The 61,316-nt window shown below is 50.4% G+C and overlaps 1 protein-coding gene across 1 annotated transcript; it reads left to right on the top strand.

Moving 5' to 3' along the window:
* The first annotated feature begins 7,821 nt into the window (after window positions 1-7,821).
* Window positions 7,822-53,494, top strand: Wnt3a (Wnt family member 3A). Its single transcript, XM_075989588.1, has 4 exons — window positions 7,822-7,892; window positions 23,547-23,788; window positions 45,617-45,882; window positions 53,015-53,494. The coding sequence occupies exons 1-4, from the start codon at window positions 7,822-7,824 to the stop codon at window positions 53,492-53,494; spliced, it is 1,059 nt and encodes a 352-aa protein (XP_075845703.1).
* Window positions 53,495-61,316: the final 7,822 nt, after the last annotated feature.

Genomic DNA, 61,316 nt, shown 5'->3' on the forward strand with positions numbered 1-61,316 from the left:
GAAAAGCTGCCATGCACGGCGTGGGCTCGCATCAGCTCATTGGCTGTGTTAGTCACCGTTTTCATTGCTTGGCTCACGGTTTGAGGTTTCGGTCCATGATGGCAGGAGCTCGAAGAGGCAGCTGCTCCCAGTGCTCAGCTCCATATCTCCTTTCCAAGCAGCCAAGGACCTCATCCCATGGAATGGCACTGCTCACATTTAAGGCGGACCTTCAACCTCAGTTAACCTAACCTAGAAACTGCCTCACGGACATGCCCAGGGGTCTATCTTCATGGTGACTCTAGTTCCTGTGCACTCAACCTAATCACCACAGCTGCTTCTCCTCGGAGATGTAATCCACCCGACACATCCCACCACGCAGCCCAGACAGCAGCTCATCTTCTGAGCCCAACGGTCTCTATCCCCACCTTAGAGGGCTGGAATGTCACCCTCAGAGAGGTGGGGACAACCTCCAGGGCATCAGGAGAGCTGCTACATCGTGTCCACAGAGCCCTGACAGAGGCCCAGGCCTACAGCAGTGCGGTGACTGTTCTCATCCTCCCAGGGCCTTGGAGGCCTGTATTGCACTAAGAATTTCCCCAGGAACCAAGAGAGCACGGAGTCGGAACTAGAGGAGGGAGATATACAGTAGCTCCCTGTAACCTTGGGGAACACTTCAAGAGAAAACCATGAATGCATGAAACCAACAACAACAACCACATCCTGCATATATTAATTCCCCCTCACATACCTGTGATGAAGGTGAGTTTATGAATGAGGCATACTAGGAGCTAAACAACCAAACTCAGATGGACTGGAGCTGCTTCCCGCCTCACGGCTCTGAAGACAGAAGACTCAGTCTTGTGCGGCTCTGAGCAGCCTCAGCAGAGAATCATTTTTCTTTCCTTATTGATTACTTTTGCCATTTCATTCAAAGGAAACACTTTCTAGCTTCTATCTGCATACTTGAATCCCAGCATCACTCCTCTTTTGGGCTATCGAGGAAAGGAAGGGCCTCTTGAATGGAAGCACTTTGATATGGATTCTATCCATCTCCTAGCAGACTTAAGGAGAGGGTAGAGTCCACAGCATGGGGTGTTGGACAATGGGGTAACGAGGTAATGCCCATTCCACATGAGGCAGATTCATCACACAGCACACAAGGGAGCAAAATTTAAAGCTCATAAATTGCTTATTTCTGGAATTTTCCCCTCAGTGTTTCTGGACTGTTGTTAATTGAGTGAGATTGAAACCAGAGAAAGTAAAACTTTGAATAAAGGTTGAAGGGAGGCGACTGTAAGCATTACTGTAAATGAAGAGAACAAGGCACTCCATCATGACCAAGTCATCCATAGCTACATTATAATCAGCCTTGGATACAGGAGCTCCCTGTCCCAAAATAAATAAGAGAGAATGGAAGGAAGGAAAGAAGGAAGGAAGAGAGGGAGGGAGGGAGGGAGGGAGGGAGGGAGGGAGGGAGGGAGGGAGGACGGACGGACGGGCAGGCCCAATGTAAGAAACAGACAATCTGACAGAAGAAACACACTAAGTCAGTAGGAGGAGATGCCAAAGCAAGGGGAATGGTTGAGCAAGCAGAACACCACAAATGGAACGGCTGCTAGGGCTGCACCTGCCCCTCACAAAACCAGACAGCAAGCAAGAGTCCAGCCTGAATAGAGCACTGCATGAGCTGGCAACAACCACAGGGCATGCTGGGGGAAAAGTATAGAATAGACATAGACCGTGCAAGCAGCAGCCTCGCACAGAAGACCAAGTGAAGTGAGCCTCATAGACAGAGCACCCTGGGCTGGAAGCCTTGCTACAAAGGCCCTGCAAAGACATGTCCATGTCAGTGATAGCCACAAACACGGCCAAGGAAGTGGCAATGCTGTTGGTTCCTGAGAAGACGCAGCGGGCAGGGGAGAGACGAAGACATGGAGAGAAGGGACAAAAAGAAAAAGCAGTCCCTGGTGAACAGGATGCTCACTAGCTATGAAGAAAAGAACACACCATCAACAGGACAGAGTAATCCACACAGAAAGGCTAAGCGACTTAACAGAGGGTAGAAGTGGGTAGAGGGAGAGCAGAGTCCAGGGTCAGGAAAGTTCAGTCTTCAAGGACAGATCCAGGAGCAGATATGACTGAATCATTTTCTTCCTTCCTGTCAGCCCCACCCACCCATGCATCCGGGGCACAGTTCCACCTGCTTGCTCTAGTGCTGTCTTTCTTGAAGTGTGTGCCAAGGCAGCCCAGCGGGCCCCAGAACGCTCCCAGTGTGGTGTAGAATGGTTTCTGCTCTCCAGGGAGGAATCTCTCTATTAGATACAGGTATATTTCATCTAAGTACAGATGGTTCCAAATTCCTCCCAAAGATTTTGTCTGTGTGAGGCTGGGCTTGAAGGCTGTTGCTACCACTAAAAGCAAAGGCAGTGTGCACAGCAGCTTGCAGGCTCCACAGAATAGAGGGATCAAGGTGCTGCCTTTGGTCAGAGGGGAACTGCAGTTCATGGATGGGAGGATGGAATCAATTAAGGACAGTGGTACATGTTTTTACTCCTAGAATTCAGGTGGCACAGATAGGCAGACATCTTTTTTTAAAAAAATATTTATTTATTTATTATGTATACAATATTCTGTCTGTGTGTATGCCTGCAGGTCAGAAGAGGGCACCAGACCCCATTACAGATGGTTGTGAGCCACCATGTGGTTGCTGGGAATTGAACTCAAGACCTTTGGAAGAGCAGTTCTTAACCTCTGAGCCATCTCTCCATCCCCAAGGCAGACATCTTTGAGTTAAGGCCACCCTAGTCTACACAGCAAGTTTCAGGATTGCATAAAGAGACCCTGTCTCAAACAGCAATAAAAGATGAACTTAAAGTAGCACGTGTGGCTGGAGAGATGGCTAAGTGGTTAAGAACACTTCCTGAGGACCCAGGTTCTAGTCTCAGCATCCACACGGTGGCTTGCAACCATCTATTCCAATTCCAGGAGATCTGACACCCTCTTTCTAGCCTCTATAGACACTGCATGTACATGGTACATGCGTGCGCACACACGTACACACACACACATATACATGTAAATAAAAAATAAAAAGGCAGCTCAAGAGATGACTCCGTGATGAAGAGCATTTGCTGCTCTTGCAGAGGACCTGGGTTCAGTTCCCAGCACCCACATGGTGGCTTACAAGCATCTGTAGCTCAAGTTCCAGGGAATGTAATCTAATTAGAAGCTCCACTTCTAATCTCTTTGGGTACCAGGCACAAATGCGATTGTGATAAACATGCATACATTCAGGGAAACACTTAATATCCGTAAAATATAAAGTAACAAAGTAAAAATATCACAATAACATGTGATGACTGTGGATGTGGCTCATTGTCAGCGTACTTGCATGCTGAGTTTGGTCCCCAGCACCACACACACACATACACAAACATACATACACACACACACATACATACATATGCATACACACATACAAACACATACATAAACACGCACACACATATATATACATACACACATTCACACACACTTGAATCAGTATGCATTTCTTTCAATCTATGTGGATTTTTTGAAGGTAACTTTTGAATATTTCTTGGATCTAATTTCTCACTACAGAAAGCCATTAGGTGCTTCTCTTAGCCTGGATGCAGATGAGCTTCGAGGACCCACTCCTGTAAAAAGGTTATGAGAAGGACTCATAGGATCAGTGAGGGGAACTCCTGCAGGCTGCAGGGTAGGGAGGGAGGGGGCTGCCTCCTCTGCCCTCGGAATCCCATCCTGCCTGCTTACTAATTACTCCATTGGGACAAAAATGATTTTTCCTCCAGGACCAATCATACATAGTGGTGTCTTGTCTTATCAAATCCATAGCTAGTTTTTTGCAGCTCAGCTCCAAAGTGGTTTCCATAGAAAAAATTCAAACACCTCTGACACCACAAACCATTTGTAATACTGGCTCAACATCCTCACCCACTTCTCTGTCCCACCCTAGCTCAGATCTCTCAGTTATGCCCTAGGAGAAGGTCTGTAGTTAAAGACACTTGGTCTCAGGCTAGCCTCGAACTCACAAAGATATGCCTGCCTCTGTCTCCCGCGTGCTGGGATTAAAGGCCTGAACACCCAGTTCCATTTCATGTTCTTATTTTAAAGATTTTACTAGTTGAAAGTTTCATACATTCATACAATGTATTGATCGTGCCCACCCACTCTTCCTCACTTCCTCTCTCCCCCGTGTGCCCCGTCTGTCTCCCAACTTCATGTCATCTTTTCTTTAAGCTGTCATTAGTAATCACTGAGTCCAGTTAGTGCTGCGCATGTGAGCAAGGGCTTGGACATCTCCTGTGACATGTGGAGCCTGCCAGTGGCTAGTAACTCTTCAGACAGTATCTTCAGAGGAAGGGTTCTGACTCCTCGTGTGTGCTTCTAAAATTCTTTCCGAGGCACTAAACTAATGCCTGAAGCTAATCCTTAGCATTTGTGTGAAGGACACCTGCCAGCAGAGAGCCTGCCTGGACACCGCAAGTGCATATTATCTTCAGAAAAAATCTACAGATTTCATAAAAAGATGAAATTTTGGTAGCTCAAAAGAAAGAGAGAGAGAGAGAGAGAGAGAGAGAGAGAGAGAGAGAGACTTGGTCTCACCTTCCAGTATCCACCATGTTGTATTCACCAAGTGCCCACCCTTGTGACCAGGGTACAGACGCTGCTCTATCCCCTTACTTTCGTGGTTTGGCAGCATACTGGCTGGTTAAGGGACAGCTCCTTCTGAGACAGCAGAGGGCGCTCCTAGGAACACCCTGACCCCCAGACAAGAAGGAAACCACAGGCAATGCAAGTGCATCCAGTAAGGGAGACAAAATGCAGGTGTGTTGTGGACTGCACAGCCTCTAAAGCGACTGCTAGTCAAAGAGCAAGCAAGAAACACTGGGAGTAATGGCACAGAGCTTCTGCAAAACAGAGGCTGACGCAAAAGTCCAAGGCCACGCTGAGTTAGAGAGTGAGGGGAAGATAGGCAGGAAGGAAAAGGCAGTGGAGAGCTGGGGAAGGAAGAATGCAGAAATGGAGGGATGGAAGAAAGAATCCCAGCGATTCTGGTGTAGTAGAAAATCCTTCTACTGCAATGGTCCACACCAACCAGGAAGCCATCTCCCAGGCTCCACTGAGGCTGCCATTCTGCTGCCCGGTGATGAGATCCAGAAAAGGGCAGGGCCTCTCATATCTTGGTGGTTGCGTACTAGCTGAGCAAACCTGGCCTTAGAGGGCTAGCAATCCCTCAAACTTCTCCCCTACCTGGAAAGCCAAAGCACTCTGTTCTCCCCCTCCCTCTAGCTGGTTGTGTAGGGGCCAACAGTACTGCAGGAGTCAAGAAGAGCCCCTCCCTGCCCTGTCCTGGATGTCCCAGTCCCAAAACAACCCCCACCTGCCCTGACTGGCTTTGCTCCACGGTCCTGAAGGCATGGTGTGATCATTCAACTCCCCAGCAAAAGTCCAGCAGGACAGAGCACCACCTGCAAGCCCTGGAGGGGGCGGAGCTCAATTCTCACATGGGCTCTCAGTTCCAGCTTTCCCTGTACTGATAGGAGGTGGGGTACTGGCCTTTCACAGGTGGAACACAGGTGGCCTCTTACAGAAGATGCTGAGAAACCTTTGTAGACATGAGTGGGAAGGGGAGCCTGAGGAAAGAGTACCTACATGCCTCATTTGGTGGAATCTGGAAAAGTTCTGTGGAGAACAAGGATGCACCCTGCTGGTGGGCACTTAGGGTAAACCTGTGTCTGGAGAGCCAGCTCCTCACCAATGCTCTAATCCCCAGACCACAGCACTGGGAAGGTGGAGGCGCTGTGAGTTTTCTGATTGGACTCAGGTTTCCACACCATCCACAGCGATTCTCCCAGCGATTCGATAATTGGGTGGGATTTTCACTGAAAAAGGGACAGTTCAAAGTACTGATGAGCCAGCTCTCCTTCTGCTTCATTCTAGAGTCCTTCCCTCCTTCCCTCTGAGGATAGGGGTCTAGCAGTGACTCAAACTAGGAAGGGTGGACGGAGGCCAGACTTACTTCAACCAAGTGGCCTCACAATAAACTTGGGTTTCCTAGTGCCATCTCCAGGTGACTCCTGGAGCCAGGGTCTATAAAACCATGGATGGCATCCTCAACATAATGACCTCCCTTTACTGACGGTAACCAAATATGGACTTTGGGTGGGCGGGCCCTGGGGAGCAGCCTGTTTCTTCAGTCTGTACTAAACTGACAGAAACACCAGGCCACCTCCTGCTCTGAGAAACAATGTTGCACAGGGTGCTCCCCCCATCCCACACCACCACCACCAGAGACCACTTTATGCTCCCAACCCCAAGCCCCAGGGTGAGTCATAACTCAAGACCAAGGGTTCTAGAAATAGACAGTACACCATTAACAAGCCTGAAACTTGCTGGGCCATGGTGGCTCTTTCTTCAATCTGAAATGTCACGAAATTCCTGCTGAGCTTCCTTCCTTTATAGCTTCAAGTGCCGGGTAGGAGGGGTTTCTTACCTGTCATACCCCAGGTGCCCCAGGGAGAAGCTGGGCGCATCCAAACTCGTACTTTATTCTCAAATTACAAAACTCCTTAGGGTGTTTCCCTGGGCTACAAAATTCTGCACAGGGCTCAGTCAGGAGGAATCAGAGTGTGTGACTTTGGAAAATTCTCTTTGCCTGTCCAATCGACAAAATAATAAGGCTTGCCAAAAATTGTCAGTTTGGTTTTTTTTTTCTTGAATAGGCTGATACTGCCTTGAACAGAACTAGAAGTGGTGGTTCCAGAATCTGAGCCCAAGAACAGCAGCTTCCTTCCAGTGGGTTTCTGTGTTCCCTTCCCTGGTTGGATGTGAAGGAGAGTGTTGAGGGATCAGTTCTTGGGCTTGGAGTCCCTAACTGCTACCTGCCCAGAGGGTTCCGCAGTGGTCCCTGCTCCGGGCAGGTGGCTACAGACTGACTCCTACTCCTGAGGAGAGGAGTAGGAGTCATGGATGAGAGGAGCTTCCACGCTGCCAAGAACAAGAGACAGGATGTAGCAGAACATTAAAAAATAAATTAATTAAAAAAAAAAGAGCTGGAGTGGTGGATGTGTGTCTTTCTTGCGGTGAGCTCCGGGCGCCCAGGGTTGGAGATCCAGAGCCTGGCAGAGTGACCCCGATGGGTTGCGATCCAGGAAGAACCAAGACCGAGGACTATGCCATGGGATTCCCCGCTGGCATAGCGCGGCCTTGGAAGGCCACTAACCCCATGCACAAGAACACCCCATGCACACCTGGGCAGATCCAACATCCTGTGCACCCCGGCGCTCATTGTACACCGGCACATACCTGCAGTGCCCCAGCACCCCGCGCTCACCCCAGTACCCCTCCATGAACACCGACGTACTCTGGCACAGCGCACACACCTTCAACACCTCAGTGCCAGTGTCGGGCGCGCTCTCATTCACCCTAGGACCTCGCGCACCCACGGCCGCGGGAGGGGCCAGCGCCGCGAGGCTCCAAATCCCCAGGGCCCCGCCCGCCCCCCGCCCGCCCCGCCCCGGCCCCAGCCCTAGCCCCGGCGGGCGCCCCCCGCGGCGCTGCCCCGCCCCCGCCGCCCCGCGCCGCCCAGGGCCTCGGCCCTCCGCCCGGCCGCCGGCCCACCTGGCGCAGCGCCGCCCTCGGAGCCCGCGTACCGGTGCACACCCGGGAACCCCGCGCACCCCGCTGCCACAGAGGGCCCAGCGCCACTGCAGCCGCGCCACTTCCCAGGGCCGGGCCAGCCCCGGCGCCCGCGCTCTCGGGGCGGACTCTCCGCCCTGCGCGCTCAAGCCCGAGATGGCTCCTCTCGGATACCTCTTAGTGCTCTGCAGCCTGAAGCAGACGCTGGGCAGCTACCCGATCTGGTGGTGAGTGAGTCTATTTGCGTTCGCCCCGGCCCCAGTGCCACCCTAGGGCAGCCGCCCCCCTGGGGCAGGGCCCCCACCGTTGCTTTGCGCATAGGCTGCGGGCTGGTTGTTTTTCTTGGCTGCCACTTGGACCTGTTCGGGCCGCAGCTGGGACGCGGGTGGCGGAGCTTCCGGGGACATTGATTCCCCTGGCAGGCGGGGAGGGAGGGCAGTGACGGTCCATGCTTCCCCTGGCGTCGAACAAGAATGATAGAAAGCGGGTCAGCACATGACACTAATGCCGAGGCGATGGTCGAGGAAAGAGTGTAGAAGGGAAGCAGCGCGATGAAGAGGGAGACTCTTCTTAGGCACCGCATCTTACACACACACACACACACACACACACACACACACACACACACACACACTTTAAAACAAAGTCGGCGAGACAAGACCGAACAGCTCGGGGCAGCGCAGTTACGTAAAGACAGTCCGAGACCGGGCGGGGAGTGGCGCGGAGCCTGCGGCAAGGCGCACCGGGGCCAGCTGGGAAGCCCTGCGCGCTTCCCCAACGCCGTCACCGTCGCTTCTTCGTGACTGTCGGGGTGGGTGTAGGGGTTCATGTGCTGTCCACAACCTGTATCTGCTTGGCAAGGAAACGCTGCTGCGGGGAGGGATGAGAAGTAGGTAAAGCAAGGGATTTGAGTGTCCCGGAGTGAGACCTGGTCCTGGAGAGGCTGGACAGCATCCTCCACTCCAGACTGGGCACACTATGAGGAGACCCTTCTCAGCCTGGGGATGGAGAGAGATTAAGGAAAGGAAAGGTCCTGGTTCGCAGGCCCCATGTCCTCCTCACATACCCTGAGAGGAGGATAAGTTGGGGCACCCATTCCTCGGGGTGTGTGACAGTCCCCCTCCCTGCATGGATCTCAGACTTAAGGCCACGATCAGATGTGCAGATCCCTCGAACACAGCGCTAGAGGAATGCGGGCGCCAAGGGGCCGGGGCGCGCCGCTGGTGGAGACTCAGTTGGACAGAAGCCTCCCCACAAACATGCGCACCACCCCCCAGGAACACTCTCCGACAGCTTGCCTGGAATTATAATAATTACGCCGAGGGGAAGGGGGGACCCAGCGAGCCGAAGTACATCTAATCCGATAATCATTTTTCTCTTCGAGATGCTTCAGGAGAGGAGCTGAGGAGCCCGGGGTGGGGATGCAGGGCCAGCGCCGCTGCAGGGATGGAGGATGAGCAGCCGGGAATCGGCTCGGGGCTGGAGAAGCTGCTGGGGCAGCAGACGCGCTCTACGGGGATCTAGCTGAGCCTCGGCTCTCGAGAGTTTTTACGACCCGGAGCCGCACCTGTGGAGCCCTATGGCCTTCGGGAGCGCGGGCTGCGACCGGCGCGTCTAGGAGCGCGGACACTTTGGGACGCGTCCCGCCGGTCGCTGGGAGCCAGGGGCAGCGCGTCCGAGAGAGCCCCGCGGGCTGCCCGCTCCTACATCAGGCTTCTAATTAGAACCCGCCGCTGCTGAATTCCTGGGCTCAAGAGGAAGCGCCTTCGCCCCCGCTCTACTCCCATAAAGAAGGGCCTTGTCGCCAGCCTGCTGGCTACCCTGGGATTTTTGTCCCTGAGGTCGTGGGGGGGTCTCTAGTCGGGTCCACCTAGCCCAAGAGAAGCATAGCTTCCTTTTCACCTGAGCTGTTAGCCCCCCTCGGGTGCGCCCGGCATTCTCCAGGTGAGAGGGGAGGGGTGTGAAAAAAGTGAGGCCCCTAGCCTCCTCACCCCTCCCATCAAAGGACTGGGGCAGCCCTTTGGCCTCAGAAAGTGATGCGGAAGTCCACCTGGTATTCATAGGGATGGGTGACAAGAGTCACCTCTCCGCCCACCCCTACTCCCACTTTGTTCTCGGTAGGATTCTCACACTTAACAATTCTGCTTCCTGAGAAGCAGCCCCCCTCAGTCGGGGATGCTGGCTTCCTGGGAACAAGACTGAGTTCCCATCCTGCCTCCCCGCCCCGGCAGGCTCGAAGTGTCAGCTGTATCTGCTTGCAGGCAGAATGGAGAGGAGTCCCCTAAAAAGAGTAGCAATGGCTGCGGTCACTTTATTCAGCGTGATAGCTGGCTCTTTAATAAAGGTTGCTTTGCGTTTTCTACCTATCCAAGTTTCAAGTGTCTCCTCTTTTCTCCTGCCTACACTCTGGGTTTAGATGAGACATAGCCCGAGAAGCGGGGGAGTGAGGGGGGGGGGCGGAGGACGTCTTGGTCACTGCTGAGTGGGCTACTGGTGAGCTCCACACAGAGGCAAAGCTAGCGCTCTCTCTCTCTCTCTCTCTCTCTCTCTCTCTCTCTCTCTCTCTCTCTCTCTCTCTCTCTCTCTCTCTCTCTCGATTGTTTTACTTCACCTTCCACCTAGTCTGTGCCTCCCTCCCCACTTCTTCTGGTCCCCAGCTCCCTTCACCTATGAAAGTGAAAGTGAATGACAGAGACCTCCACACCTGAAGGAACCAAACCTGGAAATCTCAAATCAGGAGTAACTAGGCTTTTGAAGCTGGTGTGGCTCTTAGGGGGAAGGAGGGAGAGAGGAGAAAGTTAACCTCCCCTCCGCTCTGGCTCTGCTCCATGTGGGACCAGGAATGTCCACCACCTCCCCTAGACCTGCTTTTGGGGGATGGTGTGTTTACCAATGCCAGTCCTGATACCACAGAGAGGCAGGCCCATCAAGTTACGACCTCCAAGACTGTCTCTTCTGGGATCTTCAGGTGCTGGGGCAAGGGGCAGGCATGCGGACTTGACCAAGTCCCACAGAAGGTCTCTGACTTTCCTATCCGTCTTGCTAGTCTTTTCTCACAGTATTAGAACTGATTGGAAAAAGCCCAAGGGAAGAGAAGAGATTCCATGAGGGCTAAAAGGATGTGGATTCCTTCAGAGGACAGTCCCCAAAGACACTGGAAGAACTCTGAGATGCCCCCCCCCCCACCCCGCTTCTGCTCTTACCATCTCCTGTCCGAGAGGTCAGCCTTGTGGCTGGCTCCCGGCTTCTCCCTAGACTCTGAGCTAATCTCATGGCTGCGAATTGACTTTATTGAAATTTACAAATTCCGCTGTGCCCGCCCCTACCCCCACAGCCGCTCGTCTGCATTCCCACCCTCGCTGGCCATTTCTTACCTCCATTCTCAATTCTCAGCCCACGCTTGCCCCCGTGCCCTCACTGCCACGCAGATTTCCTGTTTAGGAGCTGCTTCCCTTTTCCTTGCTCCTCTGCTGGCGGGAAAAGCCTGTGTCTCAGCTCCTCTTTCTCCCTTCATCGGGGCTCCTCTCCTGACACTGCAGAGTCGGTGGGGCCAGTGCCCAGATCTCTCACAGTTTCTCAATAGCTTCTAACAGTGTCCTTTCTGGGGTTCTCCCGGGTACCCCTGAGGCCGTGTGCTGTGTCCCAAGGACATTTTAGGGAACCCCATCTCTTTAGGACCAACTCTAATTCCTCTCCTCAGCTCATGGGCTCCTCTGGCTTTTCACACTTCTGCAGCCCTGCTCCCATGCACTGCTGGGCAGACAGCCTCCTAGGAGCCAGTGCCCTTTGCTCTCTTTCTATCCCCCTTGTGGCCTAGTGACGGCTGCCAGCAGTATTCCCCACTGTGGGGACAAAATTTCCTGGTGGAACACACAGGGTAGGTGAGAGATGGAATAACGGGAGGGGGTACTGTGGCCCTGGGAGTGAGTCTAAGGTAGAGGGAAGGTTACAGATGAGGGGGTTGGTACATGTAGAATCATTAGGTTGCCATGGTGAGCAGGCTGCTGTATGGTGCAGAGAAAGAGTTGAGAAAGCTTAGCTGGGCTGAGACAGGTAGACTGAGGAAGAGTCAAGCTAAATTTCTTGGCTTGTTACGGGCAGGTGTGCAGGCTCTACCCCCAGAGCTGTCGTTATTTATGAGCCTTCACCCCAGTCCAGCCCACGAAGCCTGCCTTCTCCTTCACCTTCTTGCTTCTTCCTCTTCTGCCTACCTTTGTCTCTCAGTTCTCATCTTTCTCTCTCCCTCCTTCCCTTCCCCCTTCTTCCTTCTATCACCTCTCTTGATCAGTAACTAACGTAAGACTCACAAAGCAGGAGAAAGCAAGACATTAAGCCAATTGCCACCACCATGAGTACTATAGCTCCTAGGGCACTGGACTGGGTGTAGTCTCCCCAGAGCTGCCAATCATCAAACGTTCGTCATTGATCCCAAAAGAAATATTCAAGGCCAGCCCTTTCCAGTGCCCAGCTTGCCCTGCTTGCCCAGCTACTCCAGACACTGGTTCTGACACCCTCCAAATGCTATGGGGGGGGGATGTCTCCAAGGCTGGGCGTCTTTCTTTCACCAGGCTTCACGTCCATTTAAAATTACTTTTAATCTCATTTGCATAAAGCTTCCTAGATAACCTTTGTGGCCAGAGCAGAGGGTGAGTCAATACAGTAGCAGTGAGTAAACTCTTAGGCCATTGCTAATGTCCTGGAAACATCCCCCACATAACAGACATTTGGTCCCTTGTACAAACCTTTAGCCTGGAGGGTCAGAAAATTTCAGTTCCTTGGCAACCCAACCATCCTTCTTTTTGGTGTGGTCCAGAATTCAGGAAACCAAACTCAGGTTTGTCACCTTGGTCCTCAGAATATGATCAGTGTTTCTTGATGTATAACCAGAGCCTACCTGTGAAAGATCAACCACTTGTCTGTGAAGAAATGGAACCTGGAATTAGAATCCCACGCACATATATGCATGCATGTGTGTGCATGCATATGTGTGCATGCATGTGTGTATGCATGTGTGTGCTCATGCATGCATGTGTGTATATGCATGTGTGTGTGGTGGAGGGAGAGGTTCATGATAGCACTATGTGCATGCATGTGTGTATGCATGTGTGTGCGTGCATGTGTGTGCATGCATGTGCGTGTGTATGCGTGTGTGTGTGTGGTGGAGGGAGAGGTTCATGATAGCACAGCAGCTTAGTGTCAGTGCACCCATAAGCCCGAGTCTCCTCTGGTTGGTCTAGGAGGCATCTAGCCCTGTGTGCCAGCCTGAAATCACTCATGAGCAGAGTTTCTCCCCACCTCTCCTCCGGGGACCCAGGCGTGAGGACTGTTGGCCCAGCCTTGGGGGTTTCTGCATTGCCTTCTTTTCTGGAAAGCTGAAGAATTAGGCTATTTGGCTGAGAGGCTTTGGTGAGGACCATTTGGATCTCTGATGGTCCTCTGGAGAAGGAGGTTCTGCCTTCTCTCTGGCCCCAGTAGCCGCGCCCAAGGGAGTAGCTAACGGACAGGAGGCTGTCATAGCTTCATGGTGTGAAAGGCTTCCCGAGGGTTTAACCTGGCACCAGTCTTGCAATCTGGGAGATGATGAGCTGTAGAATTCGAGGCTGAGGAAAGGAGCTGGCCGCCCTCCTGCACTTGCAAAGGCTGAAACTTGCAGTAGGCTGCCAATAGTGCAAGGGCCACATGGCACAGCCCTCCTTAGTGTCTACAACAGCCCCCAACTCCACCATGTGCACCTGAAGGAACTATGACCTTGTGGTGAGCTGATGGACACATACTGGAAAAAGTCCTGGGACTAAATCTCAGCGAGGCACAGGCCCATGACCAGAGAAGCCTCGGCCACATAGGCCACCTGTCCCCAGGAGCATTCCTCTTCCTCGGCAAACAGCACACTCCCTACATCTACCATCAGGGCTGTGACACCATCAAGCAGACTCACTGGTCAAGCTGTCAGGGTGGTTTCCTGGCCTTGCTTTTTGCCCTCTTCAGCCAATCGGTAAGGCTGTGTTGAATGGATGGAGTCCTTCCTTTGGAAACCAAAGGCTGCACCTGAGCACAAGAGAACACAGGGACACGTTTTAATATTTCTAATACCTTCCCCCATTCCACCACATGACAATCCCACAGCCCTGAGACCTAGGTCTCCCTCCAGGGCTCCTCAGGTGACACCCTGGAGGTGTCTGATCCATTGGGGCTTCCACATTCCTTCGGTAGCAGAACGTGCCGCTGCTGCCCAGGGAGGCTGGCAAACACATGGCCGCCGGCGCGGGAGCCTCCCGCCTGCCAGGACTCGCTCAAAGTATGTGCCAGTAATCCTGCTGGCCCGGCGGGGCAGGACAGGCGCTGGCTGGGAAGGCTTCAGGCAGGGCCCTGTGCAGCCTGGAGTGAGGATGTGGGACCCCTCCCCAACTCAGAGAGTGCTGGAATCTCAAGGAGGGCTCCTACTTTCTGGGGATGCTGCCCGTTTGTGAGAAGATCGCTGATCCTTGAGGAATCTCAGGAGCACAGGTACCCTGGGGGCAGCTTTCCATCCCTTTGATTCCTGGGTAGCTCATTCAAAAGAGGAGTGTGTTTTGGTTGTCCGTGAGAGAGTGAGTCCCATACCCTGGGTCTCGGGTATGAGTGGGAGCCTGGTGACGTCACCGAGAGACTCAGTACTCCAGAGAAAAAGGCCCAAATAGCATGGATACTCCATCAACCCACAACATACTAGCCCAGGACCCTTAACAGCAGAGTCCTCTCTACCCATGATCCTCCTTGTTCCCTCCAGGCCTGGGCAGAGCCTTGGGACTCCCACCTGCCAGGATCCAACTCAGTGGTTACTGTACCTGATTCCATTCCAGCAGAGAACCAGAGAAGTCAGACAAGTGAGGCGCCCCCTGCATCAGATACAGATGCAGGGAGAGGTAGACGGTCCCAGACAGGCAGGTAGCAGGACCACCAGTGTACGGGGCTACCCCGGGAGAGAGGCCTCCGAGGCTCTGTCCCTGGGATATGGCTCAGTTCCTCTACATTCAGAAAAGCAATGGAGACTTTGGAGTAGATAGTTTATATGCCCCACTCTTATTCTAAAGCTACAGTGAAAATAAGCCGGGCAGTATTGGCACACGCCGATAATCTCAGCACTCGGGAGGCAGAGGCAGGCGAATCTCTGTGAGTTCGAGACCAGCCTGGTCTACAAGAGCTAGTTCCAGGACAGGCTCCAAAGCTACAGAGAAACCCTGTCTTGAAAAAAAAAAGTTACACTTAAAATAAAGTCTGACCACCTTGTTGGGTAGATAGGAAACTGAGGCCCAGGACATGAAAGGGTGTAAGCAAGTGGATGGGTGGATCATAAACACTGTAACCTGGGTCCCAAATGCAAACAGCATCAGCACCCGTGCCAAGTTGCCTCCTCACGCAGCCCCTCTGTGTCTGCCTACAAGTTTCCATCATCAATGGCAGTGGGTCCCCTGCTTGTTCTTGGAGGCTCAACACTAGCTAACATGGAACCGGTGCCATGGCACAAGGATGGGAAAATTCATTCGAGATGGAGACCCTTGGCCCAGGGAGGCCAGTGCTGGCCCAGGCTAGGCTGGCCTGCTGCCCATCTCACAGTCCTGGACCAGCCTCCTTCCTCCCCTGCATGTCACAGCCAGCGTCTCTGCTATATCCCTGGCCAGGTGCCCGGCCTTTCAACAGGAGCAAGGGAAGGAGGAGGGAGAAAAACCATTAGTGTTTGCTGGCTGCAGGCGTGGCTCACGTGGCTGCAGCCACAGGATGAAACCTTGAGTCTAGGGATGGGGCTTTATTCCAAAACGGAGTTCTGCATGCTCCAAGTTGAAGGCGATGCCTACTCCTTTAAAAACAAACTATGATTAAGTAATAATAAAAAAATTAACAGCGTTAATGAAGGTAAAGGCAAGAGGAGTCTGTGATCTGATCGGCATGACACAGGTATTTTCAATTGGTGTGGGTTGTTCTTGTTTGACCCACAGATACATGCTTTTGCAAAGTTAAAAAGTTTCAGCACTGCTTCCTACGGCTTGGTTTAAACACCTGCATTTTGGGAACTTTTTGATGGTGGCCTTGGCAGCTGCATGGGGTCTGTAGTCCTCAGCCTGACTGTGGCTGTCAGTTCTGCTGAGATCCCAGGGAAGGCTTGTGGGGAGATATGGCCAGACCTCTCAGAGGAATGGTGGGGGAACCCTCTGACTGGGGGGGGGGGGCGTCCAGAGGACTTTGCAATGCGACATCCAGTTGGACAGTTAAAATTCTAGCTGGAAGTCGAGTCTGGAGGCTTCTCCCAAGAGGCTGTCCTCCACCCTGGTTGGCAGAGAGAGGGGAAATGGAATGAATTCCTCCTGTAGTGAATCACCAAGGCCAGGTGCAGAGAAATGGGTGCAGTGAGGGCGTGCCGGCCTTCCAACTTCTCCCCAGGCCCAGGCAGGGCCCTCCTGCCCTAGCTGTTTCCATCACCCCAAGGCAAGGTTCAGACCTTACAGTGACCTCCCAACCAGAGGAGCTGGATATGGATTGGGAGGGACTGATTACGAGATCCTCGTCTCAATTCTCTCCTGGGTGAAAGATGGGGACACAGGGCTCTTTGTCTTTGTTGAGACACTGGTTTTCACACATCAGGAGCATCTCCATGGAAGGTCTGGGAGCTCAGGGTGGGCCCTAGGGGGCCTTAATAAAGACTAGGTTCATGCTGGCCAGGGTGAGGACCACCAGCTTGTCTGTTTAGCTTGTGGCCATCTCTTAGGGGCTTATGAGCAGGCAAGTGTGACTGGCTTACTGCCAGGGCTCAGGTTTCATTGGTTCCTGTCTCTTCTTCAACTCCTGGTATCTCTTGGGAGTTGAGACCTGATATGTCTTGGCCTTTAAGAAGGATCGAGGACTCCAGAGAGGCCAATGGGATTCCAGATGAAGGAGTCTAGGGGAAATTGTGTCCATGGATAACTCCTAGGAGAATGGGGTAGAAAGAGCAGGTGGTAAAGGCCTTTCAGACCCGACAAAGACGCTCCGATGCTTTGCATTTGAACTTATGCCTTAGAAGGTTCCTTGTCTGCGCAGCGTCTTTAGAGCCATGGAACAATCAAGCTGGAAGAAGCCTCCGATAAACGGTTCAAAAGCCATGCTTCCAGCCCGGCGGTGGTGGTGCATGCCTTTAATTCCAGCACTTGAGAGGCAGAAGCAGGCGGATCTCTGTGAGTTCGAGGACATCCTGATCTACAGAGCGAGTTCCAGAGCAGCCAGGGCTACACAGAGAAACCATGTTTCAAAAAAACAAAACAAACCAACAGACAAAAACATGTTTCTGGCACTGGGCCCACCATGCTCTAGCCCAGTCACCTCCCATTCAGCTACAGACACTACAAGAGTCTCAAAGGGCAGATCAGGCTAGACCAGCACAGTGCGTGAGATGAGACATAATGGTGGTGGCCACCACACTCATCTCCCTTGATGACTCTCCCTTGGTGAAAGTGGTGCTATTGCTATATAGGGGAAGCAGGTCACCTTTGTAATTCTATGTCATTGTGTATGGTGGCTACACATGAACTCTGTTTGATGTATGTCTTTGTATTGGATTCATTCAGAAATGTTATTTAGCTTGGATTGGAGCTTAATACATTTTAAGAGTGTCATAGTGTCTTGGGGCCAAGAAGATAGCTCAGTCAGTAACTGAGGTACCTGCTATACAGCCTGCTATGTTTGATCCTCGGAACACACACAATATGTGGACGGAATATAGGGGCATAGTTTTGAAATACGAGAATTGAGGAGGCAGAGACAGGCAGGCCCCTGGGGCTCACTGACCAGTCAGCCTAGCCTAGTCAGTGAGCCCTGTAACAAAATACAAGGCACAAGATTGACCCCTTGGGAGCCAATGTAATGGAACTACTGTCTTTGCTGTTTTTGCCGTATTAACCTGAAATCTTGGCCTTGGCTTCTTGTCCCAGGGGGCCTTGGGTTTACCTGTCCTAGTTTGTCTAGCTGGAGGGAATCACACACAGGGTCTACAAAGACATCATCCGTGAGCTTCCACCCAGGGGGCCCAGGAGACCTGGAGCAGAGGGCAGGCAGAAACAGGGCAGGAGTAATGAAAAGCAAATGCAGTGTGAGGTGGAAAGGAACAGATGTCCACAGGCTAGCTCAACGGTAGTGGCATGTGGGCATCTTTCTTCTTCTCCTTCTCCTTCTTCTTCTTCTTCATCCTCCTCCTCCTCTTCTTTGTCCTCCTCCCTCTTCCTCTTCCTCCTCCTCCTCCTTTTCCTTCTTCCTCTTCTTCTTCCTCCTCCCCCTCATCCTCCTTCTTTCTTTTGTCTGGGTGCCAGGATTCAGGGTAGGGTAGGAGAATCTGGTGTAAATGAGAAGGACAGTGATGTGCTCTTTGATTCTTGTCAAAGTAGAACAGATGCCCACAGAATCAAGAAACTTTTGCAGCTCACAGGTGTCAGCCAGACCGGGGACGACACTTCTCACCTCACTCACATTGTTGAGAGGGTCATTTTGTACATTTGTAGGACTGTGTTTTTGTTTATTTGTTTTTTAGAGACAGGTGTTTTCCTTGTGTAGCTTTGGAGCCTGAAACTAGCTCTGTAGACCAGGCTGGCCTTGAACTCACAGAGATCCACCTGCCTCTGCCTCCTGAGTGCCAGGATTAAAGGTGTGTGCCACCACTCAGTATAGGGCTGAGTTTTCCAGGACTGGCTGGCTGTGGCTTTGGGGCAGCCCCTGTCGGTCCTTCTATAGTCTTGAAACAGGACCACTCAGTCTCATAGTCAGAAACTTCTAGGCAAACTCCATACGTCAGACCCAACTTTTGAAAGCACGCATGGCTAGACAAACATAGACCTCCAGACCTTGGTGTATGCCTCCAAAGTCCCAGTAGGAGGTTCTAGGCATACTTCTGGACCTCAGAACTATGGGATGCTGCCAAATTCTGGGCTTGGAGAAGTTCTGGAGAGAGGGGACTCAAGCAGGAAGCTCTTTGTCCTAGTAAGCATCTACCTCCCTGGGTGTGGAGTGGTCCAGCCTCTCAGTCTACAGTGGTAGAGACTGGTGGGCATTCGAACCCTGGAGTCATATTCCAGTGTGGCCTCCATGTTCGTATTCCAAACGGGATGAGAAACGGAGTTCTCATTCTCAGTTCTGCTGATTGCCGTGGGGGCAACACGATGCCTTTACAACCGTGGTTTCTAACACCATGGAGGGACGGGAGCTACCTTCATGGTGGGTGATGATAGCTGGAGAAGAAATTATGGATGCTCTTGCTGTTTACAATATATAGACGTCCAGCGCATACCATAGCATGAACCCTACACAATACAAACTTGTTGTCCTTCCTGTAGCTCAACTGGTGTGGTTCCTCATGGTTGTATTGTCTCCACTTTTCCATCTGGGCTATTTTAATTTTTATTCTATTCTATTTATTTATGTATGTATTTATTGTATGTATCTATTTGTATTTGTGCACATGCCACAACATGCTTATGGGGTATCAGAGGATAATGTCAGAAGTCTGTTCTCTCTTCCCATGGTGTGGATTCTAAGGATCAAACTGACGTTTGTCAGACTTGGCAGTAGGCCCCTTTACCCACTGATAAAGCAGATGAAGTGCTCTTGGCTCTTACGTTGTAGTCAGTCTCCTGGTGTTAAGAAAGAATAAATTGGGTATGGTGGTACACATTTGGGATCCCAGATTAGGGAGGCTGAGCCTAGAGAATCATGAGTTTGAGGCTAGCCTGGGCTACCTAGCAAGAGCGTGTTGCTCAGTAATGGTTGCCTGGCCAGGCATTAGCCAAGAAGGGGAAGGCTCCAAAACCACAGAGAAACCCTGTCTTGAAAAACCAAAAAAAAAAAAAAAATCAGGAGAGCAAGTCAAAACCAAATTAAAAATTTTCCATCTATAACATTTGAAAAAAAAAGAAATAGCACTGGAGAGAATCAGCAGCTTAAGGTCATCCTTTGCTACATACGGAGTTAGAGACCATTCTGAGATACATGAGACCCTGTCTCAAAAAACATAAAGAAAAATAAATTAGTAAATTGATGTTTAGCTTTGTACAGCTATCCCTCATCCCAGCACTCGGGAGGCAGAGGCAGATGGATCTCTGTGAACCTGATGCTAACCTGGTCTACAGGGTGAGATTGAGGATGTAATTTGGTTAGTAGAGGGATTGCTGGTACACATAAAATCCATACCTGCGATCTTAGCGCTCCAGAAGTGGAGGCAGGAGGATGAAGATCTCAAGGTCACCCTTAGCAATGTGACAAATTGGAAGTTAGTCTGAGATGCATGAGACCCTGTCTCAGAAAACAAAAAACAGAGAGAGGGGGAGGGAGGAAGGGAGGAAGAAGTAATTAAACAAACTAAAACAAAATTAGATTGACCATCAAAAAAATCACAGCCCAGTTGAAATCCTGATATTAATGACTCTTTCTGCCCCTGCCTTTCTGTCATACAACAAGCACCCTACCCCTTGCTCAGCCCTCGGTGTTCTTCCCACAAATCTTGCGTGCCTGGGCTTTCCTGGTGGTCTAGCTCTCAGGGAACAAGAAATGATCCAGGCTATGATTCGAGAGACTTAAGGAGCCCTTGGGTCCAGAGAAGGCTCTCGTCTGCCTCCTTAAATCCAAGAAGGAAAGCAGGAGGATCCTGCTGGAGAAGCCCACACCCTGGCCTACCAGGGGAGGTGGCAAGCAGGGACCTGCCCAGAGGAGGGGAGGTAGAACAGGCTGACTCAGCATCCCCAGGAAGTGGGCTGGGAGCAGCCATGGACCTGGGAGGTCCCCTCTGTGCCTTCCCTGGGGTGAGAAGGGGCCTGAGGTCTGTCTGACAGCTCCATGCCACCTGCAGCAGTTTCACGGCTATGTGCCTCTGCCGCATCCTCTTCTTCAGCTCATCTCCTAGCCCCACAACATCAACATCCTGAATGAGCCCTGACTTCTGGCATCTAAAAAAGGAGACTGCCCACTCTTGGGAACTGGCCTCTGGTCCTGGGAAATTCCTATTGTGAAAATGGGCCTGGCTAGGTTCTTGTTTTCTGCTATTTAAGAAGTTCCTACTCTAAGTCTCCTAGTTACCTGCATTTGGAGGTGAGGATGGCCCCTCTTTTTGGAGGACAGGCAGATGCCCTTTCCCCTTCTCTGGGAGCCATGGCCACAGCTCCGTGGGTAGAAAGGCTACCTAGCATGTATGAAGCCTGTGTTTGATCCACAGTACTGCAGAAATAAGTGCGATGGTGCACAGACACACAGGGAAAGCACCCAGACCATAAGATAAAATAAAAATAAATGCTTTTTTTTAGGAAAGAAAAAGAAAGAAACAGCACTCAGGAGGCAGATGCAGACAGATCTCTGTGAGTTTTAAGTCAACCTGGTGTACATAGCAAGGTCCAAGACAGTCAGGGATATAGAGAGAGACCCTGTCTCAAAAAACAAAAAAGAAAGGAAGGAAGGAAGGAAGGAAGGAAGAGAGGAGAGGGGGGGGAGGGAGAGAGAGAGAGAGAGAGAGAGAGAGAGAGAGATTGCCTAACCAAGGGGAAAGTCTGCTTTCCCACAGGTGGGAGAGTCTCGGGGTGAGTGCGGGTGTGGAGGACAGCCGAGGACTGGTGGAAGGAGAGACAAAGTCCTTCTGGATCTACTGTACTAGGAGGAAAGCAGAGGGGCCTGACAAGACATGTTGGGACCTTCTGGCTTTAAGGTGTTCAGCCAAAAGTGGCACGGTGAAAAGGCATAGCAGTGGTTTTACTCCTTTGTCTAGTCTCTCTCTCTACTCTGGAAACCTGACCAAGCCCTTTCTCTCTGCCATCCTTGAGGGCAAGAAGCACAGATCCCAGTCCACTCCATAAGCCTGCATGGCAACCCTCAAGCCAGGACCTTGGACAGTGATCTCTTCGTTCTGCCAAGTGTCTGCTCTCCCCATTCTCAAAGGTGCCCATATGGTCCATCTAGCGCTAGCTGGGGTACACAGACAGCCATGGTGATCTGCACCTAGAGAGGATAATACAAGCTAATTCCTACTCTAGGCAGGGAAGGGGACACCTTTGAACCAGACTAAATACATAAGACTCAAAGCTACTGAGAACAGTCCCTGCCTGTACCAGGCCTGCCTTCCTGTGAACATGCCTATCATAAGCAGATGGGCATGTAAGAAACCTACCCACCTAGCCCACAGGCCTTATCCATATCAAAGACAGAGAGGAGGAAGGAGCAAAGAGCAGGCCCTCCCTGTCGTGAGGTGAACACAGGGACACAGACTGCACAGGTTCCTTGAGTGCTTCCAGAGATAGGAGAGGCCAGCACTATGTGGAGTAGACCCCAGAGATGGATGTGTTGGGGATATGAAAACCATGAATTGGGACTGGAGGTACTTAATGGGATGTAAGCATCATTTGGGGAAGCCATAGCTATGAGAAAACTCTGCTCTTCTCTCATGACCAGTACCCAAAGACCTAACCAATCTTTCTTTTAAATTGTGGTTCAAAAAAAGATGGCTAAGCTGGGCTGTGGTGGCGCACGCCTTTAATTCCAGCACTTGGGAGGCAGAGGTAGGCGGATCTCTGTGAATTCAAGGCCAGCCTGGTTTACAAGAGCTAGTGCCAGGACAGGAAAAAAAAAGAAAAAAAAAGATGGCTGTGGTGATGCCTGCAATCCCAGCAGTAGGAGTCTAAGGATCATTAAGTTCCAGCCTGGACTACATAGCCAGTTCCAGGCTAGCTTCAGCTACAGAATGAGTCCTAATAGTGAGTGTTTCTAAAAAGCGGTGATGATAGCCGGGTGTGGTGGCCCACAGCTTCAATCCCAGCACTCAGGAGGCAGAGGCAGGTGGATCTCTGTGAGTTCGAGAACAGCGTGATCTACGGAGTGAGTTCCAGAACAGGCAGGCCCATGCAGAGAAACCCTATCTTGAAAAACAAAACAAACAAAGCAAAACAAGCAAAAACAGGGAAAAAAGAGAAAGTATTTGGAGAAATCCCTGCACGTGTGCTGAACGTGTGTGTGGTCTTTCTGCATCGGCATTCCCTGCAGTATAGTGTGACCCCACTGCGTTAGGAACGTTGTCATCTAGGTTTGGCATGTACAGAAGGGTGTGCAGACCATGTGCAAATACCCTGCTTTCATACAAAAGACCTTAATATCTGTTGTGCATAGTGCGTGTGTGTGTGTGTGTGTGGTGTGTGTGGTGTGTGTGTGTAGGCCAAAGGTTGCTGGAGGGTGTCTTCCTCTGTCACTCTAAACCCTTGTTTTGAAGAGAGGGTCTGTCACTGAACCCAGAGCTCACTATCTAGACTGACTGTCTCTCTGCCCCTTCACCCTTGGTGCTATGGTTATAGATATGTACCAATCTGGTTTTTACATGAATGCTACGAATCCTATCTCAGGACCTCATGCCTGCCTGGCCTTTACCTCCAGCCTTCTACCCATGCCCTACTCACACTTTGAGGACATCTGTTTTTATGTCTTGGGGTGAATAGTCCAAAGTGGGAAGGAGTTAATTTAGTGCAAATTTCATACCTTGCCTTGGAAGCTGGTGTCTTCCCTGCCCCAGATCTGACCGTTCCCCTCCTTGCGGAAGACCCTGAACTAGTCAATGCCATCTGCTCTGGGATCCACTGAGACCCCTTAGCCACCATCCTCATCCTCTGCTCTCCATCTGTCTCTGCACCCTCCAGTGCCACAGGCTCAGGGTCCCTGGACCTCTACAGAGTAGGAATGCTGGGCTGGTTTCTGCACACAGTAAACTGTGACAGCTTGACATCTGATCCCCATCTTAGTTACATGGTCAGCAGCATCCTGTCTCCAGGTATCCTTCATGGTAGAAGCAGCACCAGGCCCAGCATGGTATGTACGTGGCCAAGTGTCTGTTGCCGTCACTAACCGCCTCGTCTTCCCACCAGGTCCTTGGCTGTGGGACCCCAGTACTCCTCCCTGAGCACTCAGCCCATCCTGTGTGCCAGCATCCCAGGCCTGGTGCCCAAGCAGCTGCGCTTCTGCAGGAACTATGTGGAAATCATGCCCAGCGTGGCTGAAGGTGTCAAGGCTGGCATTCAGGAGTGCCAGCACCAGTTCCGAGGCCGGCGTTGGAACTGCACCACCGTCAGCAACAGCCTGGCAATCTTTGGCCCTGTTCTGGACAAAGGTAACCTGGGCAGTTAGGATCATCTCTACGTGGGCATCACAAGGCCTTCCAAACTCCACCTGGCTGGGTTTCCGCCCTCCTCCTCCCAACCAATGCTTCAGGAGGGCCTCTGGGGGCGGGGGGAGGGGAAGGGAACTAGGGTGGGAGAGGCTTGGAGTGTGTTGGGAAGGCATGCCAGCTAGCAGGGCTTGGGGCTTCTCGGCTGACTTGGAAAGGAGAACATGGCAGGAGGGCTGGGTGTTGGTTAGCCTGCTGGCAAAGAGCAAATTATCCTAAAGTGTAGTGGTTAAGGCAATAATTACCATGTGTTGACCTCCTGTGCCGGGGGTCAGGGGCTGGGCTGTCTCTGCTTCCCGGTGCGTCCCATCCACATGCAAGTCCACGTGAGGCTGGCTCAGCACCAGGTGCAAGAGAGGGCTCTGAACAGGGCCAAGATTTTTTTCTGTGGCTTCTGGTTCTCAGGACAGAGGCAGAGAGGCAGAATCAGAGAGACCAAGAGAAGGAGAAACAAAGACATGGAGGAGGATCAGGGGCAGAAGGGGAGAGAACACACACCAAATGAGAGCTTTCTTGCCTTAAAAAAAGAGAGAGAGAGAGAGAAGGGAAAATCCTATAATTTAAATCACTTTAGAACATACAATCTCAGCACACTTAGCACACCCACAGAATTGCGACAGCACCTCTTCTAATTCCAAAATATTTTCATCATCTCAAAAGGAAACCCCAAACCCATTACGCGGTGCCCCTGGCAACCACCGGTTTGCTTCCTACCCCTGTGGTTTTCTTATTCTGGACATTTCCTCTCTGTGTAATTATGCACTCTGTGGCCCTTTGTAGCTGGCTCCTTTCACTGAGCGTGAGGTTTACAAAGTTCGTCCATGTTGCCACACACATATCACTGCTTCATTCCTTTTAACGGCTGAATACTATTCCATTATATGGTGTGTGTGTGTGTGTGTGTGTGTGTGTGTGTGTGTGTGTGTATACCTTAGAATTTTATATGTAAAAAATTTTATATGTATAGGATTATGCCATCTGTGAATTTTATTTCTTTTTTTTTAATTCTATAGGCGTATATTCATTGCCCTGGGTTTTAAGAGGACATTTTTATACACATGTAGAAAGTATTTTGACGTGACCTAATTCTCTCGGCTAGGACATCATTCCCCCGTGGAAGCAGTGGAGAGGGGGTAGACCAAAACTGTGAGCAATGGATGTCTGTGGTTGGTGAGCCTCCCAGCCTCAGATGCTTGCTTCAGAGGCCAAAATGCTCTCAGCCGTTTGTGAGCCCCCCAACCATGTGAATCTGCTGGCTGTTCCCAAACTTGAGGTATAAAATGGAACAGCAACCAGGGCTTTGCGAGTCTGACTTGGAAGCCTGGGCACTGGGCACTGTCCTCAAGAACAGCCTTGTGGAGAGGGAGCTGGGGCTGGGCACCTGCGGCAGTCTCACTGTGACCTTGAAGGTATTTAAATTCTTTCTTCCAGTCAGGTCAAGGTAGACGACAGTGCCAGGAGGTTCAGTTCCTCTGCTCCCTGAAGTCTGATCCCCTGCCTTCTGTTTCCAGCAATCTTCTGTGGGTGTGGCTCCACCCAGCTGCATCAGCCTCCATCCTCAGCCCAGCTCTTCACCTCATATAATGACATCCTGCCGTCAGCCCTGACCCTATGGTTCCCCTGACCCCTTTCACCCAACACCACCACCCACCATTGGTTTTCTTTCCTGGTTACATCCAGAAGTGTCAGCGTCCCTACCTATCTATAAAATGGGAAAGTAATTGCAGTTTGCAGCTTCAGAGCTGCCAGTCAGGCTAATTACGCGGTTGCTCCCCACAAGAGCAGTCACTGCTACACACAGGGAAGCTAGGGCCCCAAGAGTGGTACTGAAAATGACTTGCAGTATGTGTACATGTGGCCCATCCTTGGTATGCATGGCAGTGTGATCTAGGTACGTGCAGCAATACCAATGCTAGTGTGTACACATGCCTAACTACTTGACTGTGTACAAGCAGCACGCGTGTATTTTGTTTTGTTTGTCTGCTTTTTGTTTTTGTTTTGCTATAACAGTGGACCTGATACAAACAACTTGAAGAGGGAAGACTGGTTTCAGAGAATTCAGTCCATGGTTACGTGGTTACATGGCTGCATGGCTACATGGTTACATGGCTGCATGGTTGCATGGCTACATGGTTACATGGCTGCATGGCTACATGGTTACATGGCTGCATGGTTACGTGGTTACATGACTGCATGGTTGCATGGCTACATGGTTACATGGCTGCATGGCTACATGGTTACATGGCTGCATGGTTACATGGCTGCATGGTTACGTGGTTACATGGCTGCATGGTTGCGTGGCTACATGGTTACATGGCTGCATGGTTGCATGGTTACATGGTTGCATGGTTGCATTGTTACATGGCTGCATGGTTAAATGGCTGCATGATTGCAGGGTTACATGGTTGCATGGCTACATTGTTGCATGGTTACATGGTTGCATGGTTACATGACTGCATGGTTGCAGGGTTACATGACTGCATGGTTGCAGGGTTACATGACTGCATGGTTGCAGGGTTACATGGCTGCATGGTTGCAGGGTTACATGACTGCATGGTTGCAGGGTTACATGGCTGCATGGTTACATTGTTTCATAGTTACACAGCTCTGCTGCTTCAGGCAAGGCGGTTGGAATGCATTACACACAGCTGCTTACTTCACTGCAACCTGGAAGCAGAGAAGCAACAGAAAGGAACCAGGCAGGGATGAAGATACCTTCCCAGGGCATGTCTCCAGCATGCTTCTACCCTCTCCCCCCAACTAGGCCCCATCTCTCAAAAACAACCTGTCATTATGACCCTGTCATATCTGTTAATTACTTCCCAGCCTGGGATCCGATCCCCTCTCCCCACCTCTTCAGCAGGCAACATTTCAGTTCACAGCATCACGGTATTGTGGCTTTGGTGGGTACATGCATGTGCACACATGGCTTCTGTGTGGGGCTGCACTCACATGCAAACCCATATATGGCTACACGCAGTGGCACCTGGGTTTGGGGCATGCACACATGTATGTGGAGCATGCACATGTATGTTCAGTGTGCATGCAGAGCAGCTGCTTTTTACATGGGTCTCAGTACCTTGTCATGGCCATGGTCCCCAGGCAGGAGACATGTGTACAGGGAACCCAAAGTTCAGCATGGAGGTTCTCAGGACCTTGCTTCTCTGATAAGAAGAAAGCAGAAGGGACTTAGGGGGAAAGGTGGATGCCTGTTCCTCTTGAAGGCTCCACAGGTAATAAAGGATGGCTGTGTTGAGTGGGTGAGGAGAGATGACCAACATTTCCCAATACCTGTGGTTGGAATCTGGAGTGTCCTCCACAGGCTCATGTTCTGGACGCTCAGTCCCCAGCTTGTGACCTGATTTTGAAGACTGTGGGGCCTTTAGATTCTGTGGTCTGACTGGCAGGCGCAGACGAGAGAGGTTGGCCTTTGAAGGTTTCAGCCTCTAGCGTGTGCAGCAGTGAGCAAGCCTGGCTCCTCTTACCACAGCCAGAACCTCTCGCCCTCCTGCCTCTCTGTAATAGATTGAAACAACCAGAATCCTCAGCCAAAGGTTTCCAAAAACATTTTTTTCTGTTGAGTATTTTATCACAGCAGTAGTAACTCATGCATCCACCTCCACTGGGGAGTCTGTGGGAGCATGCAACCACCCCATAATGCATCCACCTCCACTGGGGAGTCTGTGGGAGCATGCAACCACCCCATAATGCATCCACCTCCGCTGGGGAGTCTGTGGGAGCATGCAACCACCCCATAATGCATCCACCTCCACTGGGGAGTCTGTGGGAGCATGCAACCACCCCATAATGCATCCACCTCCACTGGGGAGTCTGTGGGAGCATGCAACCAGCCCCATAATGCATCCACTTCCACTGGAGAGTCTGTGGGAGCATGCAACCACCCCATAATGCATCCACTTCCACTGGAGAGTCTGTGGGAGCATGCAACCACCCCATAATGCATCCACCTCCACTGAGGAGTCTGTGGGAGCATGCAACCACCCCATAATGCATCCACCTCCGCTGGAGAGTCTGTGGGAGCATGCCATGCTACTAGTCCCATAATGCTAAGGTGTGTCTCTCACAGGAGCAAGGAAGGCACCCACATAAGCCACCAACTGTGTTTTAACACTGAGGAAGTGACAAACTTTTATATTCCCATTGCCGACAGACGGGGGTTTAGGGCTCAGTTCCCCCATTTCACCAGGACTTTCTGTTTTCTTGTAGCTGCCTCAGTGGATGTGAGCATCTTTTATTGAACTTTCAGTTATATGTGTCCTCTTTTGAAAAATACCTATTCTGTTCTTGTTTTTTAAAAGTAATTTATTTTATGTGCATTGGTGTTTTGCCTACGTACATATGTATGAGGATGCTGGATCCCCTAGAACTGGAGTTACAGACAGTTGTGAGCTGCCATGTGGGTGCTGGGAATTGAACTCAGGACCTCTGGAAGAGTAGCCGAGCTCTTAACTACTGAGCCATCATCTCTTCAGCACCCCCTATTCTGTTCTTTTATTTGTTTTTAATGGGGTTATTTGTATTTGGTTTGAGTTATTTGTGGTTTTTTTTTTAATCACAGTTTTAGTTTCTCTCTCTCTCTCTCTCTCTCTCTCTCTCTCTCTCTCTCTCTCTCTCTCTCTCTCTCTGTTTGTGTGTGTGATTTATGCCTCAGCACATATGTGGAAGTCAGAAAATAGGGATCTGTTCTCTCTTCCTATGATGTGGGTCCCAGGGACTGAACTCAGATCATCAGGCTTGGTGGCAAGCTCCTTTACCCGCTGAACCATCTTGCTGAGCCTGATAATTTGGTTTTAAGAGTCCTTTATGTATCATATAAAGGATATAACATATATATAATATAAATAAAGGGCTTATACATACATGTGTACATATAAGTATACGTATCTACATACTATATAATCAACAATCACCTCTCAACAGCCTTTTAGCAGACAACACTTCTTTGCAAGTCCCTCATCCATAACTTGCCAACATTTTCTCTCAATCTGTGGGCTCTTTCTTTATCCTTGGCACTGGGTTTCATGTAGCCCAGGCTACCCTTAAGTTCCTAATCTTCTTGCCTCCACCTCTTGAGTGCTGAGATTAATAAGCTTGCTTTTACTACATTTTCTTGTAAGAGTCTTATAGCCTCAAGGCAGATGTGATGGCCTGTGACTTTATTCCCAGTACTCAGGAAGCAGTGATCTCTGTAAGTTCAGGAACAGCCTTGTCTATATAGAGTTCCAGGCCAGTCAGGGCTACACAGTGAGAGTCTATATTTTTTAAAAAAATTAATTTTAAAAATAAATAAAAATAAAAGGGTAGAGTCCTATAGCTTTAACTCTGGCATTTAAGTCTATTATTTTGTTTTAATCTAAAAAATATTTATTTTACAGGTATGGGTGTTTTGCATGCTTGTGTTTGTGTGTGTGTGTATGTGTGTGCGTGTGCGTGTGCGTGTGCGTGTGTGTGTGTGTGTGTGTACCACATGCCTGGTACTCACAGAGGCCATAAAATCCCCTAGGACTGGAGTTACAGATGGTTGTGAGCTGCCATGTAGATGCTGGAAATTGAACCCGGGTCCTCTAGGAGAGCAGCCTGTGTTCTTGAACACTAAACCATCTCTCCAGCTCCATTTAATATTTTTTGAGTGAATTATTTTTGTTTATGCTATGAGAATGGGATCCAACTTCATTCTTTTCCACGTGGAAATGCAGCTATTCGAACGCCATTTGTTGGAAAGGGCATTGTTTCCTCATTGAATGGTCTTGGTCCACTCATCAAAAATCAACCAGCTCTATTTGCATGCATCTATGTGCAGGTTTTCTGCTCTAGTCCATTGGTCTGTATGATCATCTTCATACTAGTGCCATGCTGTTTTCATGTCTATAGCTTTGTAGTGTAGTTTTTTCCCCTCAAGATTGTTTTTGTTATTTGAGGCCATTTATACTCCATATGCATGTTAGGATTCACTTGTAATTTTTTAAAGATTTATTTATTATTTTTGTGAATAAATATTTTGCCTGCATGCATGTATGTTCTTGGTGTCCCCAGAAGTCAAAGAGAGCATCAGATCCCCTAGAACTAGAGTTATAGACAGTTGTGAGCTGCCTTGTGGCACTGAGAACCAAACTGAAATTTTCTGAAAGAAAAACCAGAGTTCTTAACTCCTGAGCCATCTCTCCAGCTACCACTTGTAAAAATATTTAGGGATCTTAGGGATTGTGTAGGACCCGAAGGAGGAGGAATACTAGTAGTGTTAAGTCTCCTGATCCATGAACATGGGATGTCTTCATGGCCCTACTTCCCTTACGTGACTCTTGATAGTCTCCATCTATGTCTTGTACATTGCCTTTTAAATTAGTGGTTCCTAAGTATTTCTTCCATCTTTGTTCTATTGTAAATGATCTCTCTCTCTCTCTCTCTCTCTCTCTCTCTCTCTCTCTCTCTCTCTCTCTCTCTGTGCATGTGTGTGTGTGTGTCTCTGTTTGATTTTCCTTTGGTTTTTCAGGGTTTCTCTGTGTAGTCCTGGCTGTCCTGGAACGTGCTTTGTAGACCAGGGCCTCAAATCCACACTCACAGAGTTCCACCTGCCTCCCAAGTGCTGGAATTAAAGATGTACACCACCACCACCACCCAGCTCTTTCTTAAAATTAATTACTGTTATTCACATGAGTGTTTTGCTTTCACATGTCTGTGCACCACACGCACGCCTGGTGACAAGGAGGTCAGAAGAGGGACTCAGAACCCCTGGAATCAGAGTTGCAGACAGTTGTGAGCTGCCATGTGGGTGCTAGGAACTGGACCTCGGACCTCTGCGAGAGCAACAAGTGCTCTTAACCACCTCAGCCCTATCTTGCTTTTCTTGCAGTGTAGACCAGGCTGACCTCTAACTCACAGAGATCCACCTGCCTCTGTCATCCAAGAGGCCCCAGCTCGTCATTGTTTTGCTTTCCTGTCTACTGTTGTTCTTAGATTGTTGGTTACTTGGAGACGGCGGTAGAGTGGTATGCGGCACAACTGAGCAGCTGCTCTGTGACCTGGCTAAAGTTGTTCATAGGCTCTGACAAGTCTTTTTTTTTATTGATTCCTTGGGCCGCTCTACACACAGGACTATTCCACCTCTTCCTCCCACTCCGGAAGCTCAGTATTCCATTCCTCGCTTCCTTGCTCTGATGTCCAGAGTGAGCGTCCATTTTCCTAACCTTAGAGGAACTGCTTTCAGCCCTTTGCCATAGACAGTGATAACTATGGGTCCATCCGATTTTTTAATTTGTAGATTCAGGAGTAAGACACTCTTATTCCCCGGGCAGTGGTGGTGCACGCCTTTAATCCCAGCACTCAGGAGGCAGAGGCAGGTCGATCTCTATGAGTTCAAAGGCAGCCTGGTCTACAAGAGCTAGTTCCAGGACAGGCTCCAAAGCTACAGAGAAACCCTGTCTCAAAAAAAAAGACACTCTTATTCATATGTAGGTAGATAAATGATTTTTTAGAAAGACTTTTATTTTATGCATATGGATGTTTTGCTTGCATGTGCATCTATGTACCACATTCATGTAGTGCCCAGAGTGGCCAGAAGAGGGCGTTGTATGCCTAGAGCTAGTGTTACATATGGTTGTGAGGCACCATGTGGGTGCTGGGACTAGAACTTCAGGCCTCTGGAAGAACAGCCAGTGCTCGCTCTCTCTCTCTCTCTCTCTCTCTCTCTCTCTCTCTCTCTCTCTCTCTCTCTCTCTCCTAATGGATCTTTTTGTTTGTTTGTTTGTTTTTAGAGACAGGGTTTCTCTGTGTAGCTTTGGTTCCTGTCCTGGAACTTGCTCTAGTCCAGGGTGACCTCAAACTCACAGAGATCCTTCTACCTCTGCTTCCCGAGTACTGGGATTAAAGGCGTGTGTGACCACTACCTGGCAAAGATCTTTTAATATATTTTTTATTTTATTTTAAGTGTGTGTGTGTGCACAAGTATGCAAGGGTCTGTGGAGGTCAAAAGGGGTTGTTGGATCCCCTGGAACTGTAGTTACAGATGGCTGTGAGGTGCCATGTGGATGTTGGGTCTTCTGCAAGAACAGTACACGCTCTTACCTGCTGAGCCATCTTTCCAGCCCTGAGAGAAATTTGTTTGTATTAAATAATCTACTCTTTTGGAATGATGTCAAAAATTTTATGACAATCTATTATGAAAAGGTTTCTAGCTGGGACGTGGTGGCACACATCTTTAATCCTGGTACTTAGGCAGAAGCAGGTGGATCTTTTGAGATATCATCTTACTATGTTGCCCAGGTTCTTGAATACCCCGATTCAGGCACTCCTACTGCCTCAACCTTCCAAGTAGCTGAGACTGTAGACACGAGCCATCCATTCGTCTTTCTTCCTTAAGTTTTGTGGAAAACAGAACTGTAAGGGACCAGAGTTTCCCAAGGTGCCGTAGCTAGTGGCAGCACCCCGTCCTTGATTTCTAGGACAAATTCTCCAGGGCTGAGCACACTCTAGAAAGACCCAGAAATCTTCCAGAGCCAGAGCTGGGACGTGAGAGGTTCTGCCAGTGGGTGTTGCATACGATAGTAACCCCTCATTGCACACTGCTGGTGCACACAGACCGTGTGCGTCTGACCAGCATCCTGTCGGTACACCCGAGTGTGCGCTGGCATGTGAATGTGTGGGATGACTGAAAGGCAAGGTGCTGGTGCCGGAGGGTATCCTGGAGGGCTTCCCTGGGGAGATGGCACTTAGTCTGGACCATGAGGGACTTTCTCCTTGTCTCTCTTTCTTTAAGGAGGCACAGACAGTCATTCCCAAGAGCTGTTTGGGAATTCCGCAATACAGAAGTTGGTAGAATCCTGAGTCAGGACACTGAAGGAAAATGGGAGCTCATCACCCTGGCTGCAGACTCTCCAGGCAGACAGTGGTATGATCACCCTGGGGAGACCCAGGTGAGAGGAGCAGAAGGGCCAGGAAGGCAGCAGGGCTCACCGGTATGGTTGAACTGTTTCTGGCGTGGCAGGAGCAGTGAGGAGAGTAGGTACGAGGGCGGAGGAAAGAGACAGGCTGTTCCTGAGGTGAGCACCCCATCACATTCAAGTTGTTGGGTGAGGGTAGGGGAGCTGCAGAGTATTGAGGGTCTCCCCAGGAGGCTCTTGAACAAACCCTCCAGGCTGTCTAGGGACAAGCAGCTGCCACAGGTACTTAGGCAGTTCTGCCCTAGAGAGCAGCTAGTCGTGCCAGCTTTGGGGTTGAGGGTTGCACCTGCCCACATTCCTCCACCTCCCTCCCCTCCTAAAAGCCACCTTTGAGATAGAGAATAGGGTGCCTGGCTTCAGGAGCCCATCCACTTTGCCCTAGCAGCACTGGAGGGTTTCCTGCTGGAGGGCAGCCTGCACCCCTGCACAGGAGAGCAGCGTGCACCCCTGCACAGTCCTCTCTGCAGTTTGCTGCTTCCTCCTTTCGCTCTGTCCCCTCCACTCCCCCAAAGACCTCATCCTCCCTCTCCTTATGTCCCCCTCCCTGTGTCCCCCTCCCTAGTTCTTATTCTCCTTCTCTTCTGGTGGCCAGGGGAGGAAGGAACCCTCTATGTGCCCCCAGAAAGGCTGGCTCCAGAAGCCCTTGTGCCCCCCACCCCCTGCCTGCATGCTGGCCTCAAAGTAATCAATCTGATTGGATTAGGGTCAGGGCAACCCTAATCGTGTCAAAGGTTACCCTAGGCTTTGTGGCAGGGACCACAGGGGTGCCTGGCCACCCCTGCCGAGGTGGCCTCTGTTGAACAGGGTTTAACATCTACCAGCCAGCCGTGAGGAAAAGAGCCAGCCTCTTGCATCCACGTAAGCGTGTATATGAGATTGTGCACCCGTGCGTTATATACAAATGTGTGTGCATGTGTTTTATATATACATGTGTGCATGAGTGTCTTAGGTGGGCATGTGCACTTGGGAATGGGAATGTGTTTAGTGTGCATATTAGCTAATATTTCTACATATGTGTCCATGCCTAAACGTGTGTCAGTGTGCATCTGTGTGGCTGTGCCTGACTTACATGGGTATGCATGTGAATAGATGAATTGTGTGCTGTGTATAAATGTGTGCAGGTGTGTGCATGTACCAGTGTACATGTACATTTGTGCACCTGTGTGTGCCTGCATCTGTACTGCATGAACATATGTAGATGTGTGAATGGGAGTTACACACAAATATACATACGTGTGTGCTCACATGCATTGTATACACACATGTGGGCGTCCAAGTGTCTCTGTGTAGGTGTGTCCGTGTACACTGTACATGCGTGTGTGCATATGTGTGTGCACTGAGCATGCATGTGTGAATGGGGGCCTGTGTGAACACATGACAAAGTGTGTGTTTACCTCTGACCTAGTACCATGCACCCTGTATCTGTCTGACCTGAGACCTGGGCTGAGCCTGAAGAAAAAGCTCTAGCCCCTGGATGCTGAGCTAGAGACTAGATTGCTCTGCCTTTCCACCTAAAGGTAGCAGGGAACTACCTGCCTTGGGTCAGGAAGCATTTGAAGAATTTTGAGTACAGGATGTTATGAGCAGTTTATATGTCCCTTGGGGCAGTTCCTAGACACTCAGAAGCAGGCGTTAGGTGACTCCCTTGTCTTGACCTCTGGCTAAGTAAAATGGGTGGGGTGTTTGCCGGCAAAAGCTGGACGGGGCCAGCCTGTCCAGAGGTAGCGGTCACAGGATGGAGGTCAATAAAACAGCTGGTCTGGCTAGGAAGGAGGCTGGTGAGAGATGCAGAGGCCGTGGGGGCTCAGAGTCCAGGGCCAGGCTCTTAAACAACGTGTGGCCTTGTAAGGGGCCTGATTCTCCTGGCTGAGTGAGACAGTTACATCTAGAACATAAAAGAGCGCGGCCTGGAGTCTGGAGCCTGGAGCCCACAATCATGGAAACTGGGGTCTCTACCTGCCTGCCTACAGAGGTGGCTATGCCTTAGGGTCCTCAGAAGTTCCTGGGCCTGGAGGCTTCTGTACGAAGGAAGGGCCAAATATACCCATAGTTACACCCCTAGTGGAAGGTTTCTCCCTGGTCCCTAATGACCCCCGGGGGCTTGCTGCCTATACAGGCAGCTCTTATTCATTGTTAAGTCTTCATTTGGACCCCACTGACCTGGACAGCGTCTCCAGCTAGAGACTCTTACCTGTGTTGGGTGTGGTTCACCCTTCCCTCTTAAAGTATACCTCCAGGCCAGTCATACCTACAGCACATAGTGACTAGACTTCTGTTGGGTCCCCAAGACCTCTGGAGTCACAACAGGTGGCAGAGGTGGGTGCTTATAGACCTTAGGTTCTCAGTGTCTGCTGGGTATTTAGATCCCTGCCCTTGGTCAAGCCAGGGAGGAACTTATTTTTTTTTCCCCTAACTTACTCCCTGCTCTACTTGGGGTCTGAGCAGGGAACTGTAGCATGGCCTCCTCCCCTCCCCCAGGCATGCCCCCTTCCTGATGACTGGCCTCAGCATCATGGCCCCTCAGGGGGTGGTCCTCCACCTCTCTGTGTGTGCTCAGCCTATGGAAGGACCAGCTCCAATGGGGCCAGTCCGCGAGACTGCCGGAGCCTAGGGCCCTGGAGGGACAGAAAGGGCAGCTTTTTAGGGAAGCAGAGTCCCCAAATCCAGGTTGCGACCCCTGACCCCCCCATCCGAAAGTGTTACCATTTACGATGCGTTGGGGGTGGGGGCTCCCCTGGCTCTGGGGGCCTCTCCAGTATATCATTAACTCTCCGCTGTGGGAGGGGGGACCCCGGCCGACATCCCACTGCGCTCGGCTCTGAGCACAATGTCCCTGCGAGGACGACAAGATTAAGCACAAGGGAAAAGTGAAAATGCTGTTGGCGATTCACACGCCCTTCGGGGTGTTGAATTAAAGCGTCTGAAAGAGGATTTCCCCTCGCGCCCGACGGCGCGGCGGGCAGCGCATACTTCCAGGTTGCTATGACTGGCCGGCGATCGCCTAATCACCGGCCAGGGGGAAATTCATATAAAATATCACTGGCCATTGTGGGGCTAACGCGGCGTGACAGTGTCGCACAAAGCCGGATTCATCAGCCCCAGCAGGTCAGCCAGGCGCCCGGCCGCGCGGGCCCGGGCGGTGTCAGGGGCCGCGGCCACGGTGGGGCACCGGCGCATTCCGCTCTCAGGTGGCTCCGGGGCCTTTTGTGCCGCCGTGTGATTACCAAATGCCACCGCGACACCCCCTCCGGGCCGCACGGCTCCTCGAGGCCAGGAAAAGGGCCTGGGGAAGGAGGGACGGTGGGCAGCCTCGGAGGGGAGGCGCCAGGGCGGGGCCTGGGGCTGCAAGCTACCAGCTGGGGCTGCACCGATCCTCCTGTCTGCCCTCTGCCTGCTGTGCTGAACGCTGGAGGGGGAAGGGGTGCCCACCCACCGAATGTTCTGGAAGCACTTTCAGACATCAGGATGGGAAAGGGAAGGATGGTTTGTCCTTCCACAGGACGGCAGGAGATTGACGCTCCCAAGCGAGGTGATGCTCCCATAGACTGTCTGAGCAATTATGGCGATACCATGGTTGGGCTTTAAGGGGATTGGCCCTCTTCTTCCTGCTTCCCACCTATGGGCAGGGGAGTGATCTCTCATTTGGAGTCTGGAAATTAAGGGTACAGGACAACATCTGACACACGCAGGCCACGCTGCTAACCCTAATCCTTCTGTGTGTCTTCGGAGGGGAGTAGTGGGTATACGGTGCAGGGTGGCATAGGTAAGGGTACCCCTCTGCCTCCTGGGATTTTCTGGTTCTAGCCCCATGCAGGGTGGCTTCAACAGGTAGCTGGCATACATACATACATACATACATAACATTACATAACATACTATCCTAAATATATATGCACCAAACTTTGGTGCACCCAATTTCTTCTAAAAAAAAAAAGTAGTACTGAATTTAAAGGTACAGATTAATAGTAGGTACACACACACACACACGTACAGGATGACTTTAAACTGATCCTCCTGCTTCTACCTTCCAGCTGCTGGGAGCTGGAGAGATGGCTCAGCAGTTAAGAACACTGATTGCTCTTCCAGATGAACCGGGTTCAATTCTAGTGCCCACGCGGCAGCTCACGACTGTCTGTAACTCCACTTCCTGGGGTCCTGACACCCTCACACAGACACACATGCAGGCCAAACACACTCAGTGCACATAGAACTAAAATAACTAAAGCAAATAAGGAAAAGGATGCCCCACCATGCTCAGCTCATCCCTGGTTCTTGAGAGCAGACACCTTGAGTATCGCTCATCTTGCATTTCTAGTTCTGAGCCTAGGGCCAACTCATTATGGGCGCTCATATTCTGGGAAGTTGAGTGGCTGGGTAGATGGGTGGTAGATGGCTGGAGGAGTAGGGGATAATGGAGGGGTGGATAGGTGGATAATGGGTAGATGATAGGTGGATAGTAGACAGATAACTGGATGGATGGTGTTTGGTGGAGGATGGGCAGATGATAGTGAAGTGGATGGAGAGGCCTGAAGGACGTCTAGATGAGTAATACTTTGCTTAAACCCAGTAAGACCACAGCAAGGCTGGTCTCTGGGATTTGTTTCTTCAGGCGGAATTCACTCCCCACCTCCCAGGACCTGACTGAAGAGACACTGGCCTCAATTCATAACCCTCCCACCTCAACCTTCCTGATGCTGGCATTTCAGGCATGAGCCATGACACCTGACTTGGAATTTGCTTCTCTTATAGAACAATTTCTTCAGGGAATTCCTTTTCTTCACCTTTACCTATACCCGATGAATAGGCAGTCTTGGGACTGAAGAGAGTAGGTATCCAGCCCCCAAATCTCATCTCAGCTCTGCCTCAGATGACTCCCACAAATCGCCAGCCCTTGCCTGTAAGTCTCGGACTCAGCAGTCCACAGGCACCCACTTCTTCTTCATCCGAGGTCCAACACCCATTCGAAATGAGGCATGTGGCTACTGCCGGAACTGGTTCACTTGTATCCAGGAGTGAAGGCTTCCCTCAGCCTTCCCCTTTCTGCTGGCCACCTCTGCTGAGTCAACAGAAGCTGAAACCGCTACCGAAGCTGTTGCTGTGGCGGAAGACTTGGCAGTGTTGACTTGGGAGAGCCCTATTCCCATTCTCTCTCTGCGAGGGAGATAGCTCTGGGACAGGGGTTCATTCACAGTGTTTTTTCTAAAACCCTGTATGAGTCTAATGAAAGCACAGGTTTCTTCTCTGAGAAAACAGGTCTGTTCCCAAGACCCCTGAAGTATGTGAATCTTAAGTCTTGCCCCTGATTCCTGGGTTGAACCAGTCTTGCTGGATTAAAATCCTTGCCCTCAGAGGACATCACCTGAACATTCTGGAGCCTTTTTTCTGGGTATCCTCCAGACACGTTCTTGATTATTATTAAATATCTTAAACATAGAGATGTATTTGCAGAAATGGTGTAGAACTTTCGGGTCCCCTCACACAGCCTTCCACACTGCTGTGGTACAAGATCTCACTGTATTCATCAAAACTGTGATCTTGCCAGACATAGTGGCGCACGCCTTTAATCCTAGAACTTGGAAGGCAGAGGCAGGTGGATCTCTGCGGGTCCGAGGCCAGCATAGTCTATAAAGCAAGTTCCAGAGCAGCTAGTGCTGTTACCCAGAGAAACCCTGTCTCAAAAAACAAAACAGAAGCCGGGCGGTGGTGGCGCACGCCTTTAATCCCAGCACTCGGGAGGCAGAGGCAGGCGGATCTCTGTGAGTTTGAGACCAGCCTGGTCTACAGAGCTAGTTCCAGGACAGGCTCCAAAACCACAGAGAAACCCTGTCTTGAAAAACCAAAAAAAAAAAAAAAAAACAAACAGAACAACAAAAACAAAAAGCTGATCTGTCACGAAAGCCGGTGTGACTTGGATGACCCACTTCATGCCTCCGTGTCCCTTGAACTCCACTATCCTTCCCTTCGTCACCATTTTGAAGAGAGAACCTTGATCAGGCTTTAGCTGTTGCCTCCAAACCCTCAAATGCAGACAATACATTTAGAGCAAGAAAATCTTGACAAGGCAGTTCTTCTTGGGAGGCAGACGGTATCTAGTCCCTGCTAGGAATGTGGACTCCATCCCTCGCTTGAGGTGGTGTCGGCCTCAAGCTGGTGCATTGCTGCAATCCGGGTGCAGAAGAGGGAGGCAGGAGGAGCACGAATTCCAGGCCAGCCTGGGCTATGAAAACCTGTTTCAAAGCAAAAATAAAAACAATGGTGTGTGCCAGGTTTCTCCAACAGAGAGTCAAATAGTTCCCCCTCGTCACTGACCAGCGTCTTGGGGAGGAACTGCTTAAAACTCTGTGGCTGCAACTTGCATTCAACTTCGTTTGCCGTAATGTACCATTTCACGTCCATCCGGCCTGCGGGCTTTGCAGCCTGCAGTTCCTCTCCTGGCCTCTCCAATGGAGTTTTTGGACCTGTCTGTAGAGGATTCTGGTCTTTATTTCTTCCCCCAGCCAATTGAAAGTCAGCTCCAGAGCCTACCCTGCCCTGGCTTAATCAGGAGCCCCACCTCCTCATTTGACGCCAGGGGAAATTGAGGTTCAGTGGCAAAGGGAGCACTTTCCAGCTGACTGGTGACGGAGCTGAGCAAGAATGAGCGGCTGTCCTCTGCAAGTCTAAACTCTGAGTTGCTCTCTCCGGCTCCTGAGCGCCCTGCCCCTCAAGTGCGTCTACAAGTTCCCGGCTGTTTGCTTGGGTCCTGATAAGCTGGGAGCCTGAAGCCCTTGTTCTGGGCAGGGCAAGGGCAAGGCCCAGAGTGTTGGTCCCCTTATCTTTTAGAGCCAAGAAGGGAGGGGGAGGGGCATCTGGGTGACACTTGGGCTGGATAAGGTAACCTGGAATGTGAGGGTGCAGACAGAGAAGCAGGATTCTGACTGCACCCAGGAGGAAGGTACTTCAAGGGCTCTGCCCCAGACTTTCTGCAGAAAGACAGAGGAGGCGAAAGCCTTAGAGGCACCGGGAGTCTGCTGTCCTTTGACTCCTTCAAAGATAAAATAGGGGTAGAGATGCAGCTCAGTTGGTATAGTCTTTGCCTAGTGCAGATAAATCCTCCAGGTTCCACCCAGCACTACTTAAAACAGGTGTGGTCACCCACAGGTGTAATTCCAGCACCTGGTAGAGTTCAGGGTCATCCTAGGGAAGCTCCAGGCAAAGGAGCCCCTGCCTAAAAAAAAAAAACAAATAGAAAAAATGAGAATAGAGCTGTGCTGAGCGGAGGGCAGGTGGGGTAGTGGGTGTGTTTAGTGAGGCTGGTGTTTACTCACAGCACCTCAGCTCCAGGCTGTCCCTGGACTGGACATTGGGAAAGGAAAACAGGGCGGAGGGCTTTTCAAGAATGTGGGGAAGGGGGGCGTGCACACCTTTAATCCCAACACTCAGAGGCAGGTGGATCTCTGTGAGTTTGAGGTCAGCCTGGTCTGCAAAGCAAGTTCCAGGACAGCCAGAGCTATTGCACAGAGAAACCCTGCCTTGAAAAACCACACACTCTACCCCACTCCCACACCGCCACCCCTCAAAAACCCCCACAAAACTGGGAATGAGTGGAGTGTCTGTTGTGGTTCCAGTTCCATTCAAGAGCACACACTGTGGTAGGGTCTCAGGTGGGGGTTACCTCCCCAGAGTAGACTTACCGCCCTTTCAGCCCAGAACTTCTGCCCTTCTTCTTGATACCACAGACAGCTAAGGGGTAACCTGTGTTCTGGAATGGAAATACACAGTGGACAAGATCCAGTCCCCACCCTTGGAGATGGTCTGGGCTGAAAATTAATCCAGCAGACTGAACTCCTGTTGAGGAATAGCCACCGCTGGCATTCCAGGGAGCCAGAGGTTAGATAGTGCCCAGGTTAGACAGACTGCCATGCTGCAGAGAGGAGCAGGGGCATCCTTAGCCCAGGGAAGAACAATGCTGACTAAGGCAAGAGGCCAGTGAGTGTCTGAGAAGGGGAAAGCAAGGGCAGCAGCAAGGAAGCTTTACATAACTTTAGCAGGACCCTGTATCTCACTGGCACTGGGCTCAGAGCTGGGCAGCTGTGTGCCTGGCAGTGGAGGCAACTGAAGGCAAGGTAGCAGTCCAACTAGGAGCTTCTCTGTGGTGCTGGTGGACGATGGACTCTGCGCTCCTCTTCTGGTGTCCAGAGTGACTGTTTCTAGCCAGCCAACTTCCTGTGGGAAGTAGTGGGAAGAGGCTGGGCTCCTAATGGTACAGAAGCTGTCTAGGCTCTGGCAGTGCCCCAGGTTGGGGATAGAGTGGCTGAAGTCTACCGAGGGCCATCCAGGGAGAGGAGCTCATCCATAGGGAGGGCCATCAGCTCCATGAGGGCTAGCCAGCTAGAGGTAACCACAGCACACGCTGTGCTCTTCGTATGAGAGCGCATGTGCATTCTCTGTTCTGTGCGTGTGGATGTGTGCTTCATGTGTGGGCAAGTCTGAATGTGTGTAGTTGTTCACAGTCCCTCTGTCCCTGCCTTTGAAACACACAGAGTCCCATGCGTTTAACCTCTTAGCTATGGCTTGTGGAAGCATGGGAAGTAGTCGCCCGCTTGTCGCCCAGAGGGACAGCTCTTTATGTGTGGAGGAGGCGTTGAGGAGACCACAACTCTCTGTAAAATCTCATAATCTCCCAGATTGGGAGTTTCTATATGCAGGAGCTCAGTGACACCACCCCACTTCTACTAGAGGGTCCCCAGCCCGAGAGAGCCTGTGTATAGCTCCCCCTACAGGCCTGTGGGGCTTTCGGTCTGGAATGGTTTCTAGACAGGTTTGTAAAATCTCTTGCTAGTCAACGTGTCAGATACATGTCCTTCCTGCTCAGACCACCATGTTTGTCGTACAGCAAGCCCTCCTTATCTAGTGTATCAAGTAGAGGAGAGGGCGCCTTCTCCCGGACGGAGCTCTTATTCACCGCTGGGGGAGGTGCGAGTTAATACAATCATAGAAATCAGTTTGAGGATGTCAGAAGTAGAATTACCATGTGACTCCACCATTTCCACTGATGGACCTATACCCAGAGAACTCCAAACTCTGCCGTAAGGATACTTGCACGCCAAATGTTTATTGCTGTTTAATCACGATAGCAAATGATTGTAATTAACGTAGTTGTCTAGCAACGGGTGAAGGGATAATGGAATTTTTGTGCGTTTGTAAAAAGTGGAATACTATTCACCTCTGATTTTTTGTTGTCTTCTGTCTTTTTAGTCAATATGATCTGATTGATCATTTCAAGATCCACCCTTGTGCTTTGCCCACTCGTTCTGAAGCCCCTGGTCTAGACCTGCAGTCAGGGAGGATGCCAAGGTCTAGGTGGTTGTCTTTCCTGTATACGCAGGCCTGTGGTAAAGCTTCATGTCATGTTAGGCACAGCAAGCTTTAATGGTCAATCCAAACAGAACAGTTAGAGTATAGCCGGGGTGAGTTACATGGTCTCTCTCATTGATAAGTTTTCTTTATGGGCTATTGGTCTACCTGTTTTTGTAGCTGGGTGATAAAACTAATGTTTCTTCTCGCCTTCTCTTCCTTCTGAGTTCCACAGGTGCCAGTCTTTATAGCTTCAGCATGTGGTTTCTCTTTCCTTTTACTAGGCTGGCAACTTTCTCTCACTCTGTGGTTTTTCTTGGGCATAATTACCACTCTTGACTTCAGGGCCACCACTGGGTAAAACAAGAATGGCTTAGTCACAAGCACTGTGATGTTGAAACTGGTGACTGTCTATCTGATCCCCAGACAACCCCTGAGAGACTGCAGTGTGAGTTACATACATCTAACATGGATACTCTGCACAGGGGTTACATATGTCTCAGGAAGGAACAGCACAGGACAATATGAGACTTCACCACACGGCTCAAAACAATATGCAATTTAAGACAGGTGGATCTCTGTGAGTTGAAGGCCAGCCTGATCTATAGAGTGAGTTCCAGGACAGGCTCCAAAGCTACAGAGAAACCCTGTCTTGAAAAAACAAAACAAATATGCAATTTATAAAGTCAGTTAGCCGGGCGGTGGTGGCGCACGCCTTTAATCCCAGCACTTGGGAGGCAGAGGCAGGTGGATCTCTGTGAGTTCGAGACCAGCCTGGTCTACAAGAGCTAGTGCCAGGACAGGCTCCAAAGCTACAGAGAAACCCTGTCTCAAAAAAAAGACACTCTTATTCATATGTAGGTAGATAAATGATTTTTTAGAAAGACTTTTATGCATATGGATGTTTTGCTTGCATGTGCATCTATGTACCACATTCATGTAGTGCCCAGAGTGGCCAGAAGAGGGCGTTATATGCCTGGAGCTAGTGTTAGATATGGTTGTGAGGAACCATGTGGGTGCTGGGACTAGAACTTCAGGCCTCTGGAAGAACAGCCAGTGCGCTCTTCCTCCCTCCCTCCCTCCCTCTCTCTCTCTCGCACCTAATGGATCTTTTTGTTTGTTTGTTTGTTTTTAGAGACGGGGTTTCTTGTGTAGCTTTGGTTCCTGTCCTGTGTGTTCTAGGACAGCTTGGTCTACACAGTGTGTTCCAGGGTAGCTAGGGCTATGGAGAGAGAGAGAGAGAGAGAGAGAGAGAGAGAGAGAGAGAGAGAGAGAGAGAGAGAGAGAGAGAGAGAGACCCTATCTTAAAAAGAAAAAAATAAGCCAGGCAGTGGTGGTGTATGGCTTTTATCCCAGTGCTCAGGAAGAAGATGCAGGTAGATCTCTGAGCTGATTCCAGGGCAGGTAGCCAGGGCTACAGGGCTACACAGAGGAACCCTAACTTGAAAAACAAGACAAGCCCCAAATCCCTCCCAGATGTACCCAGCAGCTTCGGTTTTAGTTAATTCCAATAGTCAACTTGACAACCCAGAAGAGCTGTCCTGGTTGGCCTTGAACTCAAAGCAATCCTCCTGCCTCTCTTCTTTATTTTTTATTTATTTTTTTTGGTTTTTCGAGACAGGGTTTCTCTGTGGTTTTGGAGCCTGTCCTGGAACTAGCTCTTGTAGACCAGGCTGGTCTCAAACTCACAGAGATCTGCCTGCCTCTGCCTCCTGAGTGCTGGGATTAAAGGCGTGCGCCACCACCGCCCGGCTCCTGTCTCTCTTCTAAGTGCAGGTTTGTTTATTTTATTTATAGCATTAAAGATCTAATTTATCTTGTTCTGAGATGGGGTCTCCTGTAGCCCAGGTTAGCCTTGAACTGTCTGCAGCTGAAGATGAACCTGAAGAGTCGCTTGTCAGTCACCACCTCTGGAGTCACTGGGATTCCATTCCAGGCCTGTGTGTCTTCACCATCTCATTACAGGCAGGGCTGGGGCTTGGTCCCAGGCTCCTTTGGCACACCAACATGCTTCTTTTCCCACTATAGCACATTATTATATTTTATTTATCTGATTTTTGAGGCAGTCTCATGTAGCCTAAGCTAGCCTCTATGATGACCTTGCATTTTTGATCCTCCTGCTTCCCCCTCCCCGATGCTGGAATTAGAGTGCATGGCGATGCCCAGCTTATGTGAGACTAAGGATAAGGACCTAGGGCTCCCTGCATGCTCGGCCCTATTTATTTTTATTACATAATTGTATGTATTTTCAGGTGCTGTGTGATATTTCAGTATAGGATTATATTAAAAATGATTCAGTCAGGTTTCTTAGCATGTTCACTGAAAATGTTCATAAGCCCTTTTAAGCATTGCCTTTTTTTTTTCTTTTTCGACGCAGGGTTTCTCTGTGTAACAGTCCTGGCTGTTCTGGAACTTGCTTTGTAGACAAGGCTGGCCTCAAACTCACTTAGATCCTCCTGCCTCTGCCTCCCAAGTGCTGGGGTTAAAGGCATGCACCACTACCGCCCGACTTAAGCATTTTTTAAAAAATACAATGTGTTTTCCACTCTCCTCATACTACTGTTCAGTAGCATACCAGAACCTTTTCCTCCTCTTTAACTGAAGTTTAGACCCAGTGGTTAACCTCTCTCTACCTTGTCTTGCCATCCCGGGTCTCTGTTAGCTAACCCATTCTATTTCCTGCTATGCAATGATGCTTTTAGGTTCCACCCCATCTTTCTGTGCCTGGCTCATTCACTTAGCGTAACGTTCTCTGGGTTTGTCAGTTTGGGTGCAAGTAGCAAAATCTCACTCTTATTTATGACTAAAAATGTCTCATTGTGCACATTGCAGACCTATGATAACCAAAGCCATACAGCTCTGGTATAGAGCAGACACGGGCCGACGGATCAGAATAGCAGCGCCTCAAGGAATAAATCCACATATGTACACCACATTGTTTCTCAGGAAAAAAAATGTATAAAGTACATACATTTGAGAAAGGACAATCTCTGATCAAGGGTGCTAGGAAAGTGGATATCAATAGCCACACACGGAAGAATGAAACCAGACTCCTATCTTCTACACACAAATACCAACTCAGTGTAAGACCTGACACTACTAAGGGAAAAAACTTAGGGCTGGGCCTGGTGATGATGCTCTTAATCCCAACCATTAGAAGGCAGAGGCAGGCAGATCTCTGAGTTTGAGACCAGTCTGGTCTACCTAGAGCATCCCAGGCCAGCCATTGCTCTACAGTGAGACCCTGTCTTAACAAAACGTGCATGCGCGCGCGCACACGCGCACACACATGAATGCACTTAGGAAAAACACTTGGGAAATGGATGATTAGGGCCAATATTTTTCAGAGAAGACTCTTAGAAGCACGATGGTAAGATCCTGTGTGTGCTGAGTTCTCAGTCCTGATTCTTGGATTCCTGCCTTTGGAATGCAGCCCTCCTCACCTGGCCTCCTTACCTGCCATCTCCTTCCTTTGCAGCCACCCGGGAGTCAGCCTTTGTCCATGCCATTGCCTCTGCCGGAGTGGCCTTCGCAGTGACACGCTCGTGTGCAGAGGGCTCAGCAGCCATCTGTGGGTGCAGTAGCCGCCTCCAGGGCTCCCCAGGCGAGGGCTGGAAGTGGGGCGGCTGTAGTGAGGACATTGAGTTTGGTGGAATGGTGTCTCGGGAGTTTGCTGACGCCAGGGAGAACCGGCCAGATGCCCGCTCTGCCATGAACCGCCACAACAACGAGGCTGGGCGCCAGGTATGTACGCAGAACTCCAGGACTTCACTGGGGTGACCAGAGCGGGAGAACAGGGTGAAGGAGAGACTGCTCTTGGTGACCAGGCCGCAGGTCTGCTTTCCTTCTATCAAGGGACATAGTGACACTACTCAACTGTTTCTCAACTGTCCAGTGTGCTCCCAAGCTCACCTGTGGAGTTAGGGTCCTTGGGAAGGAAACAAGTGGAGGGAGGCTGCCATAGAGCATGTGGTGTCCAAGGGTTCTGCACACATAAAAGGACAAGACATGAAAGGGAAAACAGAGGAGAGAAGCAGACGAATGGATGGATAGATAAAGTAGATATAGATTGAACTGATACAGAGAATTATAGTGCAGAGATGATACAGGCTATTGAGACGGAGGGAGGGAGAGAGTATGAGAACTTGAGAATCTGGAACAGAACAGGAAACCATGATAACAGCATTTTGAAGGTCCCTTCCTCTGGCTCTACCTGGATATAGCCTTTTCTTTACCTTCCTCTGGCTATCCCTGGCCTTCAGGGGCTGATGCTGAGATCTCAGGGAAAGTGAAGGTCTGAACTTTCCTACATAGACAAGTTTCACCGCAGCAGCTCATCCTCGAATCTGCTTACTTTCCCTCCCACCCAGAGTCCCGCTTCCCTTTCCCAGAGAAGGAGGGTGGATAGGTAGGAAGTGCTCAGTGGTACAGCAGAGCCAGGGAATGAGTCAGGAGCCGGAGTGGATGTCGTCAGGCATCTTGAGAAGTGGAGCTGACTATGGAGGTGAAAACAGAGACGTTTCTTGAAAGTGTATTTCATAAGCGTTTTGAAGTGGGTATGGTGGGGCAGGCCTGTAATCCCAACACTCATCAGAGGTGAGGCAGGATACAAATGTTCAAGGTTGGCTTCTATTGCACAGTGTTTGAGGCCAGCCTTGTACATGAGACACTGTCTACAAAAGCAAGCAAGCAAGCAAGCAAGCAAGCAAGCAAACAAGAAAGAAAGAAAGAAAGAAAGAAAGAAAGAAAGAAAGAAAGAAAGAAAGAAAGCAAACAAGCAAGCATTTCCTTAAGTGATGGCTCCTCTGCCCAGCTCCTGTTGCCAGGCACCTGCTTACACTGTAGCAGACATTTGGAGACGCCAAGCGTGCCTGAGGACAAGCTGTCACAGTGACACTTAACTCTACATCAGGAGCCTCAGCGTCTCAGACCTTCCATCTCTGCCTAAAACTCAACACTTGCTCAATCCACTTATCCTACAGACAAAGGATAGGATATTCTCCTCTGGGGAACCCAGCTCTCTCAGAATGAATGGTGGGGAGGGGTTCCTAAAGCACAGCAGTTGGGTCACTTTATAGTGAGTATTGAAGGTGATAATTGCCTCCTACCTGCAGGAATTTCCAGAAAGCAGCGGGAGGTGATGGGGGTCATTGTGGTGCAGGTCTTTAATCTTAGCAGGCAGAGGCAAGTGGGTCTCTGTGAATCTGAGGTCAGCCTGAACTACTTAGAGAGTTCCAAGCCAGCAGGAAGCTACATATAGTCACTGCCCCCACTCCCGCTCCCCACCCCTAGAACCACACACACAAAAAAAAACCCAGAATTTTCAGAAAGCACACAATAAAACAAACAAACACCAAGAGTTTAAGAGTTTAACTAGATGTGATGATTCAGGCCAGCAATCCCAGCACTTGGGAGGCTGAAGCAGGAGGCTCATTTAAGCCTGGGCTATATTGGGAGTTTGAGGCCAGGTTGGGTTACATAGTGAGACTTGTCTCAAAAAAAAAAATACAAACAGAAAACTAAACCACAACTTTTTTATTTAAAAACAAACAGAAAACTTCACAAAAACTATTGATATCCCCAGAGAGATCAACCACTGTCCTGTGACATTGGAACAATGAGTCAATTTTAAAAAGGAATGAGAAAGAAGAGTTCTTAGAAATTAAAAATATGGGGCTTACAATATGGCGCGGCTGACAACCTGAGTTTGATCTCCAGAACCCATCAAGTAGAAGGAAGAACCAACTCCTCCTGCAAGTGTCCTCTGACTTTCACACCTTGTGATGTGCATGTGTGCATTTATATATGCACATAATAAATGGTGGGGGTTTGTTTGTTTTCTAGACAGGGTCTCTCTATACAGTCCTGGGGGTCCTGAAACTCACTTTGTTGACCAGGCTGGTCTTGAACTCAGAGATTTGCTTGCTTCTGCTCTGGGGTGCTGGGGTTTAAGGTATGTGCCACCATACCTGTGGCCTTCAGTACTTTAAAAGAAATTGTTGGGCAGTGGTGGCACACGCCTTTAATTCCAGCACTTGGGAGGCAGAGGCAGGTGGGTCTCTGTGAGTTTAAGGCTAGCCTGATCTACAAAGCGAGTTCCAGGACAGACATGACTGTTATACTGAGAAATCCTTTCTCGAAAACCAAAAGCCTAATAATAATAATGTAAAAGTATGATACGAAAGCAAACATTTAATCAAGAGTTTTGGGGGTTATGTTCATGAGAGACAAGGGAGGACGTGAAGAGGAAGCTAGCAAAGACAAAGGCAGGAAGCTTCCCTAGAATGGAAGTTTTAGCTCACACAGGCCCCGCTCAAGGATGGGGAAAGAAGAGTAAAGTGAGCTCAGGGCTCACAAGCCCTGGATGCACTTTTTAGTGCAGTTGTTCTCAACTAGAGGTTTGTAGCTCATTTGGGTGGAGCGACCCTTTCACAGGGGTCACCTAAGACCAATTGCATACCAGATATTTACATTACAATTCATAACAGCAGCAAAATTTTTTATTTATTTATTTATTTATTTTTTGGTTTTTCGAGACAGGGTTTCTCTGTGGCTTTGGAGCCTGTCCTGGAACTAGCTCTGTAGACCAGGCTGGTCTCGAACTCACAGAGATCCGCCTGCCTCTGCCTCCCGAGTGCTGGGATTAAAGGCGTGCGCCACCACTGCCCGGCAACAGTAGCAAAATTACAGTTATGAAGTAGCAATGAAAATAATTTTATGGCTGGGGGTCACCACAACATGAGGAACTGTATTAAAGCATTACAGCATCAGGAAGGTTGAGAAACATCATTTTAGGGGATTAGCATTTGGTTCTTGCATCTACACAGGGTGGCTCATAACTGGCTGGAACTCCAGCTCCAAGACACCTGCTACCCTGCTCGAAAAACAAAAAGGGGAGAGTGGGAGAAGCCCCCTGCCCCAAGATATGTTATGAAATTCAGAGCCTGTAACCTAGAGCAACCCTCCAAGCTTCAAAGAGAATATACTTGATGTTCCCGCAAAAGATGGGGCATCCAAAAGTCACTGGAAGCTAGAAGGGAATAGAGCAACAACTTTCAGAACTCTGAGCAACAAAGCAATCTTAAATCAAGAATTTCATTCCCAGCTACACTATGAAAGGGGGCACAGTAGATAGAAAAGATTTGTCTTCACAGTCCCATTTCACAAAGCTGACCAGACGGCAGAAAGATGTCTTCAAGGTGAAATGAGTAAAATATCTTTTTGTTTTAATATTTTTATTACATTTAGTCTGTGTGTGTGTGTGTGTGTGTGTGTGTGTAGTAGATTTATGTTCCACAGTGTGTATGTGTTTAGATGCCTGTTTCACAGTGTGTGTGTATGTGTTTAGATGCATGTTCCACAGTGGCGGGGGGGGCGTAATTGCATGTTCCACAGTGTGTGTGTGTGTGTGTGTGTGTGTGGTAGAGGCATGTTTCACAGTGTGTGTGTATATGCATGTTCTACAGTGTGTGCATGCATGCATGCGTGCGTTTATGTGTGTATGTGTGTGGTAGATTCATGTTCCACAGTGTGTGTGTGTGTGTGTGTGTTAGATTCATGTTCCACAGTGTGTGTGTGTTAGATGCATGTTCCACAATGTGTGTGTAGAAGTTAGGGGACAGTTTCAGGAGTAGGTTTTCTCTTGCAGGGAGCCACGTAGTTCCCTGTCATCAGATCTTGCCAGACTGAGCTACCTCACCGGCCCTTTTTGTTTGCTTTTCAATATCAATTCAAGAAGGGCTTGAGCCGGGCGGTGGTGGCGCACGCCTTTAATCTCAGCACTTGGGAGGCAGAGGCAGGCGGATTTCTATGAGTTCGAGACCAGCCTGGTCTACAAGAACTAGTTCCAGGACAGGCTCCAAAACCACAGAGAAACCCTGTCTCAAAAAACCAAAAAACAAAAAAAAAAAACAAACAAACAAAAAAAAAAGATGGGCTTGAATTCTCTACACAGTTAAGAATGACCATCTTCCAAACTCCTGCATCCCCTCCTTACGTGCTGGGACTATGGACCTGTACCATCACATTCAAATGATGAGATGCTAGGGATCAAACCCAGGCTGCATGCCCAGCATGCTAGGCAAGTGTCCTCCCCACTGAGTTTCATCCCCAGTCCTGATGCTTGGACAGCATAAGAGGATGTTTGGAGATGAGAAAATACAGGGCTGACTCATGGCGGGTGTGTTAATCATGTAACAGAACGCTGTGTGGGAAAGGAAATGTCACCTTAGAGTCTGCTTACGCAGCCAGTGCCCTCGGCTGTGAGTATTGAAGGGAGAGATCATCCTACGGTTTTTAGGGCGAAAAGGGTTGGAAGGTTTGGCTGTGCAGGGAGAGGTGAGAGTAGTAAATTTCAACACTTCACACCAAGAGAGCAACAGGCAACACTTTCCATTCAAAAATCAAGAAGCAACAAATGCAGTGACAGCCCTGCATACTTCAAGGCACTGCCTTGCATGGTCAGGAATTATGCCACGCAGACGAGCTTTGGCCAGGATCCCTGCTTTCACCAGCAGATCTCCGCTGCTATTGAGATCATTGACCAAGTAAAACAAAAACAAGAAGACTGAGGAAGGAGAGACGGGAAGAGCCTCCCGCAGAAAGCCTGGCTGCTGAAGAGAAGAATGTGGTATTAGATAAGCCGGACAAGCCGGGCATGGGGTTTTTCTACCGTGCCCGTGGGCCAGTTCCATAAGAAGGTGAAGAAGCAGCTGAGAGTTAGATGAGGTGCAAGCAGGTCTGAACCCAGAGTGATTGAAGCCTTAAGCCGAAGCTTTCCAATACAAATCCTTGCAAACCACAGCCCGAGCTGCTTGGATAGGTGAGCTCTCAGGTAGGTGTACTGAAAGAATACCCAGTTAAAATGCACTTGAGAGTCTTTTGAAAGAGTCTTACAGTGTAGCTCAGACTAGCCTCCAACTCTCGATCCCCAGCCTTAGCATCCACCTATAGTCATGTGCCATCATGATGGGCAGGTCTTCCTCTTCTATCACAAGCCCCTCCCTTCCTCCCTCCCTCCCTCCCTCCCTCCCTCCCTTCCTTCCTTCCTTCCTTCCTTCCTTCCTTCCATCCAAGAGTGCATACAGAATAAACAGGGGAATGATGGAGCTTGAGAGAACTTTCCAGATCCTAGACTCCTGGGGTCTGACAGGTGAACTGTCACTCTAGGGAAGGAAGGTAGGAGCCAAGGGATACATAGAGATGGTCTGTGCCTCAGTTTCCTGTCTCCGTTTAAAATATTTTAACTGGAAAAAATATATAAAAAGAAAATACTTTAACTGGTCAGGCGGTGGTGGTGCATGTCTTTAATCCCAGCACTTGGGAGGCAGAGGCAGGTGGATTTCTATGAGTTCAAGGCTAGCCTGATCTACAAGAGCTAGTTCTAGGAAAAGTTCCAAAGCTGTAGAGAAACCCTGTTTCAAAAAACCCAAAAATAAAAAAAGAAAGAAAAGAAGAGAAACCCTGTCTCAAAACAAAAACAAAATTCAAATATTCTAACTGCCATTGTAATTGAACACACAGGGCACAATGAGACCTTTCAATATGGGAATATAAAAATCATGACCAGATGCGGGTAGGAAGCATTCCTACCACCTGAAAAAGTATTTCAGCCAGGCATGGTGGTACATATCTGCAATCCCAGCACTTGGAGGCACAGGCAGAACTGCCACAAGTTCAAGGCTAGCCTGGGCTATGTGCTGAGTTCCAGATCAGCCAGCACCACATAGTGAGAACCTGTCTCAAAATGAAAAAGAATTTTTTTTTCTGTTTGAACATTGAAAACCTCCCACTCATCGTTTGAAGCAGCTCTTTGTCTGCTGTGGTGGTCACTTTATGCTATAGACTCTCAAGGGTATACACTTCCCTTCCAGTGAAGACCTCTTCAAGTCTTAGCCTCACCACACTTGGGCCCGAGCACCCAGCATGAGAACCGGGACCACAGCCAGGTCTAAGCAGTAGCTACCCCCATGGCCAGCTTGTTATTTCAATAGTGCGGTGGATGTTGGCTACGGATGCAATATTCTGCATGCTTTTCTTTCACTGAGCCTTAAACTGTGTGTGTTTTGTACAGTGTTTCTTGGAATGTAAAAGGAAAGATGCAAGAAGGTGTCCAGAGCAGGTATCTGTGGGCTAGGAAGGAAGGCTAGAAGTCTGGAGCGAAGGAACAGGGAGTAGTCCCTGTGTGTGGTAGGGAGGGCTTGGAATCTGAGGACAATGGACAGGGCCACTGGAGACAATTCTGGTGGTTGTATGTCCCCCTTGTCTCCACCCCATTCCCTAAAGAAAGGGAGGCAGGATTCCCTTCTTGAAGCACCTCTACTTCTTTCACTAAGGAAGGAGCAAGGTGGGGCCTGGCGATGGTGACACACACTTTTAATTCTAGCACTCGGGGAGGCAGAGGCAGGCTGAACTCAGTGCATTCAAGGTCAGCTTGCTCTACAAAGTGAGTTCCAGAACAGCCAGAAGGAGTAAGGTCTCCATTGTCAATACAGAAAGCGTCTGTTCATCGAGGTCCCTGAGAGTATAGGGACCACTCTTAGCATCCCTGCTTCATACTCCTAGTCTTCACACCAAGGTCATAGCATCTGCTCTAGACAGCTCCCCACATCTCCCCTCCAGCATCCTCACACTGACCACTTGAAGCTTTCTGCACTGTATCCTAAACACCCCTGGAAAGAGAATTAGTTGGGCCTCCATGGAGAAGAAAGCTCCCAGGCCCCTGAGGCCTTGGATCTGGCAGGGCAGACCCAGGTCACCAGAGAAAAGGTAAGGCCCACAAAGAGGAGTCTCGGGGGCTTCCTGGAGTAAGTGGGCTGCAACCCCCTGGTTGAGCTACCCCAGGCACAGACACAGGCTTATGTGCTTGCCTCCTCAGGCCATCGCCAGTCACATGCACCTCAAATGCAAATGCCACGGACTATCCGGCAGCTGCGAAGTGAAGACCTGCTGGTGGTCGCAGCCGGACTTCCGCACTGTCGGGGATTTTCTCAAAGACAAATACGACAGCGCCTCAGAGATGGTGGTGGAGAAACACCGCGAGTCTCGTGGCTGGGTGGAGACTCTGAGACCGCGTTACACGTACTTCAAGGTGCCCACAGAGCGCGACCTGGTCTACTACGAGGCCTCGCCCAACTTCTGTGAGCCGAACCCTGAAACCGGCTCCTTCGGGACGCGCGACCGCACCTGCAACGTGAGCTCGCACGGCATAGATGGGTGTGACCTGTTGTGCTGCGGGCGCGGCCACAACGCGCGCACTGAGCGACGGAGGGAGAAGTGCCACTGTGTTTTCCACTGGTGCTGCTACGTCAGCTGCCAGGAGTGCACACGCGTCTATGATGTGCACACCTGCAAGTAGGAGGGTTCCTAACGGAAGGAGCAGGGCTCATACTTAGGGGCAGGGTACCTACCTGGGGGCGGGGTTCCTACTTGGAGGGGTCTCATACCTGAAGATCTAGTTCCTGCTTGAGGACAGGGCTCCTACCTGTGAGCGGCTCCTTCCTACGGATCCGGTTTCTACCTTTAGCTGGGGCTCCTACTTGGGGTCTGGGTTCCTTTTTAGTGGAGAGGCTCCTGCCTGGGATACGGGTTTCTACCTAGGGTGGGGCTCTACCTAGGGGTGGAATTCCAATCTGGGATGGCGGTCCTACCCCGTAAAGGGTTGGACTCCTCTCTTGACCCAACGGCTCAAACCGGGACAAGTGAGCAACTCCCTCAACTAGGTGGGGTTCGTGGATGGGCGGGGAGAATTGGGGTCCCTCCTCCCAGAGGCTGCTGCTCTGGATAGATTGAGAGGGTGCTTCAGGGTGGGCCCTACTTGGCTTGGGGATCCAGTGGGGGCAGGACTTCACCCTGAGTGGGTGGAACTTCTGAGAAAGAAGGAAGAGGAAGCAGACCCCCTTTCGTTGGGGTGAGGCTAGGCTTTGTTGAAGACTCATGGGACAGAACTTCAGGGAGGGAGGAGATCCCAAATAATCCTAGGCTCTGAGCTGGCAATTCAGCTACCACACGGCTCCTTTTCAGTCCCCGTGTGCGGATCCACCTGCTTCATCTATGCTGAGCCATGAGAATGGCAGAATGAGCCATGGAGAACTCAGGGGCGATGCCAGATCCCATCCCCATACCTGGGAACCCCTTTCTAGGCACCTCTTGTGCCTGGGCATTCCTACCCTCCTTACCAGATCTCTCCTGAGGAAGATTTGAGTCTCCCAGAGTTCAAGCAGGCAAGCACTGAGTAGAGAGGGTATTTCAGGGATGGGCGCTGCTAAGAAGGATCTTGGGGCCTGGCATCTTCCCACCATAGCCTGTCTCTGCCCTGTACCCGACACTCAGATCTCCTCCCAGGAAACCTTCTCAGCTCATCTGGTCAATGATGCCCAGGCCCCAACGGTGCTCAGAGATGTTGACCTCACTTTGAGTTGTATGAACTACAAGGGTATTAGGACACAGGCTACAGAGACAAGGTGTCTCCTGGAGCGCCCCAGGTTCAGGACTGATCCCCAGAGACTGCTATTGAGGCAATGGTCACCAGGTCTGTTGGCCACCAGCCTGTCCCCAAGCTTCTCTTGCGTCTGTCTGGCCTGAAAATGAGACACTGCAGGCCATCTGCCACAAGTACTTCCTGAACCGCTGCCACTGTGAATTGTCCCCACCTCCAGGCATGGGAGGGGATGTGGCCACATAGGAGTGTGCCCCAAGAGCTCGGAAGAGAAGCTACGCACGGTGACTGTCTTCTGCCTGGAACTTTGCATTTGGGGCTGTAATTTTATTTCCAATGCTGCTATATCCACCACCACTGGAATTAGACAAACGTGACTTTTTTCTTTTTTCTTTTCTTTCTATGAAAGAAATTATTTTAGTTTATAGTATGTTTGTTTCAAATAATGGGGAAAGTAAAAAAAGAAAGAAAGAAAAAATACCCAAGTCTGTGGTTTGTACTAGATTTTCCCCTTTGTTAACGTGTTTTACCTACACATACTGATGGAGTTTGTTATGTCATCCTGTGCTGATCCCCTGAGTGTAATTCACATTTCCCTGTCCTTGTTATTTGTGGTACATCTGCACTGTGTTGGGGACCTGAAGATGCCAGCTCAGGGGCTGTGTTGGAAGAGGCCACTAGTTAGTTCCCAGCCACTTAGCCCCAAAATAATCACCAGTAACTGTATTATTTAAATCACCGCTTGGCCCATTAGCTCTAGCTTCTTATTGGCTAACTCTTACATCTTAATTTGACCCATCTCCATTAATCTGTGCATCACTACGAGGTTGTGGCCTATACCAGCAAAGTTTCAGCACATCTGTCTCCAGCTGCGGCTCCTTGGCTTCTCTCTGACTCTGCCTCCTTTCTCCCAGCATTTCGTTTAGTTTTCCCTGCCTAGCTAAGTTCTGCCCTGCTATAGGTCCAAAGCAGTTTCTTTATTCATTAATGATAATCACAGCATACAGAGAGAAATCCCTCATCAGGACTGGGTTTCAGAACCAAGTAGAGACCATCAACAAGCCTCCAGGGAAGTCTTTGGGCCCAGAATTCCAAGAAGAAAGAATAGAAAATAGCTAAGTCAGGAAATGAACTAGTCAGTTGCAGCAAAATCTGGTATAGAGGGGGCTGGAGAGATGGCTCAGTGGTTAAGAGCATTGCCTGCTCTTCCAAAGGTCCTGAGTTCAATTCCCAGCAACCACATGGTGGTCCACAACCATCTGTATTGAGGTCTAGCGCCCTCTTCTGGCTAACTCCGTACAAAATAAATAAATAAATATTTTAAAAAAATCTGGTATAGAGCAGATTTGAGAGCTTGGATAGAGTGCGGGTGGAGTTTTAAGAAAGTAAGGGAGCTGGGGAGCCATACAGTAATTAGGATGCTTTGGTAGCCCCAGTGAACAGATGAGGAGCCTGGGTCACAAGAGAAGAAGCTTGCCCAAGACCACCTCACACATTGGTGATGCAGGAGAAACATGGAATAAACCATCTCCCCATGAATCCATAGTCACACAGCTGATACCCCAAGATCACTGTATTTAAGGTATGGCAGCCCTTGAGATATGAGGACAGTGGTCTACCTTGCTGTTGGTGGCCTTTAAGTGTAGAGTCAACTGGATCCTAGAAGAACACTCCAGTCCTTAGATGGGGCTGGACACCAGAAATGTCTCAGATTCCCACCCAAAGGAAGCTCTGGATGGGGGTGGTCTTTGTTCAGGAGCTGCCATACACTCCCATCCGCCTTCACAAGGAGCCCAAAGCCTCAGCCAAGCCACGTAGGGTTGGTGACCTGAGTGGTTAGGGATGGGATGTGGGGCACCATGGAAGTGAGCTAAAGGTCTCTCTCAAAGCCATACTTCTCTCAAGACCACAACTCTGCCTAAGCATGCCCTACCATGTCTCTGCTCCTTTCTCTATACTGCCCATCCTTTGCTGTCCCCACCTCTGGGTCCTGCCCTAATGTCCAGATAACCAGAGCAATGAATGTCCTGGGGAAGCTGGAAGCAGCAGGTCTGACCTCTCAAAAACCTGAGTGCACGCCTTTAATCCCAGCACTCAGGAGGCAGAGGCAGGTGGATCTCTGTGAGTTCAAAGCCACCCTGACCTACAAAGTGAATTTCAAGACAGCAAGGGTGGTTACACAGAGAAACCCTGTCGTCCCCCCCCAAAAAAATAAAAGACCTGGGAAAAGAGGCAGTGGGGTGAGGGGAGACACAGGCAGGGCCTTCCAGGCCCATTTGACCCAGCATCATAGACAAATCTGTGAGATTAATCCATGCTGACTGCTAAAAGCCAAGGCTGCTGTCCACATGTCACTTGCCCATTGCCCTGGTAGCCCAACATTATGTCACACTGGCTGAAACTACACTCTGAAGGCCATTTGTCAGAGTAGTCTGCCACTGGCTTTGTGGCAGGGCCACTTAAGGAGGTCCTTAACGCTTCAAAGCAGTCACAAGCAGTCCTAAGACCCCACTAGACTCCCTTGTATCCTTAAAAAGTGTACCAGGAAGGAGCCCACATGTCCTGGGCATAAAGACATGATCCTGGTCTGTACATGGCTCCCACTGCACGCCCCAGGGACATCATCTTTTGTCCACCTAACCTGCCAACTAAGCCTTGTGCTACTCTGTGCACTTACCCCTTCGAGGGCCCAGATTCAACCTATAGGTTGCTGATCCATGACCTGAGACAGCTCAGTCCACCACCCTGAATATACAGTCGTCGTCCGCCCCCCGCCACCCGGTCACATTGTCATACCAAACACCAAGGTATCCAGAGTCCCAGTAGGCTACAAAAGAATAGCTAGCCTGGCCTGCTGGTATAGACCTATAATCCCAGCTGCCACAGAAGCCAAGGCAGGAGGATCACAAATTCAGGACTGTCTGAAATACAGAACAAGGTCAAGACCTTAGTAAGTCCCTGTCTCAAATGAAGGGCTGGGATGTACCTAAGTGGCAGAATGCTTTCCTAACCCGTGTGAGGGAGGCTCTGGACTCTACCACAGCACTGGAAAAAGATCACAGGCTATGAGGGACGCTGACAGCTGAGTGGTCTTGGGAAAGGAGGGCTGTGCTGGAGCTCTCTAGCCCTGGAGAACTAGCCAGGTCTGTTCATGGCTTCTGGAGGAGCAGAGTGTAGGCCCGGATTCTGAACTCTCAGTGCCCCTTCCTTGGCCTTCTGGTTCCCTGCATCTCAGCAGGTAGGCACCCTACACATAACTCCCTCTCCTCAGCCTCAGGGCTTGCTGTGCCCCTGCTGGTCCATTCCAGGCGGGCCACCCACTCAGGGCTGCAGGTGTACGTCAGGCCCTGACCTACTATTGGCAGGGACTACCTAGGAATTCGCAGAAGGGCAAGGGTCAGTGGGGCCAGTCGGCTGCAAGTGAACACTTTACAAAGAGGATGCCCTGTTCAGGGCCAGCCAAGACAGAAGAACAGGCGCCCAGTCTCCCCTCAGGTGAATGAGTCACTAGCGGGTTAGGGGCAGGTTCCGGAAGAGTCCATTTAGCCTGCTGGGCCATCTTGGATGCTAACAATAATAAAGCCATCAGTCCCTAGGGCAGTGATGAGAGTCCTCAGTTAAGCCTGTCCGACAGATGAGTAGCTCCTCTGGTTGGCACCCTGGGCAGGAGCCACCCTAATTGGTACCTGCTGCCCCGGTGCCCAGATGAAAGGGACAGACTCGACTGGGAGGCGGCAGGGCAGTGGCACAACCAACAGGTCATGGGGACCTAAAAAGTCAGGGTCCAATGGTTATTGGGAGGACAGGTTGTCTCAAGACCCTAGCGGGGTCCAGGTGCCACACAGATTTGGGGGATACAGAGCCCATATGCCCAGGCAGAAGACAGGCCACTTTAGAGGGTTAAAGAGCCCACATACCTCAAGATATAAGTCTGGGAAGCTTGGAGTACCTAAGCCTAGAGAGGAAGTCGCATTGGCCCGAGGGCATGCCAGGGATCCAGATGGGCTCTGGTGTCTGGGTGCAAGTTTCTGAGCAGCAGCCCCCACAGGCCCTGTATGAGAGACTACCATGATGATGGTCTTAGCTGTCCAGAGGTGACACACTAGGCTGTGGTCCTTATGGCTTAGTGTAAGAAGAAAGGGAGAGAGTCCATGAATGGAGCATCCACAGCCCATGGGAACACAAGATAGACCCCAGACAATGGCCTAGCCATGGGGAGCTAGGAGGTAAAACCCCACACTCATTGCCTGGCAAGAGCAAGCTCCACTCCTCTCTGGGTCTCAGTTTCCCTCCTTGCAGAAGGAAGTGGGATGAACTGCAACCCCCTGTCTTAGGGATGGGAAGCTCTAGGCCCCACTCAGCTTGCAGCTGTGGGCCTTAGAAGCTGCCTCTCTGGTGAATTTACAGCCCCTCCCGCTGCCCTGGAGAAGGAGGAAATGAGCTGGGGGCCTGTTCACAGGTAGTTGAGACAGCACCCGAATAACCATATAAAAGGGCCGGAGGCTGGGGGCCCCACCCAGCCAGGACAAGCTTGGCCATCCCCTTGCAAATCTCACACTCAGTAGCTTTGAAGTACTGGAAAGGGTGTGGCCAGCCCTCACCTTGGGCCCCCACTGGCCCTCCCTCTTTCTGTCACCCCCTCCCCTAGACGCCCACTTTCTGGGTCCTGGGGCTCAGTTTCCTCTCTTCAGAGACAGACTGGAGGTTGTCACCATGGCCTGTCACCTCCAAGAAAACCTACTCTCAGGACAGTTGGGGTGCAACCAGCTATGGTTCCCACACCTGGCTTGGGACTGGAAAAGTGGGCCTGAGGACTAGCTTTCCATGAAGAATTGGTGAGGTGTAGGCAAGTGGATGGCAAGAAACTGGAGTCCTCAATCCAAGCAGTCTTGGCTGCAGGGTCTGGCATAGTCTTCTCCAGGGAATACCTGAGAACAAACAGGCAGTCAGGAGGAAATTTTGGGAAGACCCTAGAGCCTTCCTGAAAGTAGACCATCCACTGTTGGCGTGAGAGAAAACTGAGATGTAGGGGTACCACAGCCCTAGAAACCCTTCACCTGACCTGGCATGTTGCACAGATGATGCCAAGCCTGGTTTGCTGTATGGGTCCTGGTTGACTTAATGTCTGTGACATTCTGATTCTGTGTGACTGAGGTGATGGGTTCTTATACCTGGCCAACCCTAAGTCCTACCAAGCCTGCCCCAGCCATAAGGATCTACCCAGAAGCAACTTTAGGACCCGATACTGCCCTGGAGTCCAGTGAGTGGCCTGGAACAGATTCTTCTCCCTCTGGCTCTATCTACCCTGCAGCATGCCATAGGCCCCAAGTCCTGCCCCTCCCCCATCAGTCATTCACCTTCTCCCACAGCCTGGTCCCTTCAGGAGTCCCCCATTTTCCTTCCAGAAACACCTCCAAGAACAACACACTCTGAGATGATAGCATTCTTGCTCATCATTTCTTCAATGACCTCCAATTTCCAGAGCCAGAGTAGAAACCAGGTACGTCACTGCCCCCGAAGCTCTAGGGGACCAGCAAACCATTCTACTAGAGCCCAGTATTAGAGAGAGGCATGAGTCCTGCCCACATAGCCCAGTTGGCTAGTGTCTCTCTCTCTCGAACTGAGTTGGACCACACTTGATTGCTACTCCCGGGTTATGTGGGAAGGCTTTCAAGAGGAGGCCAGCAAGGTGCTGTTTCTGCCCCCTGATCTTTAATTCTGAGATGCCAAACAGATGCCAAAACAAGGAGTGGTGGTCAGGGCAGCAAGGAAGCCCTGGAAAGAGCCCTGACTCCAGGAGCCTGGGCACTGCCTACCCTTCCCACCCTGCCCTGCTCTGCTTGGCCAGGCAGCTGGGATGGAGCTGCAAGCTGTCAGAAGGTGCTAATTGTTGTTTAGCTCTGAGCCAGCTCCTTGCTCTGGTCTTTTTTTCCACCCTCTCTCACTTTTTTATTTGAGCGTCTAGAACTCCTGGTAAACAGTCATTTGGCTCTCAGAGCCCTGCAAATTGGTGTTTATGGTGTGAAGATGAGGAGGACCCAAGACTAGTCCACCCAAACACAGGCCAGTAAGGAGGGAGGAGAGAGTGAAGGAAGCATGGGCCCAGCAGGGACTGGGCACCCTCTATGCCCTATTCAGGTCCAGCTCTGCTGGTTGATCCAGGAGAATGTCCAGGAAGAGGCTCCCTAATCCTTAGCAGTGGGGAGACTGGAAGTTGCGGGAACTGGGGCAGAACCTGAGGCTCTGAGGGTTGAGGGAGGGAGGGATGAAGAAAGAGAAAGAGGGAAGACAAGAGAAAGAGAGAGGGAGGGAGGAAGGGAGGGAGAGAGAGAGGGAGAATTCATGCGCATAGGCCCTTCTTACCCAGTGGCCTCACAGATTTGAGACAGGAATGTATGGCTTCTGTGTGGTGCTTGTGGGGTGCAGGGTGTGGAAGGCAGGTGCCAGAGGAATTCCAAGCCTGAGCAGATGGCTGGGAGGGCTTCTTGGGAGAAGGGGACTTCCCCAGTTGTTGGCCTCTCACTGTGGAGAGCAGGCAGGCCTGTGCAGAACCCTCAGGCTCCTTGGCAATGGTGGCTCAGCAGGCTCCCTTCACCCCAAGCTCCTCAGCTCCCTCTGCTGCAGAAATTCCAAATGCTACTGCAGCTTCCCTCTGCCCCTTCTCCATGCCTGGCACAGACTGGAGACACTCTGCCACCCCACAGTGCCCGTCTTTCTAAAGCAAGTTGACTCTTGACCAGAC

Source organism: Microtus pennsylvanicus, chromosome 11 (assembly GCF_037038515.1).
Source record: "Microtus pennsylvanicus isolate mMicPen1 chromosome 11, mMicPen1.hap1, whole genome shotgun sequence".
In the NCBI taxonomy this organism is placed as follows: domain Eukaryota; kingdom Metazoa; phylum Chordata; class Mammalia; order Rodentia; family Cricetidae; genus Microtus; species Microtus pennsylvanicus.

Bases quoted from the DNA above. Each gene is read 5' to 3' on its own strand.
- Wnt3a (XM_075989588.1), top strand. From the start codon at position 7,822: ATGGCTCCTCTCGGATACCTCTTAGTGCTCTGCAGCCTGAAGCAGACG. The intron at 7,893-23,546 runs GTGAGTGAGTCT...TCTTCCCACCAG, and splicing joins GGCAGCTACCCGATCTGGTG to GTCCTTGGCTGTGGGACCCC. The intron at 23,789-45,616 runs GTAACCTGGGCA...CTTCCTTTGCAG, and splicing joins TGGCCCTGTTCTGGACAAAG to CCACCCGGGAGTCAGCCTTT.